At 42.9% G+C, this 69,298-nt stretch overlaps 5 protein-coding genes and 1 pseudogene across 16 annotated transcripts in view; 2 read left to right on the top strand and 4 right to left on the bottom strand.

Annotated features, from left to right (window-relative positions):
• Positions 1–14,038, top strand: part of LOC115576529 (NACHT, LRR and PYD domains-containing protein 12-like) — a 16,521-nt pseudogene extending 2,483 nt beyond the window's left edge.
• Positions 14,039–19,030: 4,992 nt separating this feature from the next.
• On the top strand, positions 19,031–43,189 carry ptprnb (protein tyrosine phosphatase receptor type Nb). 4 transcript variants are annotated; one of them, XM_030409774.1, is made up of 23 exons: positions 19,031–19,255; positions 26,543–26,593; positions 30,883–30,993; positions 31,072–31,177; positions 31,264–31,426; positions 31,505–31,931; positions 32,157–32,300; positions 32,559–32,593; positions 32,713–32,894; positions 33,164–33,250; positions 33,751–33,830; positions 33,925–33,989; positions 36,662–36,871; positions 36,994–37,296; positions 37,377–37,524; positions 37,704–37,777; positions 37,862–37,939; positions 39,648–39,767; positions 39,919–40,085; positions 40,790–40,843; positions 41,207–41,271; positions 41,483–41,556; positions 42,035–43,189. In XM_030409774.1, the coding sequence occupies exons 1-23, from the start codon at positions 19,177–19,179 to the stop codon at positions 42,104–42,106; spliced, it is 2,895 nt and encodes a 964-aa protein (XP_030265634.1). In that variant the 5' UTR covers positions 19,031–19,176; the 3' UTR covers positions 42,107–43,189. The 4 variants fall into 4 exon arrangements, with proteins under 4 accessions (XP_030265634.1, XP_030265636.1, XP_030265635.1 ...); XM_030409776.1 differs by having other exon boundaries at positions 37,009–37,296; XM_030409775.1 differs by having other exon boundaries at positions 31,508–31,931.
• A 1,582-nt stretch (positions 43,190–44,771) lies between these two features.
• Positions 44,772–48,862, bottom strand: LOC115577037 (tubulin alpha chain-like). Its single transcript, XM_030409817.1, has 4 exons — positions 48,740–48,862; positions 46,531–46,753; positions 46,004–46,152; positions 44,772–45,917 (listed from the first exon to the last, which is right to left on the bottom strand). Exons 1-4 carry the CDS (start codon positions 48,740–48,742, stop codon positions 44,943–44,945), a joined length of 1,350 nt encoding a protein of 449 aa, XP_030265677.1. The 5' UTR covers positions 48,743–48,862; the 3' UTR covers positions 44,772–44,942.
• A 1,542-nt stretch (positions 48,863–50,404) lies between these two features.
• On the bottom strand, positions 50,405–57,437 carry LOC115577036 (tubulin alpha-1A chain). Of its 3 annotated transcripts, XM_030409816.1 has the most exons (5): positions 57,318–57,437; positions 56,786–57,008; positions 56,537–56,685; positions 55,531–56,457; positions 50,405–50,619 (listed from the first exon to the last, which is right to left on the bottom strand). In XM_030409816.1, the coding sequence occupies exons 1-5, from the start codon at positions 57,318–57,320 to the stop codon at positions 50,572–50,574; spliced, it is 1,350 nt and encodes a 449-aa protein (XP_030265676.1). In that variant the 5' UTR covers positions 57,321–57,437; the 3' UTR covers positions 50,405–50,571. The 3 variants fall into 3 exon arrangements, with proteins under 3 accessions (XP_030265676.1, XP_030265675.1, XP_030265674.1); XM_030409815.1 differs by lacking the exons at positions 55,531–56,457; positions 56,537–56,685; positions 56,786–57,008; positions 57,318–57,437 and adding exons at positions 51,633–51,781; positions 51,983–52,205; positions 53,959–54,012 and having other exon boundaries at positions 50,405–51,546; XM_030409814.1 differs by lacking the exon at positions 50,405–50,619 and having other exon boundaries at positions 54,752–56,457.
• Positions 57,438–58,666: 1,229 nt separating this feature from the next.
• Positions 58,667–60,262, bottom strand: LOC115577038 (tubulin alpha-1D chain-like). Its single transcript, XM_030409818.1, has 3 exons — positions 60,067–60,262; positions 59,842–59,990; positions 58,667–59,758 (listed from the first exon to the last, which is right to left on the bottom strand). Exons 1-3 carry the CDS (start codon positions 60,245–60,247, stop codon positions 58,784–58,786), a joined length of 1,305 nt encoding a protein of 434 aa, XP_030265678.1. The 5' UTR covers positions 60,248–60,262; the 3' UTR covers positions 58,667–58,783.
• Positions 60,263–62,653: 2,391 nt separating this feature from the next.
• The window catches only part of bin1b (bridging integrator 1b), a 15,535-nt gene continuing 8,890 nt past the window's right edge, over positions 62,654–69,298 (bottom strand). For 2 of the 7 annotated variants that reach the window (XM_030409798.1, XM_030409799.1), the window contains 13 exons: positions 69,193–69,298; positions 68,851–68,943; positions 67,939–68,024; positions 67,761–67,836; positions 67,619–67,674; positions 67,477–67,521; positions 66,594–66,636; positions 66,269–66,397; positions 65,529–65,549; positions 65,019–65,279; positions 64,743–64,796; positions 64,545–64,646; positions 62,654–63,896 (listed from right to left, as the gene is read on the bottom strand). The exon at positions 69,193–69,298 is cut by the window's right edge and continues 2 nt beyond it. In XM_030409798.1, coding sequence (XP_030265658.1) covers positions 63,795–63,896; positions 64,545–64,646; positions 64,743–64,796; positions 65,019–65,279; positions 65,529–65,549; positions 66,269–66,397; positions 66,594–66,636; positions 67,477–67,521; positions 67,619–67,674; positions 67,761–67,836; positions 67,939–68,024; positions 68,851–68,943; positions 69,193–69,298 — 1,174 coding nt within the window. In that variant the 3' untranslated portion in view covers positions 62,654–63,794. The remainder of the gene's footprint in view (positions 63,897–64,544; positions 64,647–64,742; positions 64,797–65,018; positions 65,280–65,528; positions 65,550–66,268; positions 66,398–66,593; positions 66,637–67,476; positions 67,522–67,618; positions 67,675–67,760; positions 67,837–67,938; positions 68,025–68,850; positions 68,944–69,192) is intronic. The other 5 variants (XM_030409801.1, XM_030409802.1, XM_030409800.1 and 2 more) reach the window with 4 other exon arrangements.

Here is a 69,298-nt window from a genome sequence, read left to right on the forward strand (position 1 = left end):
CTATGAATTGCTTGTAAATAAGAAGAGTAGGTGCTGGCCCAAATTATATTGCAGTATGAGATATGAGAATAGATTAAACTGTAATACAAGGTTAGAAGTGTACTTTTTTTCAAATGTTGTTTTACCCTTTTTATAATGCCTAAAGATTTTGAAACCTTTTTACAAACAAATTCACAATGATTCTTAAAGCAAAGTTTTTCATCAATGTAGATGCCCAAGAACTTCGCTGATGAAACTTGCGCAAGTACACTATCATTGATATAGATTTTAGCTTTATCTGCATTGTAATTCTTGTTTTTATTTCTGAAAATAATGAAGTTTGACTTTTTGACATTCAATGATAACTTATTTAACTTAAACCAGTAAGAAAAATGGAAATGTCCAGTATTAGCTTTAGCAATAAGGGAATCAAAATTCTTGTCAGTGACAAGGAGGTTTGTATCATCAGCGAAAACAATAGGCGACAATAAACTTGATGCATTTACAAGATCATTAACATATATCAAAAACAACAGGGGTCCCAATATGGACCCTTGTGGGACACCACACTTTAGTACAGCCCGCTGTGATTGGACACCACTGAAGACAACAAATTGCTCTCTATTGTGTAGGTAATTTGCAATCCATTGTAAAACATGTTTTCTAAAACCATAGCATGACATTTTTGATAACAAAATTTCGTAATTTACCGTATCAAAAGCCTTTGATAAATCTAAGAAAATGCCTAAAGTGTATTCATTTTTTTCCAGTGCAGCAGTGATTTTTTCTCTGAGGAACAAAAGAGCCATATACGTAGAATAGTTTTTCCTAAACCCAAACTGATGTTCAAACAAAATATCATTAGTAGTTAGATGTTTCATAATTCTGCTGTATACCAACTTTTCAAGAATTTTAGAAAAACAAGGCAATATTGATATGGGACGATAGTTAGAGAATACAGTTGGATCATCTGATTTAAAGAGCGGAATAACCTTGGCAATTTTGAAGGCTTGAGGGATAATACCTGATTCAAGGGACATGGAAAAAATTAATGTTAGGGGATCAATGATTAGAGAGGCTACCTTTTTGATCAATGAGGCAGGAATCTCGTCATGGCCAGCAGAGGTGTTTTTGAGACTCATAATAATATCAAGTACTTCCGTGGTCTTTACAGGCTCAAAAACATTTATGGAAACATACTCTTTACTTATGAAATCAGTGGGAGAACCAATAGTGTCACCAATATGTTTTGCAAGACATGGTCCCACATTCACAAAAAAGTCATTAAATTTATTTGCAATTTGGGGTGGCTCTGTTATCTTTACTTCACCATCCTGGAATTCAGCTGGGGATGGAGAAGATGCATGTTTCATATTGAGCAATTCTTTCAGATTGTCCCATGTAGATCTAATGTTATTTATAGAACTTCTAAATTGGTCACTATAATACTCCCGTTTAGCATTTCTAAGAAAATGATTGTACTTATTCCTAAATGATTTGTATGCAGCATAGTTTAGAGGAGTAGGACTTTGTATGTATTTTTTATACAATTTATTTTTCTTCAAGGCAGATTTTCTAAGGTCAGTAGTAAACCATGGTTTGTTCATGCCTGCAGTGTTTTTTTTACTGTTATTTATATGAGGAAAACATTGGTCAAAAACAGAATAAAACTTGGTAAAAAAATAATCATAAGCTATATTTACATTCAGAGCCTCATATACAGCTTCCCATGACAATTTTGCCAACATTTCTCTGAAGGTGTTGATATTCTTTTCATTGAACCTGCGAGATGGAATCTTCTTTGGTTCAGACATATTTGATTTACCACACAAGACAGAAAGCTGAAAAACCGGCATATGATCTGAGATATCTGTATAAAGAATACCAGATTTAGTAACATTAGAAAATGCATTAGTAAAAATGTTATCAATCAGTGTAGAGGATTTACTAGTTATTCTTGTGGGCTTGTTAATTAAAGGGTAGAAATAATTGGAGGACAGTAAGTTCATAAAATCATCAATGTGTTGTTTGATTTCCTCATTCAGAAGGTTGATATTAAAATCACCTAGTAAATAACAAGGTTTATTCTCCTTGTCAACATGTTCCAATACCTCTAGCAGACCTTCTTTGAACTCGTTGATGTTGGTATTTGGAGGACGATATATACAACCTATAATCACTTTTTTTTTCTCTTTCAGGACAACAGTTTGAACCTCTAGAAAAACAGCTTCACTGTTGCAGTCTTGAAACTTCACTTCAAGATCAGTTCTTTGTTTAAAATCAAGACCCTTACGAACATATAGAGAAACTCCACCACCTCTACTTCCTCTACATCTGTGTGTGGCTGAATAGCCAGCAATTTCAAATAGGGAGTTAATATCCTCTGTGAGCCATGTTTCGGTTAATGCAATAATTGAGAAGACGTGATTTAATGATGAAAGATAATGATAGAAATTGTCATAATTTTTAGGGAGACTTCTTATATTCAGATGTAGAGTAGAAAAGATGTTGGATTCTCTGTAGGTTGAAATAAAAGAATTAAAATGTTTTTCCGAGAAATAATCACATGAAGATGAGCAATAAGCTGTATCATACGAATCAGCATTTATGGATACATTATTTAAAGGCAAAAATGAATCAGGATTAAATAAATCATTGTAGACCTTATCATCATTTTGAAGCTGCTGTAAATTAAGATCATGATTAGTTAGGACATTAGCCAGGGCATAATTTGAATTATTTCCCCTTTCATCATATGAACACTGGGCTTGTTTAGCCATAAATTATTTAAAACAGGTGGATACATGGTTTACAAAAACCTTAGGTGACGTATTACTACCACTAATTATTTGGCTTTTCTCTCCTGGGCTGTACAATGAGTCTGTCATATTTAAGATAGGCCCATTCTCCTCTTGCTCTTGCAGCTCTCATCTCAGGTAGCAGTTCTTTGCGTTTTTGGCGCACAGCATCCGTGAAGTCTTCATTCACATAGATGTTAGTACCTTTTAGATGGTTTGCTTTTGAGAGGATTACTTGCCTATCTTTGTACCTACATAACTTCACTATCATGGATCTTGGCCTTTTGCCCTCGACATCATTTGATGGCCTTCCAATACGGTGTGCTCTTTCTATTTCAATAAGTTTTTGGTCGATTTTCATTTTTTCACTTAAAATTCCTCTAAATTTCTTTTCAGAGTCAGCCCAGCTTTCGTCAGGTGATTCTGGGATACCATCAATGACAATGTTGTTTCTTCTAGACTGATTTTCTAGATACTCCATTTTGTCCAACCAGTGTTTGTTATCAGCTTGAAGAGCCTCAATGTTGGATTGAAGATGTTTAACAGCATCAGTGGTTACATATTTGAGTGTGGCCTTCAATTCGTCCACTTCCCTTTGAGAAAATTCAAGGCTCCTTTTGACCTCCTGCATTTCTCTAGACAAATCATCATAACGCTTATTGTTTGAGTCATTTATCATTTGTACAAAACCCTTGAAGCTATTCTCTTGTTGTGTGATAAGGTCCTTGTAATATGACTTCTGCTGGTCCAAGAGCTCACGTACAACTGAGAGAGAAATGAGGTCTTCTTCACTTTTCTTAGGTGGCATTTTGTTGTAAAAATAGACAAATAAATAGTAAGCCTTCCACTAAAGCAGTTACCTGGGCCAGCTGGTAGCAGGGTGATGGAAGACTGGCTGGTGGGCCTGGCCTGGCCAGGTGGAGAGCTGGCTGCTACTGTATCCTAGGCCTGGGCCTGAGCCTAGCCTGATGGAGAGCTGGCTGCTGCTGGAGCCTGGGCCTGGTGGAAGCTGGCTGCTGCTGGAGCCTGGGCCTGGTGGAGCTGGCTGCTGCTGGAGCCTGGGCCTGGGCCTGGTGAAAGCTGGCTGCTGCTGGAGCCTGGGCCTGGTGGAGCTGGCTGCTGCTGGAGCCTGGGCCTGGGCCTGGTGGAAGCTGGCTGCTGCTGGAGCCTGGGCCTGGTGGAGCTGGCTGCTGCTGGAGCCTGGGCCTGGGCCTGGTGGAGCTGGCTGCTGCTGGAGCCTGGGCCTGGTGGAAGCTGGCTGCTGCTGGAGCCTGGGCCTGGGCCTGGTGGAAGCTGGCTGCTGCTGGAGCCTGGGCCTGGTGGAGCTGGCTGCTGCTGGAGCCTGGGCCTGGGCCTGGTGGAAGCTGGCTGCTGCTGGAGCCTGGGCCTGGTGGAGCTGGCTGCTGCTGGAGCCTGGGCCTGTTTGAGGCTGGCTGCTGCTGGAGCCTGGGCCTGGGCCTGGGCCTGGTGGAGCTGGCTGCTGCTGGAGCCTGGGCCTGGGCCTGGGCCTGGTGGAGCTGGCTGCTGCTGGAGCCTGGGCCTGGGCCTGGTGGAAGCTGGCTGCTGCTGGAGCCTGGGCCTGGTGGAGCTGGCTGCTGCTGGAGCCTGGGCCTGGGCCTGGTGGAGCTGGCTGCTAAAGATGTTGTTGTGTCAGCCAGACAGTTAACTCACATTAATCCAGAGCCTGTCTCAATATGGTAAGTTTTTCTTGTCAAGTGTTCCAAGGGCAAGAAGAAAACTTCAAGGTCTTCAGTGTTTGGTGAGATGTTTCTCACCAAAATGTACCTTGGGAATCTTAGTTCAGTTTTATTCTTTGATTTTGATGTCCAGTCTTTTGTCTTTTTTGTTTAAGGGAAAATGAATTGGACCTTTAATCCCAAAGCTCTGGAAGACTGACATGATTTGATACCAAATGATAGATAGTGGGTGATTTGGGTGTATTGACTGTCCATAGTTTGATTCAAACTGTGTCTTTCTCACCCAAAATGAAACCCACAGTTTGTCCTTGAGTGTTGACGGCAGTTTTGCTCTTGTTAACCTCGCTGACGTCTGCAGCTGCTGCTGCTGTCACCAGAGTTTCATCCCTCTTTACAACCACAAAAAGCAGCAGGCCAAGAAACCCTGTGAAGTGACATGTTCCATCTGTCTGTCTCTCAGTCGATCTCTGCTCCTTTTCAGTGCAATGGACAGCATTACACTTAGACACACATTGTGATTGAGATTTGATTTGAAAACTGCATTTCTTTGAACTCATTTATAATGTATTTGACATATGTTTTTGTTAGCACAGACATTAAACATAGTTGTTATTTAATGATGTATCTCTCTGACATGGTTGATGTACTCAAGACAATGTAAAGGGATGCAGATAAATAGTTTGGAATATTAATTTATGCACAGATCTGCTCTTTGGGAGTTTATTTGGCCTATTGTGAATTGGGTCGCAATGTTACCATTGGGACCCTCTGGAGTGCTCCTGTAACTCAGTTGGTAGAGCATGCGGCCCATGTATATAAGCCTTGTCCTGACTGCAGCTGCCAAGGGTTCAAGTTCCACCTCTGGTCCTTTGCTGCGTGTCCTCCCTTATGTCCCATCCCCATTTCCTGTCATATCCGTGAACTGCCCTATATAGGTAATCCTCCAAATATAACGCCATGAAAAGGCAAATCAATACTTTAAAAAAAAAATGGGTCCCCAGAAGAGAAGTTTGTTTAAACCCTGATACTGCATCACCAAAATTCAACTTTCTACCATGTTATGTCTTCTTCTTTTTCTCTCCAGAATAAGTTGCTGTAAACTGTCAAAGATGAGCTGTGAAGCTCTGTCCTCAGTTCTCAGCTCCCAGTACTCTAGTCTGAGAAAGCTGGACCTGAGTAACAACAACCTGCAGAATTCAGGGGTGAAGCATCTTTCTGCTGAACTGAAGAGTCCACACTGTGTCCTTGAAACTCTCAGGCATAGGCGTAAAATCCACTAGGGACACTTTCCGATATCTCGTTTTGTCCCCCCCACTTTTATTTAATCTAGCGGAACGCAGTAGATCACAGGTGTCCAATACTCAAACATTAGGTCCACTTGATTAATCTACCCTGGCATATACCGATGTGCTTAACATTAATTTAATGGCAAACTCCACCTAGCTGTTGCAACACCAGCGTATGCCAGGTTAGTAATCAAGTGGACCCACTCTTGCTGTGAGTCGCGGACAGTTTGTGTATTGATGCTGCATTCAAAGGCTGCAACAGGCCACTATCCTTTGCCGGGTCGGGCTGGGCCCTTGATCAAGCATTTGTGCTTTGTTTTTTAAATAACTCAAAATAATGACTGTATTTCCAGCTAGAAAACGCGCATCTCTCTCCTCCCTCCATTGTTTGTGTTTGTGTCACTGTGTGGTGTAACATGTGACTTGTGTGAGTTGTCCTCGTGCTGAAAACGCGACTTTTCGCGTATGTGACGTCACTCCCCGAGACACAAGAAGAAAGCAAAAATATATGTTTACTGTGGAAAATGACAAAAATAATAGTAACGCACAGTTACTCGAATAAGTAACTTTAATCTGATCACTGATTTGGAAATATTAACACGTTAGATTACTCGTTGCTGAAAAAAATGGTCAGATTAGAGTAACACGTGGGCAATATGTGTCGGCTTTGTCGAGTGCATTAAGTGCGGCACTTGTTGCATTATTCATTAAGATTTATGTAGTTCAAACAAATGTCGGAATTAAATTGGTCTCGGGCTCATAATTACAGTTAATGTGTCGGGACGGCCAGGGTCGGGCCGGGCTCGGATACAATGTGCACATGCTCGGGTCGGGCTTGATTTTTTGGGCCCGATCTAAGCTCTACTCAGGTCCAACTGCGACTTCACTGAGGTTTGGCCAGTGTTAGCAGCAGGACGGTTAGCTCACCTCCCGAAGCCTCACGCTGAATCACTGGAGACTGATTTAGGGGCCCTCATTAAATTACTTGGCATAAATATATTAACACAAAATAACTGCATTTTTCAATATCTTCCATGTCATGTGACCCAGTGACTCCAAACCAGCAGCAGATTGTATTAGTAAACTGGACGAGTGAGACGCAGCTCTTTTTATTGTACTTTTACTTTAAAAATCTATAATAATAAAGAAAATAATGGTAAAAAAGTTCTCTAATGCTCGAGAGGTTAACATATTGTCAAGCAGCAGTGTCAACTTCTACACTATTTTGTCTCATGTCTTAGATTCTGATTCTGAAATTCTGAAAAAGGTTTTTTTTTTTTTTTTTTTTTTTTTTTAAATCTCACCAGTAGTCATCATTTAAAGGGTTATTTTTCAAAATTTTCTTCTGGGGTGGCAAGCCCCCCGACCTGCCTAGTGTTGCTAGGTTACCAAAACTATCTAGGGGAAACACTGTGTTCTAAGAATTTTGGACGTGTGAGGTGAACTATTACTTTCTTAGCTGAAGCCGACAACGGAACCAAGTAATTGTAAAGAGAGACATAGTAGAGCCGTATATTTTCCTGCTTTTTTTGTCCTTTGCAAAACACACCTATGACTAAACATGATAGCCATGTTCATCATAATGTGGTCATATGTTGCTGGGAATATGATTAAAAGCATGTGGAAATGTATAGAATGGTATTCAAATCAGACCCCCACTTTTTTGTGTCCCCCCCACTTTTCAAACTGATGTTACGCCCTTGCTCTTAGGTCAGGATTCATTATTTTATTTCAGTATTTCATGTGACTTTACAATTGTAGCAGGTCTTGATCATACTCCTAATATAATTCAATTTATTCAAGAGAACCCAAATTTCCCCAATGTGCAAGCACTTTACCCAGTGTTGAGAAAAACAATGGCTTTTAACAGGCAGAAACCTCAAGCAGAACCGGACTAAGTAGTAGGCCGCCACCTGTCTCAACTGGTTGGGTTGATAGAGACAGAGAGAGAGAGATACAGAGGCCCCATTCACACTGCTTCTTCAAGGCAGGAATCTTGTGTAGATATTCCACCTCACTGTAGGTGTGAAAACGGTGGAATGGAAGGATGATTTAATTCAGCCTCTGATCCTCCAATAGAGGTAGTAACAGAGCAACAATAGACATGAGACGACATATGTGTGGACAGTAGTGTGATGTTCTGATAGTGTTGGAAGATCAGAGGCTGAATTAAATCATCCTTCCATTCAATCCAGTGGTTGTTGAGATTAGTAAATCAGGACCACAGTGCAGAATAGACTGACGGACCCATATTTTATATAAAATGCATTCATGCTTCCATCAGGATGAGATGTAATTATTTTGGTGATCTTCTGACATATTATATATATTTTTTCATTATTCTTTTTACCCTGTCTGGTTTAGACCTGCTGCAATTGTACAGTTACATTAAATAATGAAATCGAATGATGAATCCTGACCTGAGAGTTTCAAGGACACAGTATGGACTCTTCAGTTCAGCAGAAAGTCACTTCACTCCTGAATCCTGCAGGTTGTTGTTACTCAGGTCCAGCTCTCTCAGACTAGAGGACTGGGAGCTGAGAACTGAGGAAAGAGCTTCACAGCTTCTCTCTGAGAGGTTACAGCCATTCATCCTGGAGTAAGTACAGTAAAAAAGACATTTACATTATTTATAATATCATTGTAGCACATGTGAACTTTCTTTTTGTTTTACTCTAATATGTCGGAGATATGAAAAAACAAAAAGACCAAATCTCGACTACACAGATATGAAACAATAATAAGTAGCATGATTTCAAAACACAAGAGTTCTGACATGAGACAGTGAATTAAGATGTTAAAGAAATAACAAAAATAATTTGAGACAAACTTTGCACTATCTGACCTGACAGTTTCAAGACGACTATGTGGACTCTCCAGTCCAACAGGCAGATGCCGCGCTCCTGAATCCTGCAGGTTGTTGTTACTTAGGTCCAGATCTCTCAGACAAGAGGACTTGGAACCAACAGATAGATGCTGTGCTCAGTCAGTCTATTCTGCGCTTAATTCCTGACTTGCATATCTCAACAACCATTGGATAGGTTGTCATGTGGATTTTGACATTGATGCTCTCCTCAGGATGAACCGTAAATACTTTGGTGATCCTCTGACTTTTCTTCTCGCTCCATCATCAGGTCATCATTTTAATCTGTACAATATGTTGGTTCACCAAATATTTGCAAAACTAATGGCATTTTCATCAGCTTCAGTTATACTCTGTGTTTAGTACTAATTAGTTAATTAGTGAAAACTAAGATGATGAATATAATAAACCTTAAACCCTTAAAAAACAGATGTGCACTGAATTATCAGGACCCTCAGCTTATCTGTGATGTGTGTTGTTTTGTGTGTGATCTGCACATTATGTTGGTTCATGACCAAATATTTGCAAACCTAATGCCATTTCCATCAGCTTCAGTTACACTGTGTATTAGTGTTGATTAATTAATTAGCAAAAACTAAGATGATGAATATAATAAACGTGAAACCCTTAAACACAGATGTGCACTGAATCATCAGGACCCTCAGCTGATGTGTGTTGTTTTGTGTGTCTGCAGGATGTCAGGCTGTCTGATCACAGAGGAAGGCTGTACTTCTCTGGCCTCAGCTCTGGACTCCAACCCCTCCCACCTGAGAGAGCTGGACCTGAGTAACAACAACCTGCAGGATTCAGGAGTGAAGCAACTTTCTGCTGAACTGAAGAGTCCACAATGTGTCCTTGAAACTCTCAGGTCAGGATTCATTATTTTATTTCATTATTTCATTCTAACTGTACAATTGGAGCAGGTCTAAACCAGACAGGGTAAAAAAATAAATTAAAAGATATATCTCATATGTCAGAAGATCACCAAAATAATTACATCTCATCCTGATGGAAGCATGAATGCATTTCATATACAATGTGGGTCCATCAGTCTATTCTGCACTTTGGTTCAGACATTTATGCTCCCCTCAGGATGAACTGTCATTACTTTGGTGATCCTCTGACTTTTCTTCTAGCTTCATCATCAGGTCATCATTTTAATCTGTACAATATGTCAGTTCATGAACAAATATTTGCAAAATTAATGGCATTTCCATCAGCTTCAGTTATACTCTGCATTACTGCTGATTGATTAATTAGTGAAAAATAAGAAGATGAATATAATCAACGTTAAACCCTTAAACACAGATGTGCACTGAGTCATCAGGACCCTCAGCTGATGTGTGATATGTGTTGTTTTGTGTGTCTGCAGGCTGTCAGGCTGTCTGATCACAGAGGAAGGCTGTACTTCTCTGGCCTCAGCTCTGGACTCCAACCCCTCCCATCTGAGAGAGCTGGACCTGAGCTACAATCATCCAGGAGACTCAGGAGTGAAGCTCCTGTTTGCTCGACTGAAGGACCCAGGCTGGAGACTGGACACTCTCAGGTATGATGAGTCCTGCTGCAGCCATGGACAGTTAGTGTGAGACTCTGTATCTTGATTGTAGATGGTTCAGTGTCGGTAGGTCTGTGTCATTTACTCCACCTCCAGTTGTCCAGTTCAGTTCAGGAAAAAAGGCAGCATAGCTTGAAGCCAAGAGTTGCACATGAAGAGAGGATAGGAAGACGAGATGAAGAGCAGCAACCAGGAGAGTTTTGGCATAAACACTGAAGTTACATCTCTTTTTCAGGCTAGTTAAGTGCCTGTTCAATATGTGCCAGTCTGATTTCTTGGCCTCTGATTTTGCTGCTTGATGAATCACTCATCCACACTGATTGCACAGGATTATCAAAACATCAACATTAAATCTAACTTCCACCACGTCACTGCTGTGTTATGATATTAATAATAACAATAGACCCTCTGTGTCAGCTGTCTGATGAGAAAATACTAAACCTCAAATTCAAAAGATTTCTGTGACACATAAATTAGTTTAATCTCTGAATGTCATAGAAACTCTTTCCCTGAATTGGAGAATCAATGTTTCTGTGTGTGACAACTGTCTATGGCATCAGTTTAAAGTGGACAGAGATATAAAACAGTCCAATAACAACGTTAGATGACAGGAGGTGGAACATTCCCGTTACCATAACAGCAGCAGTGCATAGATTATTTTAAGATGGGCTCAGTGGTGCTGAATAAATTCTTTATCAAAAGAATAAAAGAATAAAACATGGAGTGTTGAGCTCAGTTGGTAGAGCGAGTGTCCCATGTACAGAGGCTTCGTCCTTGCGGTGGCAGCCCCAGGTTTGAGTGCTGGCCTGGGGTCCTTTGTTGCATTTCACTCCTTCTCTCTGTCATTCTGTTTCCTGTCATCTTGTCAGCTGTACTATCTGTTAAGCCATATAAAGGCCAAAAAAATCCTTAAAGAATAAAACACTGCTTTTACATTTTCCTCTTTAATCTTCAGTTCACTTTCAAACAACTTCAAATTGTAAAAGCAACATTAATGATATAGAGGTGATGAAATGTCTCCATTATAAGACACATCATGATGCAGAGACAGAGCATAATCAAGGGTCTGCAGCTAATGTTGATCGTGGATTATTTGGCCTCAGCTGGACGTTAAAGTTTCATCACGGCCTGAGCCATGCACTGAGAATAAAAATGACATCTAATATATATTTTAACACAACAGATGTGCTCAAGTTTCTCTGTAAAGAAATAAAGTCAGACGATCTCTGACTACGACATGAAATATTGTAAAACCTCCTCTGATGTCCTCCAGTGTCTCTGAGCGTACTTCAGCTAATTACCCACCAGGGGGCGACACTGATCCATCACAGACCTGAGAGCACAGACGGAAGCTGTTTCTGTCCTAAACGTTGGTTGTTACATTGACACCTGTGATGTAGCCGGGCCCTAATCTTGTGTTTGCAGGAACAACAGGTTTACTAATGGATGAAGTGGATCAGGTCCAAAAGTTCATCCTGTCCAAACTTTAGTCAGTCAGCCTGTCCAACAAACAAATCCTGCTGCTCATTAAAACACTGAACAATAAGTGACTAAAGGGACAGACACTACGGATCAGTGTAGACAGGTTCTGGCTTTGGAACCTTTACTAAGTCACCGTGCCGAGTCTCCTTCACCCGTAGTGGCTCCGACCTGCTTTCTCTTCAGGTCTCAGTGATGTGGTGCTACCGGGCCATGTGAGATCAGCTCTGCACATCTTGGAGCTGTTTTCTTTCAACACTTTAAATAAAGTGCTGCCACACTTTTGATGACTTGGCTCGCACACTTTTCTCTTCTGTAACGTTTGTAGTGTCTGTTCCTCCGTGGCCTCCGCTATGTTGCAAATGTGTAACGGAGCCAGTTCAGAAAGGAGACGGTGCAACTCTGAGTAGCTTTCTGTTTAATCACCTGAGCTACGCAAGGCGCCATTGGCTGGCTTACTGCTCCCACCATAGGAGACCAGAACTGCTGCACTGAATGTGTTTTCCTGACGTATCTTCCGCACTACATCTTTGACTATGAAGTGAAGCAGCTCGCTCCGTGTCACAGCGCCTGCATAGTAACGTAAACCAGCTAATCCATGAAGAAACTGGTCGGCAACTATTTCAATAATTGATTTAACGGGTTAGTTGTTGCAGCCCTAAAAACGTCTACTAATGAATTCAAATTGAACACTGCACTTCTTTGAGTCCTCAGCAACAAACCTGCCAAGTATAAAGTAGATTGGATGAACAGTTCTGTCTGTGAACCACAGACAGACAAAAAGAAAGACAGATTCCTGGCTTCATAGTCAGATTGTTCCTCTGGTCACATCTGGACACATCATGTTCACCACAGCAGATTTCAGACTAAGAGACATTTTCTGTCATTTTCTCTCAGTTTCTGCTTTTAACAGATCAAACATGACATGAAGTTCTCCTTAAAGTTTCTATTACTGCTGCAATATACATCAGATATCAATCCAGCACCAAACTATAGTAACATGAACATGTCAACACGTGAAACCATGAAACTGTTTCTATCACAAACAGCTTTAGTGACACTTGTGAGGTTCTGGAGGGAAACAGTCTGGGAGTCTCTGTCACTTGGTTCTGTGGCAGAGGTCGGGAACCAACGTCCAATGTTTTCTGATTGATTTATTACGTATAAATTGTATTTGTTTCTTTGCACAGTAAAACAAAGCAGCAGAAACACAGCAAGAACAAAAAGCAGACTGTGCAGCTGAGATTCAGAAAAGCCCTCCAAGCTTCAAACAGGAATCGGACCTCAAAAGTTCTGACGTCCAAATCCAAAAGTCCTCTAATATAGAAACATCATCACAAGTTGACATTGGATCAAACAGCAAGCGTAAGGTGGCCCACAGGAAACAGCAACAACATCCAATAAAATAAAGATGAAGTGATAAATCCAACAAGAGGTTTGTGTGTGTTCTCAGATGTTGTGGTCCTCTTTCACACACACCAACATCCTGTGGCTCACTCTCAGTGTGTGAGGAGAGTGGCAGAGGTGAAGAGGTTCAGGGAGAACAGGGAGAAGCAGCCTGATGGACAGATTGTGTTTCTGTGTATGAGAGTCATGTCATGTCCATGTTTGCATGCTGAAAGAGGATGTGCTGCTCTGACCCCCCTCCTCCTTTCAGGGTGGAGCCTGCTGGAGTCCGATGGTTGACACCAGGTCTGAGGAAGTGTGAGTGTCTTTTTACTGTCATTCATCAAAACACTGTGACATCACTCATTCACATCTGTGATGTCATCATCACACTGATGATGACACATTAATAACTGCAGCTGTGTTGTGTCTTTTTCTCTCCATCAGATTCCTGTGAGCTCACAGTCGACACAAACACAGTCAACAGAAACATCAAACTGTCTGACAACAACAGGAAGATGACAGGTGTGAAGGAGGATCAGTCATATCCTGATCATCCAGAGAGGTTTGATTCCTTCTGTCCTCAGCTGCTGTGTAGAACTGGTCTGACTGGTCGCTGTTACTGGGAGGTCGAGTGGAGAGGAGAGGTTTATATATCAGTGAGTTACAGAAGAATCAGAAGGAAAGGAGGCAGTGAAGACTGTGTGTTTGGACTGAATGATCAGTCCTGGAGTCTGTGGTGTGATGATGGTCGTTACTCTGTCTGGCACAATAACAGAAAGACAGTCCTCTCCTCCTCCTCCTCCTCCTCCTCCTCCTCCTCCTCCTCCTCTGGTAGAGTAGCAGTGTATGTGGACTGTCCTGCTGGCACTCTGTCCTTCTACAGAGTCTCCTCTGACTCACTGATCCACCTCCACACCTTCAACACCACATTCACTGAACCTCTTTATCCTGGATTTGGACTCCACTGGTCCAGTTCTGGTTCCTCAGTGCGTCTGTGTGGTGTTTAGTGTGCAGAGTCTCCTCCTGTCACAGAAACATTGTCAGTGCTGAACAGTTGAGTCTGTACAGGATCACAGTCACATCAATCTTTCAGCTTCTTGGAATAAATTCATCAGTCAACTTTGTACAAAATGATTCAAACTGATTGAAAAGATTCTTCATTTCCATTTGAAACTTCTTCTTCCATTAAATTGTGGATTAAATTGCGTTGACTTGTACTTTCTGTCATGTGTTGTTTTGAATTCTGGCTCTTGTTCCAATAAAATCCACAACTATTAGTGAAATGTAAGAAAGAGAAAACATTGAGTCGTCTGCAGCTTTAATTGTAAAGAATCATTGTGAACAAAGTTGTAAATGGACAGTAAAATCTGATCAAATGTACTCGACACTCCACCTGAAACACTCTGACTTGTTTCATGTGTTTCTAATGATGAAACTAAAAGTTTGATGGTGTTGGTTAACACATGTAATTCTGTCCGTAGTGACAGAGTCAGAAACTGCACAACATCTCTTCATTTCTGTCTGATTATTCTATGAGAAGAAAACACATTTGAATGACAATCATTGTGTTTCTCTCAGTGTTTTGTGGCTGTTGAAGTCCGGCTGTATTTTCAGGACGTTTGTTGGATTTGAATCTGGTCCGTCAAACTAAACAGCTGTGAGAAAAGTCTTTCTCTGTCTGAGCCGGTTGGCTGAAGATGTTTGGAAGTCTGAGAGCCGGATGAAATACTGAAACACTTTCACACATCACAAACTAAACTGTCCTCATGAAGTTTTGAAACAAGTGCTGAAGAGATTTGAGCTCATGTTTGATGCTTCTGAACGTTGATGTTCAGAGCAAAGAGTCCAAAACTTGTACAAATTGTATGTGCTGAAATATGTGCCACTAGAAACTGAATTTGAATCATCAATATTTGAATTTGAATTGTTTTATTTTATTCATTGCTTTGAAAAACTGAATCTGAAATTATAATTTGAAATTGAAACAGGAATATTTAATATCATTCAGCTCTCTGACATCATCAGCAGAAGCTGTTATCTTCTGATTGTTGCTCTCCAAGTCGTGCTGAAACATTTTGTAACTCACTTTAACATCGGAGTAAATCCAGACATTGTAGTGTCAAGTCCTGGACACAGATCTGGTTAAAGCTGGTTCTGGTTCTGGTTCTGGCATGGTGGATGCTGTCCCATCAATTATCAGTGTTTGTAACCTGAAAGGTAACTTAGTACTTTTACTTAATGTGGTCTTGGACCCGATGTCCCTCTGGAAGCCTTTGGTTGGGGTGGAGTTGCAACGAAGAACTGCATGATGGGAATCTGAGTCCAGGAGGACGAGAGCAGGAAGTAGACTTTAGGTCAAGCAAGCACAGTTTATTCTTGTAAAGTGTTTCACAATCAACAGATAAAGACTGAAGATAAAACAGCACAGAGTAAATATTATTCACCATCAGGGGGCAGCAGAGAGCGATTTAAATCTACTGTTAGTTTGAACATCTAAGACATTAAGAACCTCTGAGTACCGTCTGAGCATTTTTCCTCTTTACATTCCCTGATTTTGATGATTGAGCAATTAAATACATTCAGAACTTGTAGTATGATCCAGATAATCTCTCTTACGACTTCTGATGAGCTCGATCAGCTTGCTGTGCTGTTGTTGAAGAGAAACAGCTGTGATTCTTGTGAATTCAGCACTGATCTTTAAAAAACAAAATATAAAACACATATAAAAGCCAATGTTATGGTATGGTAATAATCATTTACTTCAGTATAGTAGTATAGTATAGTAAGTATTTTTTTTCATCAACCTGTTAATTGTTGTCTGTTTGCTTTGTCACTGAAGCTTCTTGGGGAATGTGTGTTCATTGCACTGTCTACTGTGTATTCAATAAACCCTCTTGAAATCTTGGCTTGAAATCTTCATGTTCATATTATATATTATATTATATGAAACATGTCCACGGAGTTTCACCTTGACCTCACTGTGTGTTAATGCAAATAGCAAGGTTTAGCTAGCTGTAGTTTAGCTAGCTGTAGTTAGCATGTGATCTGAACACACAGCAGTTATAAAAGTAGTTTCCCGTCTTGCCACAAACTATAAATATGCAGAGAAAGTAACACATCTCCCTGAGACAACAGGTTTTATTCTCACCTTCTTTACGACAGACCTCTCGCTCGTGGCGACGTAATGGCGGACAGCAAAACAAGCCAGAGTGCGCTGTGTGATGTTATGTGGTCACGTGAACGATACAGATGTTTAACTTTTTTCAATGTATAAATTAATTGATTAAAGGTATATTCCGGTGAAAATTTAATCCATGGTCTAAATCACCGTGAAACTGTGTTAGACTCCCTCTCGAGAGATCAAGTTAGCAGACCGCTAATTTACGGAGTTTTATCAACCTCAGAAACGACCGCACGACAACAATGCACTGCAGTAAATGGATCCAAATATAAACCGCCACCAAAAAGCCACAAATAATGCTCAGAACAGCACCAAACTTCAGCAACAGTACAAATAGGGTCTCAGCACATAGTCCGGGGCATCTAACCTCCGCTAGCTTTGCTGGATTTCTACTGAAAAGCTGACTAAATTTACCACTCTTCTGCAGCAGCTTCCTGTTGACGGGAAGTCCCGACGAGTCGATTACCGAGTGCAGTAGAGTTCCGCGGCTCATGGATGAAAATGTATGATTATGACTCCATGGAAAAGCAATCAAAGTTCATATGTGTCTTACCTGCCAGTTTATAACAGTTATTATCGAGAGCGGACAGGGAAAAGAACGGAATTGAGCATTTCTAACCGCACTCGGTAATCGTCGCGTCGGGACTTCCCCGACCCGGAAGCTGATGGAGGAGAGTTGAAATCTGTTTTTAGCTTCACAATAGAAATCCAGCTAAGCTAGCGGAGGTTAGATGCCCCGGATGTTGGGTATAATTTCGTGACCCGTAGTTTCCAGCATATACATACATTCAAATCAGTGGCGGCTGGTGACTGAAAAAATTGGGGAGGACAGGAGGAAAACCAGTCCACGGTGTCATGTCATTTTATACAAATCAACTAATTAACCCTACTTTCTTATATTCAATGAAAATTAAGCAATAAAACAATGACTTACAAGACTTCTTTAAAAAAAATAAAAAAATAACAAGGCAAAAAAAATAGATAAACTTCTACCTCTTTCGGGATTCGAACTCCAGTCACCTGAATAGCAGGCAACCGCGCTACTCCCTGTGCTATCTTAACATTCCACACATCACCTTCACGGCAGTGACTTTGTTGCTGCTCTGTATTGTGTCCGCTGTAACTGTGTTGCTGTCCCGGTCGTGCCGCTAACTTTATGTCCTCCAGCAGGACGAACGAAAGAAACGAAAACTATGAATTACGTTTCTGACTGCTTCGCTCTGATTTCTCCTAACAGTTTTTTTTCTTTCAGAAATTTAGTTATATTTCCTTTGAAACTGATTCCAATATCGCTGAAAGAGCCATATGTCTTGTCCGAGCATGGCTGCCAGTGAAAGCTGTAAAATACATAGTAGTATTTTTTGTTTACGGTTGTATAAATGTGAGAATGAAATTTGGGAACTGTTATTGGACCAACCTGCTCGCAATCTTGTATTCTGGTTGCTGATTGGTAAGGGAGGACGTCCTCCCTTAGCGCGTCAAATTACGTGTCTTAGCCAATCATAGATCAGCATGAAAAAATCTTAAATGCATTGAGCGAATGAAGGAGATCCCTCCTACGGAGGACAGAAGCCCTCCGTCCTCCTCTAGCCCCCACCTTCCTGCTCCCTGCTCCTCTCACAGACTGCTCTGTCTCCTCCGGCTGCAGCTGTCGCTGTTCAACCGTTTTAAGAGGATTTTCTTCCAAAGAAGAAACTTTTTTTAATGATATAATATATATATATCATATTTTATAAATGATACTGAGATTTGGTAATGATTTATTTCAACCAGTTACTCTTTCTTAAAAAAAAAAAAAAAAAAGATCTTCCTCTTGCCTCTCAAAAATAGAGGAGGACCAACCTCCTCTGCCTCTATGGACGAGCCTCCTCTGATATATATATATAAGATCACGAAATCTGTACACTCATGGACAGAGAATTATACTTCTCTTTACGTTTTGTAACAGGTGTTTAGTATCAGGAGTGTAAGGTGTATTTTACCGATCCGCACTCCATCATCAAGATGAAGAAAAGCTGGAGTTTATAAATTACCACAGTTCCTGTTTCATTCTGAAATTAACACAATTTTTCCTCATGGGGACGTTACAAAATAAAAACTTTATCTGGCATAATGTCAAAATGAACAGATTCACTGTGATTTTAATGTTTATAAGATATTGTATCACTTGTGATCATATTGACGTTACTGACGTTATGTAGCGGACAGAATTACAACAATACGTCAGAAATCACGAGGGATTGCGCATCACAAAGCTATTGAAGACATAAAACGAAACATATCTGAACAATAACAGCCTCAGAAGTACTTGACATTACACTCCCATGAGTCATTGCGCCACCTAGCGCTCACTGTCCGTAACTAGGACTCCTCCAGTCACTACAGTTTATTGAGCGACAAAAATAGATGATATTTCCCGATTTTAATGACAAACAGCGACTTTATTGACTTATGAATTTATCTTTTAAATTAACAAACATCATGTGTGTGATTCACGACACAATCTTCACAGTCCTCACAATTCTTATGTGTTACTTTCACTTTTAACAATCATATTTTAACACGATATCTTTACTTTTACTCAGGTATGACCGTTTGATTTTTACTTTTTAGTGTTTAGTGAAGATATTTGTGTCTGTTTCCGTCTCCCACCGCTGTGATGAAGTCCTGAGCAGCTCTTCTGATATTTCTTGCAGTGTGGCGCCTCCTGCGGTTCCTCCTCTCTCTCTCTCTCTCTCTCTCTCTCTCTCCCTCTCTCCCTCTCTCTCTCCCTCTCTCCTCCTCTCCATCAGTCCCGAGCAGCAGCAGCAGCAGCAGCCTCTCCTCAGACATGGAGAGCTGGTAGAAGCGCAGCAGCAGCAGCAGCAGCGGCCGCTCTCCCCTCCTCCTCCTCCTCCTCCACCTCCTCCTCCCTCGCTGCGCTCCGCTCCGGTGGGTGTTGGATGTACCATGAGGTCTCCGCGGCTCCTGGCAGCTCTGTGCCTCCTCCTCACCGCCTCCTGCCGGCTCTGCGCGGCCGCCCGACACGGTAAGAAGACGGATCAGGTTCGATCCGGCTCTGATGGAGACGGATCAGGTTCGATCCGGCTCTGATGGAGACGGACGCGCTCCCTCGTAATGAACTCGCTGCGTCCAGGCGGGCGGCGCGTAAATCACGACTTCCCCGGTGACGAGCGGCTGCAGCCGGTTCCTATAGTAACTGTTGGGCTGAGCAGCGAGTTTGAAATGAGCTTCCAGAACTTTATGGTTCTGTTTGTTTGAGTAGATTCTAAAATCTGCAGTTTTTCTTATGAGGTTTGGTTGTTTTTCTCTTTTTTTCTAAAAAAAACAAGATTTGCGTAAAATCACAGCTTTAAAGTTGCTTTAAACTCTCTTTATATCCTTCAGATTAAAGAGGAGACAGTGTGGATGTTATATTCTGATAATAATCCGATAGTGAGTTTTACAGTTATTGCACATTTTTCTTTGTGGAGCATCAGAACCAGCCTGAGATCCACCTGCCTCACTTCACCCTCTGTGTGTTTCCTGCCTCCCCTGATCTGTTTACATGGGGATAAATTGCGTCACTGATGCAATCGCACTGACCGCGGGTCAGCTCGGATGTGTCTGTCTGCCCGAGTGAATCATTCTGTCGTTCAGCCTGCAACACAACAACAAACAGCAGGAGAGAAGCCCTGCAGAGAGAGGAGGGAGCCAACATGACCCTGATACAGGAACGACTGAATGATGCACATTTACAATTGTTCTCATTTACAAGCCGTCTGCTGTTTTCTCGGCTGATCAACTAGTTGTTTGACAGATGGAAAAGGTGGAAAACGTTCATACGTGTTTCCCAAACAAATCCTACAGAGCAGAAACACTTCCAACAGACATTTCTTCTATTTTACTTCAGGCAGAAAAAGCTTCAGGGTGGATCAGCTTTATTAGATCTCATGTTTTGGTCATCCAGCCTTCATCAGCTAATATACTGACGGTTGGATATGACAGTCTGTAATTGTAGAATTATCAGATATGTGAATCTCAGTCCAGCCAAAGTGAATCCAAAGCTGTTTTTGAACCATTTTGAGTACAGACATTGTTTTCAAACTGTAAAACTAACCCAGCAGATGAGCTTTAGCTGCCCTGCAAAACACAACAGGTCCACTTCATACAGTCTGTCTGAGATTAACAGGATCAAACAGTCATTATAGTTCTTTATTTCCTTATTTATACATCAACTTTGTGCATATAAAATAGTCAAAAACAAGAGCTGAGGTGGAAAAACAGACTATTCGAAGAGCAAGACACATAAAGCTACAAACATTTCCAGATAAAAACATGAAAAAAGCATCAACAATCAGTTTATTTTGCCATTTTGTCTCCATTTAATGATTGAATACTGAGTTTTGGTGGACATTTGGGACTACAGAAGACTTCGTGTTACCATGTGGTAGTTTGTCAGCTCGCTTGTTTGTTGACTGGACCTCACGATGTGGTTTGCATGAATACAATCACTGTAACGAGCTTTGATATAAATGTTTTCACTGTAGTTAATGAACTGATAGATATAATAGCCCATAACAGAACTACAGACAATCAATCATGACCTCACCTTTAATTATTTATCCCTGTAGTAAGATAACAGCTCGATGTAGCGAGTCGTACGCGCAGCTATGAGTCAGAGCTGATCTCTGGCTTCCTGTCTCCAGTGTTTCAGCACCACGGAGAGCGAACAGCCGAGGAAATTAAATCCTGTTTCAGATTTCTCTTCTTGCAACATCGTTAGAACCAAGAAACAAAGGAAAACATCTTTCATAGAGACTCCTAAGGGACTCCTGCAGGATATTATTGGTTCACCAGTGACTTTATAGCCGGCTTAAAATGGTGTTTTGATGCTCTGTGTGTGTGGACAGTCAGTGTGCTGCTGGGTTTGTTTTACAGGGATTTAAAGGTTTCTGGTGTCAGAGTCATATACCTACTGCTACTGATATAACACATCATCAATTCATCAACTGAATACGTGATTAAGTTCAAGTTCATGCGTTATTTAGAGTATTTTAATATTATAATAGTATTTTATTGTGTCCTTGAGTGACAGAAAGGCGCCTATGAAATAAAATGTAGTATTATTATTATTATTATTATTATTATTTTCACTGCTTTACCTTCCCATTTTCTGACAGGGAGCGTATCCTTTTATCCTCTCTTCTCACACACCAGACTCCATTGAGAAAAACAGTGATTTTACCTCCACAGAATATATGAGAGATTGTGGTCTACTGCTAGCTTGATCTGTTTGTTTTGAGGTATTTTAAGACTTTGATTTCTGAACTAACCTGTTCAAACATCACAGCTACAATATCACTTAAACAAACTGACTGATCGAGGCAGCGTCAGACCAACACCTGCAAGGTAAAATTACTGTTTTTGTCAAGGGAGTCTGGTCGTTTTGAAGAAACTGATATAACAGTTTTAGTTCCACATCTGAAAGGGCTGCCGACGGATAAATGAAGCAGTGAAGTTATTCTAAATATGCACTCTTCTCATACAACAGACTCCATTGGCAAAAGCAATAATTTTGCCTCCACAGTATACAGGAGTTGCTGGTCTTCTGATACCTTGATTGGTTAGTTTGTTCAGGTTATTTTGTGACTTCTGTTTCTGGACGTATGTCTTTAAACATCAAAGTCACAAGATAACACAAATAATCAAAGCGGTCATGGCAGCACACCACCAGCAACTGTGAGGTAAAATGACTGTTTCTGTCAGTGGAGTCTGGTTGCTTTGAAGAGGCTATCTGACAGCAAGATAAAGATGCTACACTTCCACTGATATTAAACTGTGATGTCCAGAATGACCTCCTGCAACCAGGAGGATTTATTGTCACAGAACAAAATGTGTGAATATCTTAAGCCTGACGGTTTTGTGGTCAATGGAGGCTGAGTCAGAGTCCAAACCAGCCTGAGTCAGAGTCCATACCGGCCTGAGTCAGAGTCCAAACCGGCCTGAGTCAGAGTCCGAAACCGGCCTGAGTCAGAGTCCAAACCAGCCTGAGTCAGGGTCCGAACCAGCCGGAGTCAGAGTCCCCAAACCAGCCTGAGTCAGAGTCCGAACCAGCCCGAGTCAGAGTCCAAACCAGCCTGAGTCAGAGTCCAAACCAGCCTGAGTCAGAGTCCCCAAACCAGCCTGAGTCAGAGTCCAAACCGGCCTGAGTCAGAGTCCAAACCAGCCTGAGTCAGAGTCCCCAAACCAGCCTGAGTCAGAGTCCGAAACCGGCCTGAGTCAGAGTCCAAACCAGCCTGAGTAAGAGTCCAAACCGGCCTGAGTCAGAGTCCAAACCAGCCGGAGTCAGAGTCCCCAAACCAGCCTGAGTCAGAGTCCGAACCAGCCCGAGTCAGAGTCCAAACCAGCCTGAGTCAGAGTCCAAACCAGCCTGAGTCAGAGTCCAAACCAGCCTGAGTCAGAGTCCAAACCAGCCTGAGTCTGAGTCCAAACCAGCCTGGTTCAGAGTCCGGACCAGCCTGAGTCAGAGTCCAAACCAGCCGGAGTCAGAGTCCCCAAACCAGCCTGAGTCAGAGTCCGAACCAGCCCGAGTCAGAGTCCAAACCAGCCTGAGTCAGAGTCCGAACCAGCCCGAGTCAGAGTCCAAACCAGCCTGAGGCAGAGTCCAAACCAGCCTGAGTCAGAGTCCAAACCAGCCTGAGTCAGAGTCCAAACCAGCCGGAGTCAGAGTCCCCAAACCAGCCTGAGTCAGAGTCCGAACCAGCCCGAGTCAGAGTCCAAACCAGCCTGAGTCAGAGTCCGAACCAGCCCGAGTCAGAGTCCAAACCAGCCTGAGGCAGAGTCCAAACCAGCCTGAGTCAGAGTCCAAACCAGCCTGAGTCAGAGTCCAAACCAGCCTGAGTCAGAGTCCAAACCAGCCTGGTTCAGAGTCCGGACCAGCCTGAGTCAGAGTCCAAACCAGCCTGGTTCAGAGTCCGGACCAGCCTGAGTCAGAGTCCGAACCGGCCTGAGTCTGATTCCGAACCGGCCTGAGTCAGAGTCCGAACCTCCCTGGTTCAGAGTCCAAACCGGCCTGGTTCAGAGTCCAAACCGGCCTGGTTCAGAGTCCAAACCGGCCTGAGTCAGAGTCCGAACCGGCCTGAGTCAGAGTCCGAACCGGCCTGAGTCAGAGTCCGAACCGGCCTGAGTCAGAGTCCAAACCGGCCTGAGTCAGAGTCCAAACCGGCCTGAGTCAGAGTCCAAACCAGCCTGGTTCAGAGTCCGGACCAGCCTGAGTCTGATTCCGAACCGGCCTGAGTCAGAGTCCGAACCTCCCTGGTTCAGAGTCCAAACCGGCCTGGTTCAGAGTCCAAACCGGCCTGAGTCAGAGTCCAAACCGGCCTGAGTCAGAGTCCGAACCGGCCTGAGTCAGAGTCCGAACCGGCCTGAGTCAGAGTCCGAACCGGCCTGAGTCAGAGTCCGAACCGGCCTGAGTCAGAGTCCGAACCGGCCTGAGTCAGAGTCCGAACCGGCCTGAGTCAGAGTCCAAACCGGCCTGAGTCAGAGTCCAAACCGGCCTGAGTCAGAATCAGAACCGGCCTGAATCAGAGCTCTTGACGAGCAGGGAAACAGAAATACCAGCAGACGTATCTTCCTGCATGTAGCCCACAGTGAGCTCCCGTCAGACAGGTAAGTGTGAGTCTGTGTAAAGTTAAAGGTTTAAAGGTTAACCGAGCTGAGGAAGGCTGTAACCTCGCTGCCTCCGCTGCCACTCAGCGACGCCGCTGCCCGGCTGACTCACTCCACCTCCGACATCCTCCGTCAGCCTGCAGGCCAGAGGACGAGCTCGACTCAGCAGCTGCTGCCGGCACAAATGCCAGCAGCACCATTATGAAAATGACACTGGATTCAATCTGGCGGGCAGTTAATGGATGATAAAGGCGAGACGCGGAGGCTCTGATGATGATGACGATGGGAGGATGGAGTTCAGTTTCAGAGCTGGTGATGAGTCAGCCTGATTTGGTGCACATAACAAATATCAGAGCGGGACTGCTGCTTGTTTTTATGCCTCTGGACGTCAGCAGCTGCAGCAAACAGGAAGTCATTCTCTACAAATGATGTTTATTTGATTATTTTTCTGTTCAGTCAGATCTTAATTTAAATTTTTAAACTTCTCTTCCAGTCATGAGAGTGATGCATCTTTAATCTACTGAAAACAAGTGAAAAATCTGTCACAAATCTTCTTTTTATTGATATTTTCTAAATTAGAAAGAGAAAAAATAAATGTTGCAGCACGACCTCTTAAAAACAATTGGCTGACTGTATTCTTTGGCTAAGAGAATAAGATTTAAAGCCTCATTTAAAGACAAAAGTGACTCCTTTCTTCTTCTGTGGTGTTTCCAGCAGCAGCAGCAGCAGCTCTTTATGTTTCTCGGGGGAAACTCCTCCAGTGTTTCACTCTCAAACTTCCCTCTCCAGCTCAGACTAATGAAGCAGAGAGAGTAGGTGGTGTGGACAGCCTCCGTCTGGCTCTCCACCCTCCATCACATCTCAAGTTTCCTCTGTGGTTACACACAGCGCCGGCTCCATTTTGTTTTCTGTGTTTCAGTTCATTACATCATTACCACAGAGAGCCTTTAAAGACCTGATCTGCTGTAATTGTTTTTCTTCTTCATCCTCGGCTGACCGAGCGGATCAATCTAATGACCACTTCCTGTTTCACTCCTGCACAACCATCTTTACCACGAACAGGCCTGAAACGAACACGTGACCATCTTATAAAGGTTGTTCAGGTTCCCTGCAGGATCTTCTTAAACGAACTGTCTGTCATTCTGCTCATTAGAAACTCAATTACTGTGAAATGCCTGGTAATGAATCGGTGATGTGTGTGTTAGCAGAGATGATTGAATGCCGTGTGGCGGCGACGGTGATGGACAGTCTGCAGGAAGATGAGATCTTGTAGAAACAGACAGTGGAGAGGAGAGATAACAGAGGAGGGAGGAGGGCCGTGTGGGCGGAGGAGAGATTAGTCATCGTGTGGAGTTTGGACGGAGGAGGCGGCGGATGGACGGATGGAGGATCTCTCTGCTTCTATGTTTAGCAGCTCGCTTGTTTAATGGAGATTCCCCCTCTGATAGCCGCCGCGAGGGCACTTTGTTTGTGTCGTCATGCGGTCGATAACCTGTCCGACGGTTTTATAGATTTCAGGTAAAAGAAAAAAAACCTGAGTCGAGTCGTCCTGAGGCATCGAGCCGACTGTCAGAGAAGAAGAAACTGAGATTCAGCTGAAGGATGTTTTGGTTTACAGACAGCTGGAGTTATTTCTGTCTCCAGATCGAGTCTTTTTCTGCAACACTGACCGAGTTTAGAGTTCATTCTTCTATTAATCACAGATTGACATGAAATACCAGATTTACAACCGTGACATTTTTTAAGTTTGGCCCTCAGAGTTGAATATAATCTTTTTTCTTGCCTTTGGATGGAAAACAGGCTCAGTGGGTATCACACAAAGATTGAAAAACGTTTAAATACTTTTTAGGATTTCTGGATTTTCTCGTATTCTTCCATGTGTTTATTCCAGATAATGTGACAAACAGTGGGGAAGATAAATCCACTTTTTAATCCTAAAAGTTAAGAAGTAATCTGAGCTCTCCTCCCGTCAGAGCAGAATCTGATGTGACTCCGGGTGTTTATTCCTTCTGGAGGTCTGGATCTGCACCAACTCTCCCCCAAAGCTTTCAAACTAAATTATTTCAAAAATGACCCAAATAAAAGAGAGATTTCCGCAGTTTTCTTGACCTCGAACACGGCGACGCCCCACACTGATGATGTCACAGAAGCCTGTTCCAACAGCTCAGGTGAAGGAAGGTGTGTTTCCTCACGTTATCACAGGAAACACGAATAATACGCAGCGTTATATAAATCCTTGATGAAAACCAAACAGAGCCGAGCGGAGGGCTTCACATCTGCTGCAGTTTACTGCCTCACAACTGATTAGGCCCTGAGAAAAGGTCAACTGTAACACACACACGCACACACACACACACACACACACACACACACACACATATATTCCCATCACTAAGCAACAACACACTGGATCCAGTGTCGTTATCTGTTCTGATGGGGTTTCCCTGGACTCATTTCTACCGTTGTGTCCTTTAATTATCTTAATTTGTACGTCAGGTTGAAGTCAAACTTTCATTAGTGTTCACAAAGTCAAATAACGAGACCTTGAGGTGTCAGATTCAGCCTCAAACCCTACAAGTGTTTGTTAAATATAAAGAAACACAATCTCACGTTTTCAGTTTTCTCCCTGAGGATTCATTTCTCTCCTTGTTTGTCGTCTCTGCAGGTTGTTTGTTTGAAAAGAAGCTCTGCCCGAGAGATCAGCTGTGCAGCGACGGTGAGTGTTCAAGTTTGATCTGATCTGTAAGAACAAACAAACAAAACACGTTCAAAACTGCATTAATAAAACTACAGATTTTGGGGTTTTAAATCTCTAATCTGTGTTAAACCTCTAGAATATTTAAGAGCCTGAACACAGAATAATATTCATCATGCCATTTTCTAAACTGGCCAGAGGACGTTTGTCTCTCAGCTTTGATGTCTTCATCAACATTTGAAATCCTCGCAGCAGATTCTGCTAATCGGGACAAAAGCAACAGTTTGTTCCACAGAGATTTAAAAACAAGACTGAGCTGAATGTTAATAAGGAACAAACGTCATTCTGAGTGTGTTAGAGCCTCAATCTGAACACCGACATCACACAACTTACAGGAGAATAATGTGGAAGAGGAAGAAGGCTCACAAACACAAACATTCAGATCAGAAAATGAAACTAATCAGAACATTTTATAACATAAAACATTTTATTTCAGACGCTTCGCTTCATGTCCTGGAACATCTGTAATCTTCTATATTTGGTTGCAATCAATCCAATTCCAGACTGCATTGAAAAAACAGTTGATTTTGTGTAATGGTGCAGCTATAATTTGTGTTGAACCTCTATAACATTTACTTCAATTCCAGTCTGCATTAAAAAAACTGCAAATTTTGCATCCATATTTACACCAGACTTCATTCAAAAAACAACCTGTTTTGTTCCTTCAGATATCTGTAATGAAAACTACTAATTTTATGCTCAGAAAGAAAAAAAAGGAGAAGTTTCAGTTTTATGAGCCTGTTTTCGTCTGCTGCTGTCTCAGTACGATGGAGGTGATGGAATTTAATTCGAGCTGTTGTCAGGAGTGACATTTAAAGACTCCACCGTCCTCAGTGGATCCAGTTTGTACTGTGACTTTCTGTGGGAAAGGTCAAACAATCACAAAAACAAGAAGGGGAGAAAAGATGTATCTGATGATTTGTCTCCTCTCGAGTGAAAACGTCTCAGGCTCCTCTGAGAGGCTGACGTCGACACTGTCGTCCCACGTATGAAGCTCTTATTTACAGTGCCTTGAATGCAACGTGACGAGACTAGTAAATCGACCAATAGCGAGCGACTCCCAGGGGGCTGCAGTCTGAAGCCGTGACGTGTCTTCTGTCCATCACACAGTCAGGAGCCGTTAACGTGCCCGTCTATGTTCCCGCGGTGGGTCTTCCTGCTTCCTTCCTGCTCGTTCAGACATGGTTAGGATGTCATTACAGGAGCGTGCACGTGCCTGAGCGTGCACGTGCCTGAGCGTGCACCTGTCTCTGCCCTCAGAGGAAGCTGTATTATTGATGGACGTGTTTTTGTGAATCCGCCTTGAGGATGTTTTGTTCCCTGTTTCCAGAGACGGAACATTCAGGGAACAGGAGCTGAAAATGCAGGAATGAGAGTGTGAGAGTGAAGAACAGGTCACATCTCTGACTGACTGTGTTAGAGATCTCTGTAGCCTGAAACATCTGGAATCTGTGTTAAACCTCAATCCTGCTCAAGACTGCAGTGAAAAACATCCATAATATGGAATATTTGCATAAAAACATATTGAATTCCAAACTGTAGATAGAAACTACTCATTTTGTGTCAAGAAAAATACAAAATATGTGTGGAGTATTTTATTATAATACATTTAATTCCAGACTGCATTAAAAAAACAGCCAATTTTACGTCCTTAAACATTTGTAATCTTGAATATTTGAGTAAAACATGTTTAATTTCAGACTGCATTGAGAAAAGCAGCCAGTTATGTCCATTAAAACATCTGTAATCTAAACTTAATCCAGACTGGGTTCATTAACACAACATTTACAGCTGCAAACATCTGGAGTCTGTGTTGCAAAACAAACACATTCAAGACTGCATTAACAAAACTACCAATTTAGGGCTCTTACACTTCAGTTCAAGTTTGCATTAAAAAAAACTGCTCATTTTGTGTCCTTGAACATTTGTAATCTTGAATATTCGAGTTAAAGAAATTAATTCCAGACTGCATGAAAAAAAAAACAAGCAGTTTTATCCATTTAAACATCTGTCATTTGGAATATTTGCATATAAATGTGTAAAAGTCCAGACTGCCCGTAAAAGAATAACCTGTTTCAGGTTCTTTTACATCTGTAATATGCGTTCAACAGTTAAGATAATCTGAATCACAACCTGTTTTATGTCCTGATACATTTACATCTTTATAAACATTTAAGTATAATAACTTATATTCCAGACTGCATTAAAAAAACAGCCCGTTTTGTCCATTTAAACATGCATCCTTTGTTAATGTTTGCACAAAAATTCAAATATCAAGACTGCAATTCAAAAAACAGCCCATGTTTGTGTCCTTGAACGTTTGTGTTCAGAGATATTTGAGTAGAATATATTTCTACCAGACTGCAGTAAAAAAAACACACGTTCTGTGACTTAAAACATGTCAAATCTGTTTAACCACAAGAAATTTAAATTCAGCAGACGTAACAGTCAGATGTGAGTGTGTGCTCCCTCTCAGTGTGACAGGTGGAGTGAGTGTGTGAGTGTGTTTGTTGCTGTGACGTGTGTGTGTGTGTAATTGTGCTGAAATGCGAGTGTGTGAAAACTGATTGGTTGGTCTGAGAGATTCTTCACAGCAGCAGGAGGATGAAGGAGCGACGGAGGGAGAAGTGATGGAGGCAGAGGAGAGAGGGAGAGTCGAGAGTGCAACGTAAACAAGGTCTCCCTCCGTCAGCCGCGCTCGGCCAATCGCAGCTCGCCCTGCTCGTCTCTATGACAACAGTGACATCACTTGCCTGACGACCGTGTGTCTCCCTCGTGTGCGTGTGTGTGTGTGTGTTTGATTAGAGACAGAGGTGATGACTCACCACGGCCCACACACACACACACACACACACACACATTGTGAAGCTTCACAATGTGTGTGTGTGTGTGTGTGTGTGTGTGTGTGTGTGTGTGTGAACTTGAGTGTGTACTTGCAAGCTTTTCAGTACCATTGTGTTCATATTTCACTGTGTCTGTTGTGTTAATTGTGTGTGTGTGTAAATGTTTGCTCTGTGTTTCTGGTGTGTGTGTGTAAATATTTACTGTGTGTTTCTGGTGTGTGTGTGTATGTTTACACACACTATATTGTACACGAGTCATTAAATGTGTGTCAGTTTACTGACATGTCGGAACATCGTGTCCACATCCATGTTCAAGTGGTCCCTGGTGTGTGTTTGTGTGTATTTTTATGTTTTTGTGTGTATTTTCTTCTTCTTGGTTTTTCCTTCAGTGAACATCATCTTTGTGCCGGTTCGTGTAAAATAACTGAACTGTGTGTGTGTGTGTGTGTGTGTGTGTGTGTGTGTGTGTGTGTAAATGTTCATGGTTTATTCACTTGTTTGCTTGTATTCATGTGTGTGTCTTTGAACCGATGCTCTGAGGACAGTGTGTGTGTGTGTTCTCACCTGCGCCTGGTGGATGTAAAGCTGCTGGTTTTCATTTAACGGAGCAGTTCAGGTTATAATGATGCAATCAAATATCTGACAAAAATAAACATAAGCTGTGTGGTAGTGATTGTTTTATGTCCTGTATGTGTATGCAAAACAGACATACACCAGACTCCATTCAAAAAAAGCTCGATTTTGTGTCTTGAAACATTTGTAAATCGTGTTGATAAACATTCCAGAGCAAAATACTTTGCACTGAATTTAAAGACTGAAATGAAACATTTGTAATCTGTCGAACCTGGAATATCTGAGTAAAGTAACACATTCCAAACTCCATTAACAGAACCGCCCTTTTTTAAACATCTACTTTCAGACTGCATTGAAAAAACGGCAGATTTAGTTTCTTTACATTAGTTGTGCGATGACGGATGATTTTTGGCTCGTGACGGTTTAAAATGAAGCAGTGACACTTTGAGGAGGGAAAACTATAAAGTATTAAATATTAAAGAGACAAAGTCAAAGAAAACACCAACATAATTTGTGTAGCTGATATTTTTGTCTCATTTATGAATCATATTATAACCCGTCATGTTTATCTTGAGACTCTTTGTGCAGTTTGAGACCTGCTGTTGGATTTTTGTTGAATTTGAGGCAGAAATCTCAGAGACGGACGTCTGTACGTGTGTGAAAATGTGTGATTTTGTATTTCTGAGCATGATTTTGAGTTGCAGACGGCTCTGCAAAGACTAAACTGTTGCTGCAGTGCGGTCAGACACATCCTGACGACTCTTCAGGTTATGCTTTAATGTAAACCTACAGAGTTTCAGAGCTGTCCTGACTCGCTGCTCTCTTCCTGTGCAGATGGTCTGTTCGGACAGTGCCGGTCTCCTCACCAGGAGCCCGTCCAGTACCAGGTGTCTGTCCAAGTCCTGCACAGACTGCAGGAAGTCCTCAAAGACCTGATGGTGCAAGGTGAGTCTCCGTTACAGTGACATTTAAAGGTTCGGGATAATTAGGCTGTGGAAGTTCTGGCTGAGGTTTCTGGCGCAGGTCTGACCTGGAGGGACGACGTCACCCAGGAGATCGTCAGCCGGGAGCTGAGTCGTGTTCCCACCGTCGGCTCGTCCTCCAAAGTTAACGAGAAGTCAACCAGACAGTAAGAAATCAGTCCTGTAGAGAACAACACAAGAATTCAGAAGAATCTAAAGGAGGTTTTGAACTGAGTGAATCTTTATTTCCCAGGATGTCCAGGCTGCCGGGCCCGACTCAGCGGAGGGCTCGTGGCCCCGAGGATCCGTCTGACCCCGAGAAGATGCAGCGGTACGCGGACTACATGATCCTCGACCCCTCCCGGTCCTCCGTGCACATGCAGACGCCCCTGCTGGACCCTTACACCTACCACCAGGTGAGGTGTTCTTCAGGTAGTTGTGGGCTGTTTCTGCCCCCTGGTGGCCAAAACGTCTCACGCCGGTTGTCGTTGCAGCAGCAGTACGGCTACCAGGAGGAAGAGGAGCGCTCCCTCAACTCTCTGGACGATAATCCAGCTTTCCCGCTCCTCGCTGCCGCCTCCCGCTCCAGATCCCGAGGAGACCCTTTGGACCGAGACCAGCAGCTCCTCCAGGACCTGGTCTCCTTTTACCTCAGCTCCCCTTCTTCCTCCTCCTCTTCTTCCTCTTCCTCACCTGTGCAGTCCCTCTCCCGCCACAGAGGGGCAGCCGCTGCAGGATTCCCCTCCTCATCATCCTCCTCATCCTCATCCTTCTTTCCGGACCTGGACTTCCCGCTGGACTATGGCGAGGACTACGTTTCCCAGGTGGCCCAGCTCAGAGAGCAGCAGCAGCAGCAGCAGCAGCAGGCGGCGGCGGACAAGAAGGCGAAGGAGGAGTACAACGCCCTGTCAGGACTGGATGGTGAGAGAGACGAAAGAAAGAAAAGAAGGAAGTTTTATTCTCTGAAGTCATGATGTTGGAGATAAAAGATTATTACCTCACATCATATTTAATCTTTTATTTAATGTCGAACATAAAACCAGTGTCCTCTAAACCATTCTTTAACTTTGGATGAGATGAAGTGTAATTTCTCAGGTGATGTAGAGTAAAGATGCAGTAAAGTCCAGCAGCAGCCGTGTCTTTCAGAGCGCTCCCTGCAGAGACTGGCTCTGCTGCTGGACCCTTACGGCCTGGACCTGAAGGACCTGTCCCCCCAGCAGAAGGACCAGCTGCCGGCCGCGCTCAAGCAGCTGCAGCTGGACGACTCGTACGCCTACAAACAAACCAAAGGTCGGTCGTCTTCAGGTCGCAGACAAACATGCTTTTTACTGCCGCTGTTAAACTGATGAGATCCTGCTGTTCTCCTCACTCGACTGGCAGGTTCTCAGTTCTTTATCTCAGCCAGATAACGGAGGTGAAATCAAGTTGTTCAAATCAGCACAAGCACAAGATCCAAAATTAAACATCAAAAATGTCATTTAATAAACATCTAAATATACTTTATCTTGAATTATTGATAATCAAACTCTGTTTGTGTTTGTTGTTCAGATAAATATGGAAGTAGTTCTGCCCCCGGGAAGAAGGTGAGCAGTGTGACGTTTACTCTACAAGTCTGAAGTCGCTGCAAAGAAATAAGTCAAAGTAATTAGTTACTTTCTGCCACTCTTCACCGCGTACGTCTTCATTAACGTTTACCCGTCAGATCACAGAGGGGTCCATGGCGTACAAGATGGCCGCCCTCGAGGCTCCGCCCTCCTCCGTCAAGTCCCCCAAACAGGAAGCAGAACAGAAGGACTCGGCTGCAGCAGCCAATCAGGACAATCTGAGGAAGACCGAGCCGGCGGCCAAGAGCGAGGAGTACGGATACATCGTGACCAATCAGAGGTGCAGTATGTCTGCTACTTCCTGCTGCTCGACCAATCAGGAGTCCTCGTGTGTGTGTGTGTGTTGTGTGTGTGTGTTGTGTGTGTTGTGTGTGTGTGTGTGTGTCTACGTTTGTATATGAATGTGTATTTTTTAATGTGTGTGTGTTCATGTTTTTCTTTACGTATGTGTCTGTTTCTGTCTATGTTTATGTGTGTGTGTGTGTGTGTGAATATGTGTATGTTCATGTGTGTGTGTGTGTGTGTGTGTGTGTGTGTGTGTCACTTCAGCCTCCTCAGTCTGAACGATGGTGTGCGTCTGTTGGAGCGTCTGTCAGAGAGGATCGGTCTCTCCACCAGCGCCTTCATCAACATCAGGTATCCAGGCTGTGACCTCCCCGAGCTGCAGGCCTGAACATCCTCCTGCTCCTCGTCCTCCTCCTCCTCACCGGCGGGACCTCTGACTTTGATTTCATAGGATTCACTTCAAACCTCAGAGTCCACGTTAACTAAAACACTTTGTTGAGGAGAGCTGGTCTGCAGACTTTACACAAACAGTTTGTTCATAAACATGAAAAGTCAAGAAGATAAAACTAAAAAATACAAATATGTTCGAGTAAAGATTAAAAAACAAGAGAGGAAGAAGAAAAACAACACGTTATCAAACTAAACAGAATAAACTCCAGGAAGCAAGTCAACTGATTTTACTTAGAAATAAGAAAATATCCCAGAAAACAGTTAAAATACCACATAATAATAAAAAACAACAATAAAGAGCAATAACTTCACTTCAGGTCTGTTTACTTAACTTGTAAAGTAACTGAAGTACCTGCCATGTAAAGTAATCTGTCCTCTGGTCTCCTTGTGTCCGTCTGCAGTGTGGTCGGACCCGCCATCACCTTCAGAATCAGACCCAACTCCAACAACATGTCGGCCGGAGACGTGGCGGAGAAAGCCGGTGAGAAACAGCTTCTGCTTCAGATACAAGCAGCCAAGTAATAGATTACTGCTCCAAGAATGAAGTGCTTTATTCTGCTGTTTCCTTCCTGCAGTTGCAGAGAAGAACTTCCTGGAGTCTGAGACGGGCCTGAAGGTTCTGCAGGGTGGAGTTGGAGAGGTGGGTGCTGCTGGTATATTATGGGTTTACTATTAAAAAGTACCTAAAGTAAAGTAAACATATTTACATGTTGGTATTCCATCAATTATCTGATCAGATGTTCAGCATGTTTCTGATCATCAGAATCAATTTAAAGTGTTAATTTATTCATCTGATCGGCAATGAAATAAATAAATTAATAAATACTTTGACTCAGATTAAAAGTAACCAGTAACTGAATACATGTAATAGAGTAAAAGTTCAATATTTCCTTCAAATGTAAAAGAACATTTAAATACTCATCCTCACATCTTTACTCGAGTAAATGTACTTAGTTACATTCATCACTGGTTACTGTAAGCTTTATTAACTGCAGCGCGATCATGACAGGAAAGAGCATCCTTCAAAATAACATTTTTAAACTTTTAAAAACTTTTATTTTGAAAGTCAGCACAGGAAGTCCAGTGTATTAGGAGCTAGTCTAGCCTGACCCGCTTGAGTTCTGGCTCCGGGTCCATGTGAGCAGCAGCAGAGAGCAGCAGCTCTGCACCGAGTGTCTGGTGAGTGTTCATCAGATCATTAACACTTTATTGTGTTATTGATCAGACAGAGTTTATTGATATTATCTCAGTTATTACGTTTTATTTGTTTAAGGAGTTATATTCTTATAAAAATGACTAAATAACAAGTTTAAAGTGAAGTTTTATGGACTAAATGTGCTGGTTTCCCCCACTTATTATCTTATATTACTTAAATATTACAGATAATTTAATGTCATTTCTACTCAAGAGACAATTTATCAGTTTTGTAATGACAGTTTTTATGATTCTTGTTATATTTCATTACCTTCTCTTTACATGTTTACTGCAGTAAAAGTACCTCAACACCCAGATGATGTGGATCATTTCCTGTTTAATGTTCTTTATAAAAGTGCAGTTTTAGTGTGTATTTTCTTTAAACTGAGCATTAAAGCTTTTATATCTGTGAAACATGCATCATGAGGCGTCTGCAGAGATCTTACAGAATGTTTTATGTCCTTTTCTTTACGAGCGGTGATAAATTAACTGTGTGGCAGGCAGCGCTGTAAATTAAAGAAAGAGAAGAGAACTTGAGTGAAGCACCTTTAAATCCACCTCGGTCCTCCACCCACATGCTGCCCCGTCATCCATTTTCTTTTTTTTCTTCAGTTTCACTCACACTGAACCTCATCAGGGCCCCTTTATAATAGCAGGTGAAGTTTCTACCCCCCAGCTTTAATGTCTCTCAGATACCACACACACACACACACACACACACACACACACACACACACACACTTGTTGAGAGAGCGCCTCACATTCCTGAGGCCCACAGGGAGGAAGGAGGAGGTCCGAAAGGTCAAGAGAGACAATTCATCCGGGGAGAGGATGATGAGAAGGAGGCGGAGAGAGAGAGTGGAGGATGACTGTGATGAAGCACATGTGGATATATGTGAACATTAAAGCATTATTTAAATTAATGGATTATTTATGTTAAATCTAACAAGTTGAAATAGATCCAACATGCTTACAGAACATAAATACAACCAGAGATTGAATATTATAGATGTAAAGAGAATAGAAGGTCGCACAATGCAGCGGTGCAGGAAGCAGCCTGATGGAGAAGCTAATGTTAGCCTGATGGAGAAGCTAATGTTAGCCTGATGGAGAAGCTAATGTTAGCCTGATGGAGAAGCTAACGTTAGCCTGATGGGAAACTAACGTTAGCCTGTTGGAGAAGCTAATGTTAGCCTGATGGAGAAGCTAATGTTAGCCTGATGGAGAAGCTAATGTTAGCCTGTTGGAGAAGCTAATGTTAGCCTGATGGAGAAGCTAATGTTAGCCTGATGGAGAAGCTAACGTTAGCCTGTTGGAGAAGCTAATGTTTGCCTGTTGGGAAACTAATGTTAGCCTGTTGGGAAACTAATGTTAGCCTGTTTGAGAAGCTAACGTTAGCCTGTTGGAGAAGCTAATGTTAGCCTTATGGAGAAGCTAATGTTAGCCTGATGGAAAGCTAACGTTAGCCTGTTGGAGAAGCTAATGTTAGCCTGTTGGGAAGCTATCGTTAGCCTGTCGGAGAAGCTAATGTGAGCCTGATGGAGAAGCTAATGTTAGCCTGATGGAGAAGCCAATGTTAGCCTGTCGGGAAACTAATGTTAGCCTGATGGAGAAGCTAATGTTAGCCTGATGGAGAAGCTAACGTTAGCCTGTTGGAGAAGCTAACGTTAGCCTGTTGGGAAACTAATGTTAGCCTGTTGGAGAAGCTAATGTTAGCCTGATGGAGAAGCTAACGTTAGCCTGATGGGAAACTAATGTTAGCCTGTTGGAGAAGCTAACGTTAGCCTGATGGGAAACTAATGTTAGCCTGTTGGAGAAGCTAATGTTAGCCTGATGGAGAAGCTAATGTTAGCCTGATGGAGAAGCTAATGTTAGCCTGTTGGAGAAGCTAATATTAGCCTGTTGGAGAAGCTAATGTTTGCCTGATGGAGAAGCTAATGTTAGCCTGTTGATGCACATTCCTGTCCCACATTCCTGCTGAGATAGATAAAGGATGAGATACTCTCCTCTCCTCTCCTCCACCTCCTCATTATCATCATCATCATCATCTCCACCTCATTAGTCAACCGTGTGCTCAGATCTCTGAGACCCTCTCTGTCTGTCTGTTCTCTGTCTCAGAGAAATGATGCGAAGGCGTTGCCCCTGGCGACCCGAGTCCAGCCCAGCTCCCGCTGGGTGTTCTCCACGCTGGTGGCCATGGCCTGCATCGGTGGCATCCTGGTGGCGGCCATGACCATCGCCTGCCTGCGACACCATGCCCACCGGCTGGCTGCGAAGAAGCTGGGACTGGGACCAGAGGGAGGCAGCTTCACCCACCAGGAGTACCAGGTGAGATTAGTTTTCCATCTCAGAACGTGAAGCAGGCAGCGAGGAGCTTCTTCTGTAATGAGGCCCAGCACCAAATCAAGCAGCGTATTAAAGCAGTGTAACATGCATAACTGGCTCACCAGGACCTGTGTCGCCAGCACATGGCCTCCAAAGGCGCCTTCGGACGCCTGGAGGCTGCCGCCCTCGGTGCCGTGGGAGGAGCAAGCGGAGGAGGAGGTGCAGGAGGAGGAGGTGGTGCCAGTATCGCGGGAGGAGGAGGAGCAGGAGCAGCAGGGGGCGGAGGTGCCGACTCCAGGGTGAGCAGCGTGTCGTCCCAGTTCAGCGACGGAGCTCAGCCCAGTCCGAGCTCCCACAGCAGCACGCCGTCATGGTGCGAGGAGCCGGCGCAGGCCAACATGGACATCTCCACCGGTCACATGATCCTGGTCAGTAGAGGGAGCACTGATTGTTTTTAAGGTCCAGAACTGGAGTCTTTTGAGTGACCTGCTTACTGTTTGCCCCTCAGGCCTACATGGAGGACCACCTGAGGAACAAGGACCGTCTGATGAAGGAGTGGGAGGCTCTCTGCTCCTACCAGGCCGAGCCCAGCGCCGTCTCCGTGGCTCAGAGCGACGCCAACGCCAAGAAGAACCGCTGCCCCGACTCGGTGCCATGTGAGTTATTCATCTAAACCTGCAGGCACATCGCAGCGCCAAAAACACCCAAACTCTGATTTAAAGATGGCAGGCTGGGCAGGAACTTTGTGAGAAATGTGTGAAGACGTCTCGAATATTCAGGGGACATAAAATGGAAACTGGATGCTGAGGGGTTAAATGTCTCTGTTGCTCCACAGACGACCACTCGAGGGTGAAGCTGAAGGCGGAGGTCAACCCGTCACGCTCCGACTACGTGAACGCCAGCACCATAGTAAGTCTGACCTCACGTTTGACCCAACAGATCAACACTTTCTGGCTGTTACCTGCATCTTTATCTTGTTTTGACCTCCTTCAGATCGAACATGACCCCCGGATGCCGGCCTACATCGCCACCCAGGGCCCTCTGTCGCACACCATCTCTGACTTCTGGCAGGTCGGTGAGACACAAACCAAACAACAACTGTCTTCTTTGTCCTGATTCTTTAGAGTTTAGAGTATTAGGAGAGGTTGTAGAAATGTTTTTGTTGGAAAATGAGGTGTAAAGTGTAAAGTGAAGGTTATTTCTGGTTCAACATAATTGATTTCACTGTTTTTAACCCCACTGGCTGTTTTTATGGTGGTGATCATTTTCTGTCACCAGTAAAAATGTTACTAAACTCTGACTTTAAACTCAAAAGTCAGAAGTAAGAAAAAAGTCAAAATTAAGAGAAAATGTCAGAATTAACATAAAGTAGGAATTCCAAGAAAATAGTCAGAATTCTCTGAAAAAAGTCAGAATTTGGGGAAAAAAGTGAATTCAAAGTTCTTCTTCTTTTTTTTATTTTTTTCACAATTGTGCCACTTTTTGCTCTGTCTTTGTTTCTGAGAACAAACAAACAAGTCAGAATTGTGAAAAAACGACATAAATTCTTTGCGTATATGAACCAACATGTGGTATTTATTTACTCAGATACAGTAAAAAAAATATATAATATCTCAGGTCAATTCAGAATGTACATATAAACAAAACAGTCCAATATTATTAAAGCCAAATTGTATTTGTGCTTAAATCGTGAATTTCTTTGACCTCTTCTTAGGCTGTAATAACAGTGTATACCATCTTTAATATGTAAGAAGCAAGAAAATAAAAAGGCACGTTCACGGTCAATATTAGTACTCACAAATCCAGCAGAGGTCAAGGTCGGAATGGGGAACAGGGAGGTAAAATCCCGAAGCAGAAGCAGGAGGGAAACTGTCCTCCATGGTGGTCCAGAGAAGATTCCCTCTGTCCGAGTCTTGAATCACATGAATCAGCTGAGCAACAAGTCCATAAACTACTCCTCGGCGATTTAACAGAAGCTTGTCTTCACCAAATGTCATCAAACGCAAAGCTAACGGTTTGAGAGCAAAACTACTGAAGATTAAGCTAGGCTAACGGCTAATCGCAATTAGCGGCACACATCGTTTTTCACTATAACATTTAGTCACAGCATATAAAACCATACAGACGCTCATATTTACCTTTTGTGGATCAGTAGCATCAAACCTTTAAGACAACTGGTCGTCAATCTTCGCAGTTATAGATGTTATGAAGGTCATAAATTTCCTTGTTCACTATGTGATAATCCGAACCCGGGCCGAGCAGCTACGACTAAGCCCCGCCCCTCTACCTGAGAATGGATCGGGTTAGCTGTTTGTTTAAGGCAGTGGTGTCAAAGTCCTTAAACTTTAAGGACTGTCCAATTAAAACAAAGAAACACAAGATTGACATATTCAGTTGTACAGCCGTTAGGACCGAACACACGGTGCATCTCAAACAAACTATGAACTTTGAATTGTGAACTGGAGAGATTAAGATTTCTCCATTACATTTTATATTTGACAACTATTTATATCAAAGTTTTACTCATATTTAAACATATTTTAGAGACTGATGTTTCTACATTTATTATTTATCTCACAAACGTCTACAAATGTGCAGTGGTGGAGGAAGTTACAGCGATCAGTCCATACAGTGACTGTGTGTGTGTGACATGTTTTCTATTCATCTGAAAAAACAGAACAACTTATATTTTATAAGGAGAACATTTTAATCGCAACACGTGTAAAACCACACTCTGTCTCTGATACGTGATCAGTGACTGAAGCCTTCTCGTTGGTAGATGGTGTGGGAGAACGGCTGCACCGTGATCGTGATGATGACGGCTCTGGTGGAGGACGGAGAGAAGCAGTGCGACCGCTACTGGCCTGACGAGGGCTCGTCCCTCTACCACATCTACGAGGTGAGAACCAGTGCTGGTTCTAGACCAGTTTCAATAGGGGGGCCAGGTTGGAGCCGGCCTTTTGGCCCCTGTTGCCCCCCTAGAGCCGGCACTGGCCTGAGGACATGTCTGGTCCGTCTCAGTCCATCATGACGCTTTCCTCTCTGTCCAGGTGAACTTGGTGTCGGAGCACATCTGGTGCAACGACTTCCTGGTGCGAAGCTTCTACCTGAAGAACGTGCAGACGCAGGAGACCAGGACGCTCACTCAGTTCCACTTCCTCAGCTGGCCGGCTCAGGGCATCCCCACCTCCACACGCCCCCTGCTGGACTTCCGCAGGTACTGCTGCTACCTGGATATCCTCACAGAGAGTCAGGTGCAGGAACAGCAGGACAGGAAAACTTCTCCCCTCCATCCCTCTGTCTCTCCTCCTCCTCCTCCTCCTCCTCCTCTCCTCCCGTCCTCCCACCCTGTGCGATGGAGGTCAGCTTCCTTTAATTTGAACATGTCTGTCTGTGTCATTCTTGTGGTTTGCAGCTAGTAGTCTGGCTCCAGTTGCATAGTCACAAAAATGATCATGGACTGATGTGGCTGCAGCAGGAGGTCCATCGCCGAAAACCCTTTTACCCTCCCATCTATCTATCTATCTATCTATCTATCTATCTATCTATCTATCTATCTATCTATCTAAAGATGTGCTCTACCAAACGGCAGGGAAAAAAGTCAGAATTCTGAGAAAGAGAAAGTCAGAACAGTTTTGACACTGGGCCTTATCCTCTTCATTGTCATCTCGCTTGTCAGAAGTAAAAAGAAAAGACGACAGATGAGATGAAAATGATCTAAAAACATTAAAGAGACGTGTTTCTGAAGCATATCCACCTTTTTATTACGCAATTTCTGCCACTTTTCAGTTTTTCATCACACATACCTACATTGAACGACTGAAAACAATCATGAATAAGTCTAAAAATAAACCAGCAGTAATAGAGACGGTCGTCAGTTCCTTCATGTGTTCTTCACCTTGTCATGTTTTCTCTCTTCAGGAAGGTGAACAAGTGCTACCGAGGACGATCCTGCCCCATCATCGTCCACTGCAGGTAAACCTCCAGCAGTGACTCATCAGTCAGATCAGAAGGATAAACACAGTCCTGCAGACACATTAACACCTCGACACTAACAACTCACTTAGTTTGCAGTTGTTTTAATAATCATTTGAGTCACTTCTCATGTAAAACATTTCATGTTTTCAATATAATTTACAGGGTTTTCAGATTGTAACCACACACGTGCGTGCAGTCCATTGTAGTACCACATTAATCCACATGGTGGCAGACAGCTGCAACAACAGACCTTCAAAAACTGTGTGCAGCTCCTGTTGGATCACAAAGTTAATGTCTCAAGTTAAATGTTTTTAATAATCATTTGTATTTATTAAGGTTTGCTCTATGTTGTTTCCATAGTGACGGCACAGGCCGGACCGGGACTTACATCCTGATCGACATGGTTCTCAACCGTATGGCCAAAGGTGAGCTACTGATGTCTGACATTCTTCTTTATTAGCATGTGTTTATTGCATTTAAATGTTTACAGATACCACAGTGTGCACATAACAGAACTTTACCCCAAATGGCATTAAACAAAACTATAACAGGAGAAGAAGAAGAAAACCTGCTGTCAGTGTTTGACCTTCTTCTCCCTACGTACTTGTTCACCTGCGTCCACTTGTTCTGCTGCAGGTGTGAAAGAGATCGACATCGCCGCCACACTGGAGCACGTCCGAGACCAGAGGCCTGGGATGGTCCGCACCAAGGTCAGTCGCACTAACGGGGCTTTTCCATCGACATGGAACCAGAAGTTGACGAAGCAGAGAAACAATGAAGCCTGAAGCGATCATGTTTAAATGCCACAGCTGGTCCTTCAGATTGATGTACGATAAATCACATTTAGTGTCTAAGTGACAAAAGAAAAATAAAGCTAAGAAACATTTCCAACATTTTTTTTTCTGACAAAGAAGTCAGAATTTTGGATCCTCCTGATTTGACCTGTGAGCAGAACTCTCTCAGCTAGAGCTTCTGAGGAGGTTTTCAAGCTTCCCTTTCGACGTCGGACTTTAAAAAGCTCCAGGATCGGACCTGTCAAATCAACAAATCCAAAAAGATCTGAATCAGCTTGTGCTATTCAGTCTGAAGCTTTTGATTCTTGGAGTTCACACCCGTGATTGTTGCTGAGATGAGCAAATTTTAACTTGAGTTGCTAACTTTCAAACGTGTCTCTCTTCTTGGTTCCAGGACCAGTTTGAGTTTGCCCTGACAGCCGTGGCTGAGGAGGTCAACGCCATCCTCAAAGCCCTGCCCCAGTGAAACCAGTACGACCCAGACCGGCCTCCTGTCGCCCCCCATGACTCTCAGACTCCCCTCCCACCTTGCCTTTTCTCTCTGTCATGATGACGACAGGCGTTATGAAGCGTAACCGTGATGTCATTCAATCTGAAAGGTTTTCTGAAGGCGTCATAACACCTAAAATCTGACTTTTAAGTACATGTGGTAACAGATATGATGTGTTCAGGGACATTCAGAGGTTATAAAGAAGCATGTCGCTTCACACTAACACATATTTTACTCAAATCCCTCTGGAGGCAAGTTCAAATTTAAAAAAAAGACAAAAATGTTCAAATCTTGATTGATATTCAGACAAAACAGTGCATGGAATGAAATCAAAATACAGTTTATTCACATGTGAAGTGATTTTATCTCTCTAAAGGCTCGTGAATCACTTTAAAATATAAATAATTCAGATTTTAAAATATGTGGGATCGTCTACAAACATGTTCAGCTCGTTTCCTCTCAGCGTTTTCACTGATCGAGGTTCCAGAAGGTTTCATAACGTTCCCGCCGTCTGACTGCACGTTAGCGAGCCGCAGACTATTTAAACGTCAGATTTTATTGAGTCTTAAGCCTGAATTTCTGGTAGCTGTGCTCCAACTGAATCCAGATTGAAGCAAAAACACTGTTTTTCCTCTTATATGTGGTTGAAGTTTGTTGAAATTGTGCTGCAGTTGGGTCATCGTGTGTCAACATGGAAGCAAAACTGATTTTAAAAATGATTTAAAAGAATCAAGATGAGATATAAAAAAATCATACGGAGGACTTAGAGATTCTGATCCAGGTGAAGTATTGATTGTTTCCACTTCCTGCTCGGCCTGTAGCCTCCCTCCTCTCCTCACATGACGACTAACACCTGCAGAAAATACGTATGACGTCCGTCTCTTTGTGTGCCATTCAGGTCGTTTGAAGTCACTGGATATATTGTTGTATACCTCACGCAAGTCAGAAAATGAATAAAAAAACAAAAAAACAAAACAGAAAATGCTATTCTGATAAACAAGAAATGCTATTTTGTATCTGTGAGACCTTAAATAAATATTTTGTGTTTAAGTGCTGCAATCGCTCGTTTGACTTCTGATTGTGCAGCTGGTTTTTTATCTTTCTCAGTCTTTTATTTGTTTTTAATGTTTATATTTGTAAGATCTGTTTATCCAGATTCAGATCTCTAGATTTTAAGTATCAAACTCCACACACATTCCTCTCTATGAAGACGATGATTATGGTGATGAAACATAATCATGTCAAACGACAAAAAAATTAGTGTGGCGCAGATATGATGCGTTCAGGGACATTCAGAGGTTTCAAACACAGCGAGTAAGAGATTAAAAGAAGCATGTTGCGTCACACGAGCACACGTTTTTCTCAAATGAAAATAAAAAACACAAAACAATGTACAAGTCTTTAGTGATAGGCAAAAGTACGGAATTAAGTCAAAATACACCTTAATAACACGTGAAGTGACTTTAAATCCTATAAAATGAATCTATAGTGGTGTTTTCTGTCTTTTGGGGTACGTTTTCATTTATTTAAAGTGTATTTATTTGTAAGATCTGTATCATAAGATTAAAATCTCTAGTTTTTAAGTATCAAAGTCCACATGAAGAAGTCCTCTGCAGCACAGCAAGAACTACATACGTACATTTTCTTCCGGTTAATTTTAAAAAGAGGAAATTTTAGCTACATGTGGGGAAAAATATGTAAAATGCATATTAATACTTTAGAACCTCACAAAAGCTATTTGTTACTTTGTTGGTGAGAAAAACTGAAATAAAATAAAATGAGTATTAATCATCCACGTTCATGGCAGCAGAAGATAAATCCATAAAGCAGTTTTTAAACTCTTTTGTCCCTTTTCCAGTTGGCGTGAATCTCCAGACCTAGAAATGAAATACTCAGCGGGCTTAACCCAGAAACATCTCACTGTCTGACCTCCAGGATTAAGCCTGGTCCACAATTAGACAATGCATTAGCTTTATAGTGATCACTCGCTACACTACATCACATTAATCCAGTGAGGAGCTCAGATATGTGCAAAGTTATGATAAATACGCAGCGCAAAATGAGTTAGGGACGTCAGGATCTCAGTGCAAAGAGAACCAACCATGTGACACCTGTGATCACCTTCATGACAGGTGTGAGAATTTTACATTTTACTTTAAATCTTCAGCTGTGATGGATACAAATGTTTTCCTGACAGAAAACCAGTAACAGAAATTAACCTGAACGAGTGCCTGATGTTACTTGAAGCTGTTGCTAAAGGTCAAATGTTTAATATGATATACACAGAATCTCTCTAGGACCTCCGACTCGGGATGTTTACCATTTAAGACCATTCAAAAGTGGAAAGTTGGACATTTTGTCAGAGCTGACTGGAGGTGAAGATATTCATTTATAAAATGGCGAGACTTTGGCTTGTAAATGTTTTTTACCCAGAGCTCAAAGTGCCGTCTCTCGTCCAACCAGCGGTCCAAAACTCAGACTCTTCATCAACTGTCAGAAGAAACGCAGCAAATCGCCACTTTTAAGAAGCTGGAACCAGATTAAGTTTGCCAATTATGATTGACGGTTCTTTACAGCTCTTAAAATGATACCAGACTGATGTCAATGCAACATCTCTCTGAAGCAAACACGAGAGAAAGAATAAGTCCGAAATTTTATTAGCACAGTTAAAAGCTTAACAGGAATGTGCAGAGCTAAACCAATCAGTCCAATATTGCTTCAGAACATGAAACATTCACATAATTCAGAACACATTCGTGTACGGCTTTTCTTTGTGGCAGATAAAGACAAAGGGTCCAGACGTTTCAGCAGCCTAGTACTCCTCGCCTTCATCCTCCTCACCGACGCTGTCGGTTCCCACCTCTTCGTAATCCTTCTCCAGGGCAGCCATGTCCTCTCTGGCCTCGGAGAACTCTCCCTCCTCCATCCCCTCTCCGACGTACCAGTGGACGAAGGCCCTCTTGGCGTACATCAGGTCGAACTTGTGGTCGAGACGAGCCCAGGCCTCGGCGATGGCGGTGGTGTTGCTCAGCATGCACACGGCCCTCTGCACCTTGGCCAGATCTCCTCCAGGAACCACTGTGGGAGGCTGGTAGTTGATGCCCACCTTGAAGCCTGTGGGACACCAGTCCACAAACTGGATGGATCGCTTGGTTTTGATGGAGGCGATGGCGGAGTTCACATCTTTGGGTACAACGTCACCACGGTACAGGAGGCAGCAGGCCATGTACTTCCCATGGCGAGGGTCGCATTTGACCATCTGGTTGGCGGGCTCGAAGCAGGCATTGGTGATGTCGGCAACTGACAGCTGCTCATGATAGGCCTTCTCTGCGGAGATAACGGGGGCGTAGGTGGCCAGAGGGAAGTGGATACGAGGGTAGGGCACCAAGTTGGTCTGGAACTCCGTCAGGTCCACGTTCAAGGCGCCGTCGAAGCGCAGGGAGGCGGTGATGGAGGAGACGATCTGTCCAATCAGCCTGTTGAGGTTGGTGTAGCTGGGACGCTCGATGTCCAGGTTCCTGCGGCAGATGTCATAGATGGCCTCATTGTCCACCATGAAGGCGCAGTCGGAGTGCTCCAGGGTGGTGTGGGTGGTCAGGATGGAGTTGTATGGCTCCACCACGGCCGTGGACACCTGGGGAGCTGGGTACACGGCAAACTCCAGCTTGGACTTTTTGCCGTAGTCGACAGAAAGGCGCTCCATCAGCAGAGAGGTGAAGCCAGAGCCGGTTCCTCCACCGAAGGAGTGGAAGATGAGGAAACCTTGGAGGCCTGTGCACTGGTCAGCCTGCAGGAAAATACAGAAAGTGATCGAAATGTTCAGTCACATGAATCAACACCATAGCTCGCACTGTCGCGAGAATTTGAACTCACCAGTTTGCGGGTCCTGTCCAGAACAAGGTCGATGATTTCCTTGCCGACGGTGTAGTGGCCACGGGCGTAGTTATTGGCTGCGTCCTCTTTGCCTGTGATCAGCTGCTCGGGGTGGAAGAGCTGGCGGTAGGTTCCAGATCGCACTTCATCTGAGGAGCAACGAGAATACTGGTTTAAAGTGATGCTCTATGCTCATAAGACTCACTCTAGTCATCATTTCCTGAAAGTTGGCACTAAAAAATGTGGTGGTTATGTCAATAAATTCACACTTTTAGACAACATTTCACCTTTAAGAGTGCATTAATTTGAAAGACAGTTTGCTTGCACCTTGTTCACTCGACCCTCTACACACCTGAAAATAAATCAAATAAAATGCGAACTGTTTCTGATGCCTTATGGGGAAACGAGTGATGTCATTCCACTATTGGCGGACATGTTTAGACCACAAAAATTAAGTAATGCCAAGAATATTATTAAATCTAATAAAAAGGAAGTAGTTTTTTCCATTTAGTAAATCTGCTCCTTACCGATGACAGTTGGCTCCAAGTCCACAAAGACAGCTCTGGGAACATGTTTGCCAGCTCCAGTCTCACTGAAGAAGGTGTTGAAAGAGTCGTCTCCTCCTCCAGTGGTTTTGCCGCTGGGCATCTGACCGTCCGGCTGGATGCCATGCTCCAGGCAGTACAACTCCCAGCATGCATTGCCCATCTGGACACCGGCCTGGCCGACATGCATAGAAATACACTCACGCTGTGGAGAGAAGAGACAAAGATCAGTCATTTGTTTTTTTTCATAGAGGTAAATATAGCCGTCAGAATCTGTACTGTAGGAGTGATGAGACTGCATTTCTCTGCTTCGTATTCAGCCAACAGTTTCACATCTTTGTCTGCAGAGCACCGACTGACCCAGCAGTGCCAGTCTGCTGCTCATCATATGGCCTGTTTTTAAATGCCTGCAGATAACATTCTGGGTGAATATAGGCAATCAGAGCTTCTTACGTCAGCTGATTTACATTGTTTTACCAGCTAAAGGACCAAAGTATCACAGAGAGGCTAACAGGAGAAGCTAAATGACTCAGCTGAGCTAATGGCTAATATGAGCTAATATGAAAAGGAAAAGCAGGGGCAAATGGAAATGCAGATATAAAAGAGGTGATTAGAATCTGTGTTCTTAATTCAATTTATAAAGCCAGCCTTTTATCTCACATTTTAAAGTCCATCATTTATAAAAAAGAATTCAAGTACTGTTAAAAGATGTGCATACGGATTGTTTCATGTTTTTGTAAATCACTTTAATTTGAACGATTATTGATGGATTAATATTTAATATGTACATTCTACTTACATCTTTTTATTCCCCATTAAAATATCAAATAATGCAATTATTTTGCAATTTATTGATTCATTCGTAATCTAATTAGTACATTATTAATATGGCATCATGTCTGTTGTAGCTGTATACCATTGGGTAGTTTCATCCAGTGGTTCCAACACAGGGATAAATCTGAGGAGTGCTGAGATTAATAGCAACAAAATATGACCTGAGGCTCTGCTGCTCAAATTTGTATCCGTTTTTCCTACAAATTTGTTGTACACTGTGCAGTGACAATAAAAAAAGGATTCAGAATCATTTTTCCAAAGCTGTGAACTGGGGAAATGTGTGATAATGACTTGTGGTCACGCAGAGATTAAATTCAGGCAAACGTCATCTTTTTTGAGATTATAAAGATAGAGAAGCTATAAAATGCAATATCTTGGAAAATAGCATTTCAGACTTTAAATGGAGCCTTTATTTTCACTAAATGAGTTATCAATTTATAATATTTTCTAACCCCACCCACCCACACCCACACACAATGAGGATCTATGTTTGAGGCTAAATAAGAGTAGGAATTTAAACAGATCAAGTTACTTGACTGATAAACTTGTATAAAAAAAAAAAAATAATAATAATAATAATAATAATAATAATAATAATAATAATAAACAAAAAAACATCTTAACTACATTAAGACCTAAAGGCCATATCACATTGTACTGATTGTGTTTGAATGGCAGATTAGTTGCATTTTACTTCATGATGCATTCTGATGCCTTTGTGCCCATCTCTGATTTTCAATATATTTTTAACAAATTAAAATTCTTAACGGCGATTGATGAATAAATCAACATCCCTATTTAAGACACGATTATTACCGAGTGTCAAGTGAATTCAAGCCATCATCAGTGACTCGTCGAGGTTTCCATTTAAAGGTTAAAACCCGCACCATGTCGAGCCTTTTTAAAAAACAGCTTCTGGATTAAAACGTGTAGCCGTCACTTGTCCTCCATTTTAATTCAGACTGCGCAGTCAGTAGTTTCGCCTCGTGAGACGACACAGAAGACACCGTTACACACATAAACACGGGAATACTGCCGGAAAAACGGGCGTGTTTAATTAATCCATCCACATTCATCACGGTTTATAACGATTAATATTAGATTCTCGACGTCTCTTTAGAAAACGTTATGAATTTACAACCGAAATCGACACAGTTAAATCAATCAATCAAGACAAATCGGATCTTTACGAGTTTTATAACGATATGCCAACTATTAAGACAGCCATGCTATCTTAAAATGCATTGTGAATAAAAACGGTGCTCTCGCTCGAAAAGGGAACAAAGGTCTGCTGTCTGAACATTATATTACACGCTAGCGTATGTTCTTTAAATGTATTCCGTGCTTCATCACTCACCATTTTTCTGATTAGTTCTCCTTCTCGCCGACGTCGAAGAATCGGTTATAGAAGGCAGTACTGAGGAGCGGAAGAGGAGCCCTTTGTATTTATACTTTTTCAAGGGGGCGGGGCTAAAGCGACTGTTTGAATTTCCTCAAGGCGGGAGCGGTAGTTGAGCGCTGCGTTCAGGAGCAGCCCGAAATATTCCCCTTCCGAGACTTTAGCTGCGTCATTGACGGAAATTTGAATAATGTATCTTTTATAAAAGGCAGGACTGTTTCTAGTCTCAATTTTTGCATGTAATATAATAATCACTTTCACATTCGAGTCCTACGTTTTGTTAATTGTATTGAACGAACAGAAATGGGTCATGCATTGTAGAAACAAACTGGCATTTGATGGTGCGTTCACTGATATATAAATACAAACAAAGCTGCATGAACACGCAGATAGGAGGAAAAAGGTGATGAAAGCTATTTTGATCGGTGATGATCAAATCTGACACACTTCACACAGAGCCAGTGCATTTTCTACAAAGCAAAACAGTGGTCACATGCAGAAAACCTCAATGCACCTTTTTAATCTTAGAACTAGGTTATCAGAATTTGTTTAAAACATTACAAATAAAACATCATAAACCAAAGTAACAAAGAAGATCAACAGAATGTAAAGACATCTTCGTGTTTTATTACAAATAGCTACTGAAATGAGCATCTAACCAGCTAGCCCCAGCCCGATTTTTTCTAATACCCACTCTGAGTTACCAGTTCGGGCAGATGTGTGGCAAGCTGTGCTAACTAGCTAACAGCAGCTAGTTAGTAGCTCGCTTTTGTGGTATACTGCCCCTTATTTGTGAGTTTTTATTTAATAAAAGGTATTTTTGTGCTTTGCAGCCAATATAACAAATTAATCAGCTAATTAGTCTATTAGCAAAACAATCATGTGCCTTTAGAATAGGTCTGGCTGGATTTATAGCGTTTTTTTCATATTAACTAGATAAATTATGTCAAGAATATCTACAATTTTCAATAATAGCCATATTTTTAAGTTTGACTTCTGTTTAGTTTGATTAAAACACTGAGACTCAATTATTTCATCATATGCAGATTATAAAATATAATAATAATTACCTGAGACACAAACTGAATTGGGTAAAGTCTGAACTGTTGCTTTATAATGTTTACTTTGGCTATATAGTAGTTTTTTTTATCAGTTTCATTTTTCAATACAAGTTTAATATATATTATTGTATTCCTTTAAATCAGGATGATGTTTCAGCATTACTGAAACGTCAGTCACTCTGCATCTCTCAACAACGAGAATAACATAATACCCAGCAAAATCTACAGGCTCTGTTTTATCTCAGTTTTACTCTGAAAGGGCACGTGGATCCACAGTCCTGTGGGTGGTCTCTCAATTTGGGAGAGGAGAATGTACGGGAAGTCCCTGAAGGCAGCATAACTCGTGCATTCAGCACCCACACATACATAAATTAAAATATACAATTCATCAATAACCTAATTTCTGTGATGCAAGGCATTGCTGTAAAGAGGATTTAGACCTAAAAGTTGAGTGCATCATAGACTTCTTTTGATCGATTGCTCAATACAGCTCTTAAAAAAGATACATGCACAATGTCAATACAACATCTTGTGCACTCTGAAGCAAACACAGGACAAATAATAACTTTGAGCTTTTATTAGCACATTTAAAAGCTTAACAGGAATGTGCAGAACTAAACCAACCAGTCCAATATTGCTTCAGAACATTCACATAATTCAGAGCACATTCACGTAGGGCTTTTCTTTCTGGCGTATGAAGATACAGCAGGTTCCAGACGTTTCAGCAGCCTAGTACTCCTCGCCTTCATCCTCCTCCCCAACGCTGTCGGTTCCCACCTCTTCGTAGTCCTTCTCCAGGGCAGCCATGTCCTCTCTGGCCTCGGAGAACTCTCCCTCCTCCATCCCCTCTCCGACGTACCAGTGGACGAAGGCCCTCTTGGCGTACATCAGGTCGAACTTGTGGTCGAGACGAGCCCAGGCCTCGGCGATGGCGGTGGTGTTGCTCAGCATGCACACGGCCCTCTGCACCTTGGCCAGATCTCCTCCAGGAACCACTGTGGGAGGCTGGTAGTTGATGCCCACCTTGAAGCCTGTGGGACACCAGTCCACAAACTGGATGGTACGCTTGGTTTTGATGGTGGCGATGGCGGAGTTGACATCTTTGGGTACAACGTCACCACGGTACAGGAGGCAGCAGGCCATGTACTTCCCATGGCGAGGGTCGCATTTGACCATCTGGTTGGCGGGCTCGAAGCAGGCATTGGTGATGTCAGCAACAGACAGCTGCTCATGATAGGCCTTCTCTGCGGAGATAACGGGGGCGTAGGTGGCCAGAGGGAAGTGGATACGAGGGTAGGGCACCAAGTTGGTCTGGAACTCCGTCAGGTCCACGTTCAAGGCGCCGTCGAAGCGCAGGGAGGCGGTGATGGAGGAGACGATCTGTCCAATCAGCCTGTTGAGGTTGGTGTAGGTCGGACGCTCGATGTCCAGGTTCCTGCGGCAGATGTCATAGATGGCCTCATTGTCCACCATGAAGGCGCAGTCGGAGTGCTCCAGGGTGGTGTGGGTGGTCAGGATGGAGTTGTATGGCTCCACCACGGCCGTGGACACCTGGGGAGCTGGGTACACGGCAAACTCCAGCTTGGACTTTTTGCCGTAGTCGACAGAAAGACGCTCCATCAGCAGAGAGGTGAAGCCAGAGCCGGTTCCTCCACCGAAGGAGTGGAAGATGAGGAAACCTTGGAGGCCTGTGCACTGGTCAGCCTGCAGGAAAATACAGAAAGTGATCGAAATGTTCAGTCACATGAATCAACACCATAGCTCGCACTGTCGCGAGAATTTGAACTCACCAGTTTGCGGGTCCTGTCCAGAACAAGGTCGATGATTTCCTTGCCGACGGTGTAGTGGCCACGGGCGTAGTTATTGGCAGCATCCTCTTTGCCTGTGATCAGCTGCTCGGGGTGGAAGAGCTGGCGGTAGGTTCCAGTTCGCACTTCATCTGAGGAGAAACGACTGGTTTAAAGTGATGCTCTATGCTCTTGAGAACTGTTTCTGTTGCCGTATGTGGAAACTTGTGATGTCATTCTAATATTGGCTGACACATTTAGACCACAAATATACGTGAAATTAAGTAATAATAAGAATATAATTATATGTAATGAAAGGAAGTAGTTGTGCGTTTCGTAAATCTGCTCCTTACCGATGACAGTTGGCTCCAAGTCCACAAAGACAGCTCTGGGAACATGTTTGCCAGCTCCAGTCTCACTGAAGAAGGTGTTGAAAGAGTCGTCTCCTCCTCCAATGGTCTTGTCGCTGGGCATCTGACCATCCGGCTGGATGCCGTGCTCCAGGCAGTACAACTCCCAGCATGCATTGCCCATCTGGGCTCCGGCCTGGCCGACATGCATAGAAATACACTCACGCTGTGGAGAGAAGAGACAAAGACCAGTTATTCGTTTTTTCATAAAAGAGGCAAATATAGTTGTCAGAATCTGTACTGTAGGAGTGATGAGACTGCATTTTTTCACTTTGTAGTCAGCCAACAGATTCAGATCTTTGTCTGCAAAGCACTGACTGACCCAGATCACACATCAACAGCTCCTCAGAGCCTCAGTACCAGTCTGCATGTTGTCATATGGCCTGGTTTGATTTTTATAAAAAGCATCACTACAGCACAAATTTACAGCTGTTACAGTGATCAAATATCTTTTTAGCAACACTGGTAATAAAAATATAATTAGAAAGGACATTAACATTTAATTGATTTCTTTATAGTCACACATGGGTTATTTCATGTCCTACCGTAGTGTACAGCTGCTTTCTAGTCCTAATGTCACATAATTTCAGGTAAATCATTTATTTGTTTCAGAACATAAGACATTATTGTAAATGTATGTAAAGGCTCATGATATGTTGCCCCTCAACCAGTATCGGAAAAATGAACAGAAAAACATGTACGCAAAACACAATCATTTTATTTTTTTTATTGTAAGGAAGTGATTGAACACAAAAAACATCTGTAACAGGAAATAAAAGAAACATTTTTTTTCATATGATTTCATTTTTATGTTTTATGTTGTTGTTTTACTTTTGATTGAACATCAGTGTTGGTAAAAAATAAAGTAAAAATCCTCTCAGTGGCTGTTAATGTTTAAATGTTAAAAACATGAATTCCACCTGTTGTGGATATTTTCTTTAAGTGTTCTTTATGATATCAAATACAGATATTGGATAGGCATTAAAAACACATGGCATAAAGTTTTAGTAAACTTAACTAAATACTAGATCAATTTGAACCAGGTAATCAAAATGTTTTGATTTATTCATATCAATTATGAATACAATGGGCCATATGTCGAATATTAATCTCTGGAATAATTCAGTGTCCTCCATCTTCTTTCAGAACGCACTTTGGGCGGGAACCTGTTAATCTTTAGCCTCAGGTGACGACATTTTATAACTCCATAAATCATGTCTGCTGCGTCACATGGCGGCCTGCCTCGCTGCGGACCTGTGGTGGCTTCACTCTGCCTTCATACCCCTCCCAAACAGAGACCGACCGGGCCAGCAGCAGATCAGTGAAAGGGAAAAAAAGACTCCCATCATGGAGGTGGGTAAAAAATCTTTACGGACAGGGAGAGGCTCTCCTCCCTGCCCCCATACCGCAAAGCCCTACCTTTGTGTAACATTCACGGACTGGGCGTTATCTGATGGCGCCTTCCGGCTCGAGCGCCTCTGAAGTTACAGCGTCATGTCTGCCACCCACACACGAGCTCAAACCATCTTCTACAAACTATTCAAATTAATAAACCTGACAGCAAAATGTCGGTAAGGAACAAAATCGACGAGTTTCCCCGTTACATCTCCTACATTTTAATTCAGACTGCGCCGGTAGTTGTGCCTCGTTCAATGACACAGGAGATAACATTACGCACATAAACGCCTTATTACACCAGAGAACGAGCAAGTTTAGGTAATCGCTCAAAACTAATCTAATTTTAACGCGTTTTATAGCGACATTCATATGTCAACTTTTAAGACATTCATGCCAGATTTAACCTGCATTTTGTCAAAAGACTGTGCTCTCCCTCAAAGAGTAACCAAAGTCTGCCATCTTAGCATCATTTTACTCACTAAAGTATGTTTTTTAAATGCTTTTTTGCCTTCAACACTCACCATGTTTCTGACTATTTCTCCTTCTCTCCGACGTTGAAGAATCGGTTGCTGAAGGCAGTACTGTAGGGCGGAGGAGGTGCCGTTTGTCTTTATACTGTTTCGAGGGGGCGGGGCCAAAGCGGCTGTTTGAATTTCCTCATGGCGGGAGCGAACGTTACTCGCTGCTGCCTTCAAGTACGGCCCGAAATTTATCCGTCCGAGACGTCAGCTGCGTCATTGACGGGAATTTGAATTATTTATCTTTTATAAGAGGCAGGACTGTTTTGTAGTCTCCATTTTTGCATGTAATATGATAATCATCAATTTGTTTACTGTATTGGATGGACTGAAAATAACTCATGCATTGTGGAAACAAACTGATATTTGATGGTGCATACATGCAAAGTGTGAAGGAGCAACTTGGTTAGAGGTCCAAAAAGTGTCCTTTTTTGTAATTAAAACATTACATAACTGAAATGTGTGTCACTTAATTTCAAGAATTACATGATACCCAGCACAAATTAAGACTACAGGCTGTGTTTTAACGCAGTTTTACTCTAAAAAGGCACCTGAATTCACATACAGTCCTTTGGGTGATCTCTCAATTTGGGAGGGGAGAATGTACGGGAAGTTCCTGAAGGCAGCATGACTCTCATGCATACAGCAACCACACATAGATTAATTAGATTAATATATAATTCATCACTAACTTGAGTCAACCCAATTGAAGGAATATAAAAAAGGGAAACTCAAAACTTTCTCAAAAATGCAGAGAACCATTTGAACATAAAATAATGAAAAGACAAAACAGTGGCAGCGGATAATCATCTCTTGTTTATTCATTAATAATGAGGACTGAACTCTGACACCTATTTCTAACACCATGAAATAATCCAGGCCTAATCCTGAGGTATTTCTGTTACGTCAGGCTTTGCTGTAAAGAGGAATTAGACTTTTGTTCAGTGTTGGCATGAGTTAATAAAGTATGAGCTCTGCAGAGTGACTGAGAGCTGTGTTGTATTATTACTGCAAACAAAGCACACCAACGGAAATGTATCTCAGTTTATTGTTTCAGGACAAAGACATTTAGGAAAGATTATATTTTGGGACTGAATTCCTCTTAATCTCTCTGGATAAGGACATGAATTTTGCGCATTGTTCAAGGCTTTACATTTCAGTAATCTGTCAAAAACAGCATATGACATTTTTAGGAAACCTGGCTGTCTCTTGAATAAATTTCTTGCTGAATGATGAAATTTACTTGACAAAACACTATAGTTCCTAATTCCTTCTGCTTGGAGGAGAGAGCAACATCATAAAAACCTTCCAGGAGAGACCCAAAGTGTTTCATGTCATCCCAATTTATATAATTTATCATGTCTCATCCCTTTCTTTGCTGGCAGGCCTTTAGAAAAACATCTAAAAAACAAAGGTATACATTTTCTCTTTAGACAGGATCATACATCACTCCTTGTTTGATACTACTGAAGTCTAAAAAGAACCCAATTAACGCATTGTGCCTTTTTGTTGATCTCAGACTTAATATTCTTCGCCCTCTTCCTCTCCTTCGTCGCCGATGGTGTCGGTTCCCACCTCTTCGTAATCCTTCTCCAGGGCAGCCATGTCCTCTCTGGCCTCGGAGAACTCTCCCTCCTCCATCCCCTCTCCAACGTACCAGTGGACGAAGGCCCTCTTGGCGTACATCAGGTCGAACTTGTGGTCGAGACGAGCCCAGGCCTCAGCAATGGCGGTGGTGTTGCTCAGCATGCACACGGCCCTCTGCACCTTGGCCAGATCTCCTCCAGGAACTACCGTGGGAGGCTGGTAGTTGATGCCCACCTTGAAGCCTGTGGGACACCAGTCCACAAACTGGATGGTGCGCTTGGTTTTGATGGTAGCAATGGCGGAGTTGACATCTTTGGGCACCACGTCGCCACGGAATAACAGGCAGCAGGCCATGTACTTTCCGTGGCGAGGGTCGCATTTCACCATCTGGTTGGCGGGCTCGAAGCAGGCGTTGGTGATCTCTGCTACTGACAGCTGCTCATGATAGGCCTTCTCTGCTGAGATAACCGGGGCGTAGGTGGCCAGAGGGAAGTGGATACGAGGGTAGGGCACCAAGTTGGTCTGGAACTCCGTCAGGTCCACGTTCAAGGCGCCGTCGAAGCGCAGGGAGGCGGTGATGGAGGAGACGATCTGTCCAATCAGCCTGTTGAGGTTGGTGTAGGTCGGACGCTCGATGTCCAGGTTCCTGCGGCAGATGTCATAGATGGCCTCGTTGTCCACCATGAAGGCGCAGTCAGAGTGCTCCAGGGTGGTGTGGGTGGTCAAAATGGAGTTGTAGGGCTCCACCACGGCTGTGGACACCTGAGGAGCTGGATAAATCGCAAACTCCAGCTTGGACTTTTTGCCATAGTCGACGGAAAGTCGCTCCATCAGCAGAGAGGTGAAGCCAGAGCCGGTTCCTCCACCAAAGGAGTGGAAGATGAGGAAACCTTGGAGGCCTGTGCACTGGTCAGCCTGCAGGAAAAAAAACAATCTTTACTTTGTGACCTAATATTGCTTGTGCCGAAATTTGAAGTAATGCAGGCAAACTGACCAGTTTACGACTCCTGTCCAGAACAAGGTCGATGATCTCCTTGCCAATGGTGTAGTGACCCCGGGCGTAGTTGTTGGCAGCATCTTCCTTTCCAGTGATCAGCTGCTCGGGGTGAAAGAGCTGGCGGTAGGTTCCTGTACGGACCTCATCTATAAACAGAAAAATTGATAGTATAAGCACACCTTCACAAATGTAATTCATTGCTGGAAGACTCAATCCAGCACTCTCTGATCCAGAAAACACTCTTACCGATGACAGTTGGCTCTAAGTCCACAAAGACAGCTCTTGGAACATGTTTGCCGGCTCCAGTCTCACTGAAGAAGGTGTTGAAGGAGTCGTCTCCTCCTCCAATGGTCTTGTCGCTGGGCATCTGACCGTCCGGCTGGATGCCGTGCTCCAGGCAGTAGAGCTCCCAGCATGCATTGCCTATCTGAGCTCCAGCTTGGCCGACATGGACGGAGATACATTCACGCTGCAAGAACAAGTGGTTCAGATGTCAAGACCCCAAAATTCACAATTAAAGAATTAGTTTCCTTGTCAGTGTCATTTTAAGATAAACCCATTATTTATGTTAGCTTACATAAAAGTCATCAAATCATTCTACATGAGGAATATTTGCAAATTTGTGGCAGGAACATTTTTAAAAGCCTCTTAAGCTATTACATTCAACACAGACCACTGAGTTGAATGCAGTATATTGATATAAAAATGTCTTTCTGAGGGGTTCTTTGTCTCATGTAAAGTCGCTCATGTGCAGAACTTAAAAATAAGATGTCCTCACCATGTTTTCGTTGCTCGAAGCAGTCCCTTGTTCACCTGAGATGAGTGGCTGGGGATGTTGTGTGAAGCATGACTACAGGAAGCTGCTTTATAGAGCAGAGCAGCACTAGGCAACAGCCGGGCATGTTGTGGTAACTGGAGGAGCTGGAGAAGCAAACACCATCGCCTTCGATGAAAGATGAGAAGGAGGGGCACAAAAAAGAAAATCAACTAGAATGCTCCCCTGCTCGGATCTAAGGAATAACGGCTGTTGTTACACAAATGAGTAACCACCAACAATAACCAGCGTGGCTGTGAAATATGACCCATAACTGTTCACCCTCTCCTCCAATTTCACTGTCTGGATTTAAGGCATGTTAGTTTGAACTTTACTTTCAAACTTGCTCACAGACATTCACACAGGCTGTTGTTGTTTGCTGCTGGAAGAAACTCATGACTTTTCATAAAACAATATAATGCCACTGGAGCACTTTTCACATTAGAAATCATCCCTGTTAACACGGCACACTTCAAGCCTCCGTTTTCTTATCTTGCAGTGGAGAGAGAAAACAGATACCTCCCCAGAGTGACCTGAATAGGCTTTTGTTACAGATAACCGAGCATCGTCACTGTGGTTGAGATTCATTTGCAATGCAAAGGAAGCCGACTGCCGCAGAAAAACATTAGAGCACACTTCTCTCTAAGCCAGGTGACATCTGAGATCCAGTGTACAAAGCATTGATGTATGTGATGAATATTTCAACTGAGTTTTATCACTCCAAAGAAATTATTTAGGGTTAGGGTTACCTTTGCAGTTGTGTTGAGTTGGCTGGGTGCTTGCAATACTTAAATATAGAGATAACCAGAAGAATTTGGCCCCAATGTCTAAAGTGGTGAGGTTGAGCAAAGTTTTAAAGGAAAACTTATAGTTTTGATGTCTTTAAAGCTTTTTGCCTCCTGACAAGAGACAACCTCTTCGGAAATCCGAGCTAGTGTCAAAGCCATTATGTTTATATCAATGTACTCCTTTGTCTGAGGTCAAATAGCTCTGCGACTGAAGGTAACCCTAGAGACATAATGACAAACTGCTTGGCATCTGCCAGAACACGCTCCTGTTTAGTTTCCCTAGTTACTCTTTCTCAGGCCTTATTTGCACTCTGATGTCAGCTAATCTGGAGCTGCTCGTCAAAAGAGATGTGTGTGCATTGCACTCTCAAAATGCTGGAGTGCACTGAGAGCTTGTTAGGGAAACAAATCAACAGCACACAATGGGAGGTGGTGGCTGCAGCATTCCTGCAAGCCACTCTCATTGTTAGATGATAGAATGTATGTGCTTTTCTGACAGATTTGAGGATAAATAAAACAGATACATTCCTCACAGTTTTGCTTTATTTTCAATAATGTTGTTTTGAAATGTAAAATCAATACATAATAAAACAATTCCAGCGTAGTTGAACAAATATACATCTAAGATCTTGTGTTAAGCTCTTAGTACTCCTCTTCCTCTCCTTCGTCACCGATGGTGTCGGTTCCCACCTCTTCGTAATCCTTCTCCAGGGCAGCCATGTCCTCTCTGGCTTCAGAGAACTCTCCCTCCTCCATCCCCTCTCCGACGTACCAGTGGACGAAGGCCCTCTTGGCGTACATCAGGTCGAACTTGTGGTCGAGACGAGCCCAGGCCTCAGCAATGGCGGTGGTGTTGCTCAGCATGCACACAGCCCTCTGCACCTTGGCCAGATCCCCTCCGGGAACCACTGTGGGAGGCTGGTAGTTGATGCCCACCTTGAAGCCTGTGGGACACCAGTCCACAAACTGGATGGTACGCTTGGTTTTGATGGTGGCAATGGCAGAGTTCACCTCCTTAGGGACCACATCACCACGGTACAGGAGGCAGCAGGCCATGTACTTGCCATGACGAGGATCACATTTCACCATCTGATTGGCAGGCTCAAAGCAGGCATTGGTGATCTCTGCTACTGATAGCTGCTCATGATAGGCCTTCTCTGCCGAGATAACGGGGGCATAGGTGGCCAGAGGGAAGTGGATACGAGGGTAGGGCACCAAGTTGGTCTGGAACTCCGTCAGGTCAACGTTCAAGGCACCGTCGAAGCGCAGGGAGGCGGTGATGGAGGAGACGATCTGTCCAATCAGCCTGTTGAGGTTGGTGTAGCTGGGACACTCGATGTCCAGGTTCCTGCGGCAGATGTCATAGATGGCCTCATTGTCCACCATGAAGGCGCAGTCGGAGTGCTCCAGGGTGGTGTGGGTGGTCAGGATGGAGTTGTATGGCTCCACCACGGCCGTGGACACTTGGGGAGCTGGGTACACGGCAAACTCCAGCTTGGACTTTTTGCCGTAGTCGACAGAAAGTCGCTCCATCAGCAGAGAGGTGAAGCCAGAGCCGGTTCCTCCACCAAAGGAGTGGAAGATGAGGAAACCTTGGAGGCCTGTGCACTGGTCAGCCTGCAGGAAAATAAAACAACAGAGTTCTCTCAATACTTCATTACACTTTGAACTAAAATTATAAATTTTGCCAGCAAACTGACCAGCTTACGAATCCTGTCAAGGACCACGTCGATGAGCTCCTTCCCGATGGTGTAGTGACCCCGGGCGTAGTTGTTGGCAGCATCTTCCTTTCCAGTGATCAACTGTTCAGGATGGAAGAGCTGGCGGTAGGTTCCTGTACGGACCTCATCTGTAAATGGAAAATACTTAGCATCTAATCGGCTGTCACTACAGTACCAATTTGCATCAGAAAACAGTAATTGTACCGATGACAGTTGGCTCCAAGTCCACAAAGACAGCTCTGGGAACGTGTTTGCCAGCTCCAGTTTCAGTGAAGAAGGTGTTGAAGGAGTCGTCTCCTCCACCGATGGTTTTGTCGCTGGGCATCTGACCGTCTGGCTGGATGCCATGCTCCAGGCAGTAGAGCTCCCAGCATGCATTGCCCATTTGGACACCTGCCTGACCAACATGGACGGAGAGGCATTCACGCTGTTGGAGTGCAAAAAGAAGAGATGAAGTTACTAAGGGTTGAGATGTCATTTGGGATTCAATATGTCTAAAAATGGCAGAATCTTACCATGATTGTGAGTTCCTGCTGCTGATGTCGAAGATCTGCAGGGGAAGTCTGATCTCTGTATGTCTGTTAAGATTCCTCCAGCACTTATAGCTCCTCCACACTCTATGGTAACAAGCTGTGTTGTCGATAAACAAAGGGTTAACTGAGCTTAGCAGAGGGGCAAAAAGTCAATAATTCAGCTGTGGAAAACATTATGCAAACATGCTCCACCACACATCAATAATCCTTCTTCCTGCACCAAGATAATGTATAACCATGACGCCCACCTGTGTTTTATTGGACTATTTGTGGAGTACTCTGAGATTAATTAACTCAAGGCTCTGTGGGGGGCTGAGATCTCCATGGAGATCAACGAGAGTCAGTAAAATCCAAAAATATATCTTTGTCTGGTCATTTGGAGGGGTTAGGTTGAGGGGAGCTGCGAGTAAACCAAGCCTTGAGGCTGCCACTTGGCAGCACTAAAAACATAGGCCTACTGTAAACAAAAAAGAAGAAATGTGTAATAATATAACATGAAAATTGTCATATCAAGAAATTTCTATGATAATACAACATACAAAGTTATCACAATATAGCAGTATAAATGTTCCATTCTTAAAACAAGAAAAGTTAGTTTAATTGTGATAAGCCTTATTTCATAATAACATGAACATTTCTTGATATAATGTGAAGACTTTTTTGATTTAACATTAACAGTATCTTGTTATAACAGTACAATTTTCATGTTTTAACGTGAGGTGATCCGTATATAATTTTTTTGGTATGTCGATTTTTCATATTGTACAAAAATTAATAAGTACTCTGTAGTAAGTTAGGACTGGTAGGATCTTTTAAATATTAGTGTGTAACCTGGACAAGCTGATTGCTCTAAAAAACAAACTCAAATAGATCCACAATAACACATGTGCAGGTTGTTCTTTATGTGCAGGCCTGTTTCCTCACTGCCGTTTGATCCATTGTTGGAGCAGAGGAACCTCCCTCTCCTCTGCTCTCTCCATGAGGCCCGACTGGGCTATGCTGTGTGTTTTCCACATGATTGGTCATCCTGTTGTTATAGAAACATCGAAGGTCACACTGCTACTGCTGGCATGAAGCTCAGGATGTCAGCAGTAATGTAGATTTACAGAACAACACGGCCTGAAGCTCGGCTGACAGGCAGTGTATCAGTAGGGTTTGGTTTGATTGATTATTGATAAATACATTTATACACAAAACGGGTTCAGGATCACTTTGTTATGTAACATGAAGGATATTAAAACTGGGTTATTAAAACTTATTGTTTCCTAAAAGTTTGATGTTACAGAAAGCTGAGAAGAAATGTTATATTCTCACATTAAACACCATTATGGTTTCCTGACTTACACAGGCTTTTAGCTGAAATCGACCCAGGTTTTACAGATATGATGCATTTTGCAATAATTTATTAAATGACACGACAGTGAGCCAAACATACAGATGTAGATGCTGAATGAGTTGCAGATAGAACACCTGGCACAATGTTGCTGATATTTCTAAAACTAAAATATGTTCAAGGTTCAAATAATTTAAGAGGTGTTAAGAGATATTTTGTTCATGTTTCTACTGTCAGAATTGTTTTTGATCAATATGTTTAGTATGTGTATTAAGTACAATTTGAAAATGCATGTTCGATTTATAAACAATTTATCTTTTGACTGAGGTTGTACAGATTCCAGCATTTGAAGCATTTTAAGATACTTAAAGAAATTACATCACAATGAGCAAAAAAGCCACTGTAGGAATATGGTGGACCATCTCTATTGCACCAGTCATGCAGGGCTGAGAAACTGAGTCCTGACCTCAGCACCACCTGGTGTTGTACAGAGGAAAAACATTAGGTTAAAAGAAATACAAGTACATATTAGTGTGGAATGAGTGGTTACATTATTGATAATACTTCATCATTAGTAATGTCTACTTTCTCTTTTTCATTTGAGCAAACTATACAAAGATCTGATAAGACTAAACAAAGAGAAATATTAAGTCAAGTTCACAAACACAAAGTAGGAGAATTTAAAATGTACTTTGAAAGGGCTTGTTATATGTAGGCTAATTTTATTTTTCTTGAAAGAAGTCTGTCTGGCTTTTTACTAAACATACTAAATACAGTCAATAGTCATTAATGGGTTAATACAGGGAAGCTATACATAAACACAAAGAAAAAAAGTAAGTAAAAGTGAGTAAAACATCACTCTCATTCAACAGATATGAAATAAAATGCAGAAACATGTCAAGAAATAACACACTGACATGACACATGTTGTTTCATTCATCTTTAATGATGCTGATTTGATCCAACAGATGGTGTATTAGTAACCACTTATTCATTAAGTCCACACAATGTAAAAATACATTTTGCATGAGTCAGATAAAGGTTTGTACTTTAAATATTTGAGCCTCAGTCTCTCATTCAGCTGCTTGCATCACAGTTACGGACTCCATGGACTCAAAGTCTGGAAGGAATCAAACACTCCATGTGTTATCCCTTACTAGTGGTTAATAGTTAAAAATAGTGGTAACTCAAGTAGACAAAGAAAGAAGAAAATCAGCAGATGAGTTCGATGACTAGGTTTTGCATTTCAGCCATCAATGAAAAGATGATTCAAAAATCAAAATAAAACCGTATGTGCATTAGAAAATGTAAGCCACACATCAAGTCATGTCCTCAAAATGGCCGATAAAATAAATGAAAAACTACTGTTCCCTTTGATAATCCTACAAGCCCAAGAAACTGTAAAAGATTTAGAAACGTGCTGTTTTTATCCGTGGTGTTCTCCAGGGCTCTACTCTAGGACACCTGCTGCTTCAGACACATTTCATAGAGCGATCCCAGCTGGTGTCACAGTGTTTGTTGTGTTACAAAGTAAATGACGATACAATCAAATGCTTCATGCAAGGAACTGTGAAGAGTTTTCAAAAGCCGCTGACAGTACACAACATAACATATTTTGACATTCATACAGTACATCCATGACTTCTTTCTCCTTTTGAGATATTACCAACACATTTTTCTGTGTTTCGTTTGAGTTCAGCAAAAATATAAATAATTCAGGAATAAGAAATCAAACAAAAACAAATTAATGAGTTTAATTTTGGGTGTACATTTAGGATGAATTTGCATAATTTACCACTAGTGAGTTGGGGTAAAATGTACCCATTATCATCTTTTAACTCCCATTCAATCTGGTTGGTGTAAATGTTTGTGTCATGAGTTCTGCTAACTAGCACCGTTTTCAGCCGCACAAATAATTCATTTGGTATCACAGCCATGGAGACTGAGATACTTTTTGGTGTGTAAATAGACATCTAGTGATGATTTGACCATGTCTTTACCAGATAAAGATATCTGAGGAGTCTGGGGCACAGGTGGGAGGGCAGAATCTTCATGTGGCAGCAACCTCAAACCTTCTGAGTAAAGTTCTCAGGGAAAACACCTTTGGCTGAAATATCTTTGTTCTGCAACCAGTGAGACTCCTGCACGCCCAAGAGCCAGCCATCGTCCTGCAGAAAGACAGGATACATATTAAATAAAACAGTTCGCATTTCTTCAAGAAACTATCAAGCAGAGACGGGGACTCAAGTTTGTGACTTGGATTCAAAGACTTGATTCAAGAGTTGGGACCCATGAACAATCTGTATCATGTATAAAAATAAAGGATGCTGGACCAACTACATAAAACTGGATCAACCACATAAAATTGCATCAATCACATAAAACTGGATCAACCACATAAAATTACATCAATCACACAAAACTGGATCTATCACATAAAATCGCATCAATCACATAAATCTGGATCAACCTCATTAAACAAGATCAATAGCATGAAACAGGATCCATCACATAAAACTGGATCAATTACACAAAATGGGATCAACCACATAACACGAGGCCCTAACATAAGAAGCGCATTGTCTGTGGTATCAAAACAAAAGATGCCGGATCAAACGCATTAAATTAAAGACGGGATCAACCACACATAACTGGATCAATCACAGTAAACATGACATTTTGTTTGGTTTGGAAACTTAAATATCGCAATCTCTACAATTCGCCTGAGGAAATTATCTTGTGGATGGCAAAAAGATCAACAACAATCTAAAGTTCATTCATTCATCCATAAGTGAAAGAAAGTGTTTGTGAATGACCTGTTCGTCTGGGTTGTCAAAGGCCAAGGCGAGCACAGTATCTCCAATCTTCAGTTCCAGCTCATCACCGTCAGTGGCAGCGTAATCATGTATCACTTTTACCTGCAGTGAAAATACAGAATTATTATTAAGAACCAGTGTGCTGTAATAACAGTGCCTTTGAGAAGTTAACGGAGGATAAATACAGGGTCGTCTAACCTTGTAGATGAAACCAGGAGGGAGATCGCCATCTGCGCCATTGGTCACCGCACTCTGTACCAAAAAATAAGCACAGAAGAACCTGGTGTATTAATCAAATATGGTTAATGTAGTTGGCAGGATGGCTACTGAAGAATGTTTGAAAGAAAATAACGGTTCAAAATAGGAAAAAAAAGAAGAAAAGATAAGAAAGAAGGGAGATTTTTGTGGCTTCCCTTGACTTCCAGGCTTTAACCTGTGATCTTTTCCCCTGACCCCCTAAACATCTGATCCTACCTGGTCTTCTCCATAATCACCCCAGCCACCCTGTGTCTCTTGGGCGGCGCCGTCGTCCCAGTTGGGCTCAGTGTACGACTGAGCAGCGTAAGCTTCGTCGTCGTTCCAGCTCTCCTGACCCTGAGCTGTTTCTGCATCGTCCCAACTGGGCTGGGTGTAGCTCTGGGTGTTGCTTTCTTCATTATCCCAGCCACCTTGAGCCTCCTCTGAGTACTGTTCATCATCTTGTTGGGGTTCCTGTTCTGAGGGGGTTTGTTCTTGCTACAAATGTCAAGGTGTGGCGGGTTTGAGAGCAAGAGGAAGGATAGGTGGAAAGATGAGAGGAAGATGTAGGAAGTAGAGGCCAAGTAGGATAAAGGTCACGAACGGGGGTATCGTAAAGCCAGAGGAAGGAGGTTTGGATGAAAAAACGTGGCGTTGGAGAGTTATTCCATGTCAAAAGGCCTTTACAAAAAGGAAGAGGAGTTGTCGGCATATTTGTCTTTGAAGATCAGAGTAACCAGCGCTTACCCATGACTCCCATGATGGCGCCTTCCGTGAGGCAGTAAGAGACAAAAGAACCAGTGAGGCCAAAAGTGTTCAACAAGACAAGACAGGACATGTGGTATTTGAGTGTTTCACATGTGGTGTTGGAGTGAATGTACATTTTATCAGTGACCAGGATGTCGAGCTACACAAACATTTGCATGCGACACAGAGCTGAATTGGCATGCAGGTACAAAACCGTGCAGTGGATTTGTTTAAGTTTAAATAAGCAAAAGATTCCAGCAAAACTTTGATACATCACACACACACACTCAGCAAAATATTCCTCAAGCACAGACGACAGAGACAGTGTTTACATGCAGTCCCAAAATACGTTATTATAGTAAAAATGACATAGTGGTTTAAGTCTTTGGTTTCATGAGAGAGTCAGTTCAATCACAGTGTGAACAAATAGAATAAACAAGTTTTTAAAACTGCATGTAAATGAAATCTTCTGCTGTCAGAACACGGTCGACCTTTGGCCTCAACAAACCGAACCCACCTTGGGAGCTGGAAATGTGACGGGCTGTAAAACCTCCACATCCCAATCCAGCAGGTTGACCCCTGAGCAGGGCTCAGACTGCTTCATACACACACATACATACACACACACTCATGTTAGGAGGGTTTACCATCTACCTTACTGTTACTGTTTAGCTATAGAAGTGATTTGGGGATGCTGGAGATATCTGACAGTCTCGGCCGTTACAGCAGCACAGTCTGACCTGCTCTGTCGACGGCGGTGAAGCCGGCTCTGTGATAGCGTCAGGCACTTCATGCTGCTGTCTCAGGTCCGGAGACGGCGTCAGTCGGGGCGGAGGCCGACTGGGAGGAGGACCGGGCCTCGGCACCGCCAGGAGGGTTAAATCAAAACCACACAACACACGAGCAGGCGTGCAAGAAGCAGTGAGATACAAACATGTTAGTATGAACAAAGACAGGATGGATTTTTGGTCCTCTGGGTGTTTTTATATCTTCAGATGTTTGTCAAACGTATTCTCATAGGGACAGATTCAGTGGTTTGACTGCTGTTTGGTGGATTGCTTTTACCTTTGGTGGTGGGCTCGCTGATTCACTGTGGTTGGCCTCCTCACTGAGAGAGAGAGAGAGACAATGAGCCAAAGGAGGAACATTTTTTCTGGATATGAGCATGAAAATAGAAACACAGACAGAGAAGGAACTCATCACACATGCAGTTCTGAGCTTCATCCACACGAGGGCGACAAAACCCTTTAAAAGCCCGTCTGCTGTCTCTCAACAGGTTAACCTTCAGTCAAACATGGCAGGCGTCAGATGTCCAGAACAGAACGTGCACATGACGACATGTATCAGCAGACAGGAAGTGTCACACACGAGTTAGACGGGTCACAGGATTAACTGTTACCTGATACGTGTCAATAGAATGATGATTTATTCTCGAGCTTAAACCATAACATTCATTTAACTTGTTCCAGCAACTAGATGGAGTTATAAAAGCTAAATGTGAGTCTTAATAACATGACTTAATAACAGTTCATATATCAACATCAACGCCAAAGGTTGGTATGTTTGTAGGTCATATGTGGTGGAAATGTTACTCTACAAATTACAAACCAAGAACACAGATCCAAGGGTGATTTAAATAACTTTAAATATATGTTACATCAGCTTTATGCAGATGTTAGCGTAGCTGCTACAGCTTCAGTTTAAACACAACTGGAGAGTTTATTTGAAGAAAGAAGAGCAGAGAGCGACGCTGAAGGCTCCTCGCTCTTCTATCCACTGACTCCAGGAAGAGTTTGAGTTACTGATTGTGGATCTGATTGGTTGATCGACAGCTGGTCTCGGCCCTTTTCAGTTTGCAGGTCAGGTTAGTAGCCTGTAGTTTAATGTCACAAGCACTGAGCTGACTTTATAGATAAAACATGCTCGGCCTCCGTGCAGCACCTTTTACCTCTTGGCACCGTCTCCTGTCTTTGCCGCTGCAGTACCTCCTTTTCTGCAGTAGGGGGCGTCGTGAGGGACATTACTGTCATTTCTTCCACATGTGGTTACATTAAAAAGTGTTCGACTGAAACTCTGATCTGATCACTTACTTCAGCTCCCGCTGCTCTTCCAGTTTGGTCATGATGTCGTTCAGGTTTTGGCTGAGCTGAGGAGACACACAGACACACACCTCGTCAATACAGCTGATCAGATCGATTAGCATTAGCTCAGTCAGTCAGTGGGTGGACTCACCTTGCCCATTTCCCTGTGGAACTTCTCCTGTTGACCTGCCAGACTCTGGAATGAGTTCACGTAGACGCCAACACGACTGCGCGCACGCACACACACACACACACACACACACACACGTAAACATGTGGATCGAGTCGACGTCAAAGATTTTGTAGAAGAAGAAAATAAAGAGTCTCACTTCTCCCACAAAACCGGAAGCTCGTCTTGTAGCTCCACGTTCAGCTCCTCGAAAATCTTCTGAGCTCGGCCCAGGTCCTCCTCAGCCTGCACACACACACACACACACACACACACACACACACACACTAACTTTACTGTGTGTCCGTGATACAAATCATCAGAATCAGACAGTTTCTGCTGAGCACACGTCCATGCAGACAAACTCAGGGTTTAATAACTACAGACATGTGAATGCTGTGAGCATCCAAATGACAAAATGTGTCTTTAAGTAAAAATGAAAGCTTGTTTCTGTCAAATCTACTGATGTACGACTACTTCTACTGCGACATTAGAACAACGTGAACACTAGTTTGGACCGGGGCTGAATCACAGCGAGGCTCTCTGCACACGATCAGCAGCGGTTGAAGCGAGAAGCGAAGAACTGTTCGGTGTTTGTCAGTAGTCGTGTTTCCATAAAGCAGAAGAATATCACATTAGAAAACTGCAAAATTAGAAAGCTTGAGAAGAAACGGAGGCAGACTTGGATTAAAGAGCTCCGTGTAAAGTCTGGAGGAGTGAAGTCAGACGATGTTCGTGTTCAATCAGAGACTTTATATATCTGATAAAATCTAAAGAATCACAGAAATAGTTTTAAGACATCTGTAAGCCGTCATTTGATGAGCCATGTAGCAGGATTTGTGATATTGATCGTCTCAACCTGCTGTCAGGATCAAACCCAACGTGTCTAGAAATGTTCTGATGGTCTTTCCAGCATCCCCAACGATTCCCAACCGCTGTTCTTCACTTCCCGCGTCATCGGGATCACATGTCTGCAGACAAGCTATTGGCTGATGGTGTGCAGAGAGCCTCAGGAGGAGCTGGCTAACAGATTTGGGGTGAGGAGGGAGTCAGTGATGAACCAGAGCGTCACCTGGTTGTAGGAGAGGTTAGTCTGAGCCACCTGGTGGGCTGATATCAAACCCTGAGCCCAGCTGGGAGCCGCCATCTCCAACAGGGCTGCTGGCTAACCACACACACCATGCAGGAGAGAGAAGAGGGGAAGCAAACAGGGACAATTCAAGACAGACGCCAACATGTTAATGAGCATTTAGTGACGAAGAGAATCCGTTTTAATCGACATCACAAACGACACGTTCAAAAGTGATACAGTCCATGCAACAAACAACTTGTAGTCCGTCAAACTTCAGTGTGAGCAGCTCAACATGCTCCAACACACACACACACACACACACACACACACACAGGTGGTTACCTTAGCGACCTTGGCCTCGTCCTTCTTCTTGCCTTTCTGTAAGGAGGCGAAGTGATGCCTGGCGCTGTCGAAGTCCACCATCTTCCTGTCGCGCTTCGCTATGCGA

Source organism: Sparus aurata, chromosome 24, assembly GCF_900880675.1.
Source record: "Sparus aurata chromosome 24, fSpaAur1.1, whole genome shotgun sequence".
NCBI lineage: Eukaryota > Metazoa > Chordata > Actinopteri > Spariformes > Sparidae > Sparus > Sparus aurata.

What these genes read in the sequence shown, in the direction of transcription:
- LOC115577036 (XM_030409814.1), bottom strand. An exon ending in CTTAGAGCCAACTGTCATCG is followed by an intron (nt 56,686 to 56,785) that starts GTAAGAGTGTTT and finishes TTCTGTTTATAG; the next exon opens with ATGAGGTCCGTACAGGAACC. An exon ending in TGGACAGGAGTCGTAAACTG is followed by an intron (nt 56,458 to 56,536) that starts GTCAGTTTGCCT and finishes TTTTTCCTGCAG; the next exon opens with GCTGACCAGTGCACAGGCCT.
- LOC115577038 (XM_030409818.1), bottom strand. Translation starts at nt 60,247, where the DNA reads ATGGGCAATGCATGCTGGGAGCTCTACTGCCTGGAGCATGGCATCCAG. An exon ending in CTTGGAGCCAACTGTCATCG is followed by an intron (nt 59,991 to 60,066) that starts GTACAATTACTG and finishes TTCCATTTACAG; the next exon opens with ATGAGGTCCGTACAGGAACC. An exon ending in TTGACAGGATTCGTAAGCTG is followed by an intron (nt 59,759 to 59,841) that starts GTCAGTTTGCTG and finishes ATTTTCCTGCAG; the next exon opens with GCTGACCAGTGCACAGGCCT.
- ptprnb (XM_030409774.1), top strand. Translation starts at nt 19,177, where the DNA reads ATGAGGTCTCCGCGGCTCCTGGCAGCTCTGTGCCTCCTCCTCACCGCC. An exon ending in AGATCAGCTGTGCAGCGACG is followed by an intron (nt 26,594 to 30,882) that starts GTGAGTGTTCAA and finishes CTTCCTGTGCAG; the next exon opens with ATGGTCTGTTCGGACAGTGC. An exon ending in CCACCGGTCACATGATCCTG is followed by an intron (nt 37,297 to 37,376) that starts GTCAGTAGAGGG and finishes TTTGCCCCTCAG; the next exon opens with GCCTACATGGAGGACCACCT.
- LOC115577037 (XM_030409817.1), bottom strand. An exon ending in CTTGGAGCCAACTGTCATCG is followed by an intron (nt 46,153 to 46,530) that starts GTAAGGAGCAGA and finishes GTTGCTCCTCAG; the next exon opens with ATGAAGTGCGATCTGGAACC. An exon ending in TGGACAGGACCCGCAAACTG is followed by an intron (nt 45,918 to 46,003) that starts GTGAGTTCAAAT and finishes ATTTTCCTGCAG; the next exon opens with GCTGACCAGTGCACAGGCCT.